Source organism: Cucumis sativus, unplaced genomic scaffold, assembly GCF_000004075.3.
Source record: "Cucumis sativus cultivar 9930 unplaced genomic scaffold, Cucumber_9930_V3 scaffold46, whole genome shotgun sequence".
NCBI lineage: Eukaryota > Viridiplantae > Streptophyta > Magnoliopsida > Cucurbitales > Cucurbitaceae > Cucumis > Cucumis sativus.
In genome coordinates, this window is record NW_022279550.1 from 146,009 (window position 1) to 206,956 (window position 60,948).

At 34.5% G+C, this 60,948-nt stretch overlaps 2 protein-coding genes, 2 long non-coding RNA genes and 1 pseudogene across 11 annotated transcripts; 1 reads left to right on the forward strand and 4 right to left on the reverse strand.

Annotated features, from left to right (window-relative positions):
- Positions 1 to 6,412: 6,412 nt before the first annotated feature.
- On the reverse strand, positions 6,413 to 9,438 carry LOC116405921 (annotated as a pseudogene).
- A 5,276-nt stretch (positions 9,439 to 14,714) lies between these two features.
- Positions 14,715 to 19,235, reverse strand: LOC116405926. The gene is made up of 3 exons (XM_031889674.1): positions 18,878 to 19,235; positions 18,090 to 18,163; positions 14,715 to 15,335 (listed from the first exon to the last, which is right to left on the reverse strand). The coding sequence occupies exons 1-3, from the start codon at positions 19,218 to 19,220 to the stop codon at positions 14,715 to 14,717; spliced, it is 1,038 nt and encodes a 345-aa protein (XP_031745534.1). The 5' UTR covers positions 19,221 to 19,235.
- A 996-nt stretch (positions 19,236 to 20,231) lies between these two features.
- Positions 20,232 to 24,481, forward strand: LOC105436300. Of its 7 annotated transcripts, none has more exons than XR_004219000.1 (5): positions 20,232 to 20,349; positions 20,428 to 23,070; positions 23,166 to 23,430; positions 24,018 to 24,115; positions 24,202 to 24,481. It is a non-coding gene; the product is annotated as an uncharacterized LOC105436300 (long non-coding RNA). The 7 variants fall into 7 exon arrangements; XR_004219004.1 differs by having other exon boundaries at positions 20,239 to 20,376; positions 20,460 to 23,070; XR_004219001.1 differs by having other exon boundaries at positions 20,246 to 20,584; positions 20,654 to 23,070.
- Positions 24,482 to 34,594: 10,113 nt separating this feature from the next.
- LOC116405913 lies at positions 34,595 to 38,960 on the reverse strand. Of its 2 annotated transcripts, XR_004218995.1 has the most exons (6): positions 38,736 to 38,960; positions 37,143 to 37,216; positions 36,962 to 37,022; positions 35,969 to 36,022; positions 34,775 to 34,911; positions 34,595 to 34,655 (listed from the first exon to the last, which is right to left on the reverse strand). It is a non-coding gene; the product is annotated as an uncharacterized LOC116405913 (long non-coding RNA). The 2 variants fall into 2 exon arrangements; XR_004218996.1 differs by lacking the exon at positions 34,775 to 34,911.
- Positions 38,961 to 45,514: 6,554 nt separating this feature from the next.
- Positions 45,515 to 60,745, reverse strand: LOC101215955 (L-galactono-1,4-lactone dehydrogenase, mitochondrial). Its single transcript, NM_001305775.1, is given in 7 exon segments — positions 45,515 to 45,736; positions 45,829 to 45,969; positions 46,939 to 47,332; positions 47,605 to 47,790; positions 59,287 to 59,537; positions 60,057 to 60,678; positions 60,680 to 60,745. Coding segments are annotated over 7 exon segments (1,773 nt in total). The 5' UTR covers positions 60,700 to 60,745; the 3' UTR covers positions 45,515 to 45,577.
- Positions 60,746 to 60,948: the final 203 nt, after the last annotated feature.

Genomic DNA, 60,948 nt, shown 5'->3' on the forward strand with positions numbered 1-60,948 from the left:
TTCGTCATTCTTCTTTCGTTCGGTTGAGTTTCTGATGCTTAGGTAAATTGATGTTTAACACCCCAATACTGTAACGACCCAACTTTTCTAACTAAGTCGTAGTCATTAATTTTGACAAAGAGGCCTTGATTGACACAAAATATAGTAAAATTCATTTGAAATCATACAATCAAAGAAAACAACCTTAAGTCGGGCCCTATTTCAAATAACCAAAACTTTAAAAGTACTGTTTACAAAACAACCATTCGTAACTCAGTTCCCTCTTAAAAATTTTAACTATCGCATGTACTAAGAAAAACAGAAAAACATAAAGCGGAAGCATTTGAAGGACATTCCCCTATGGCAATCACGTCTCCTTGTCCCTCATCGATCTACCTCATTTGTTGCCTTTGCTTGATATAGTTAAACATAAAAGGGTGAGTATAAACATACCCTGTAAGAGACCCACTACTGGTCTCGTTAGGGGAAAAATAAACTATTAACTTCCTATAGAGTACCCTGCACAGTCACAGTCTTGTGATCCCGTAGGATACACGTAATCAGTCTAACACCCGAAAGACACATAAATCAGTCTAGTGTTCTACAGAAACACATATCAGTCTAGTGCTTTTGAAGGATGCACATATCAGTCTAGTGCTCCCGAAGAATGCATAAAAAGGTGGTGATCCCGTAGAACACCTGCAAGGTAACTACCCAATAGGAAACTAATAATTTTCCCCTCAGTCCATTATAAACATCTTAACAGTCATTCACAGTTCACAGTTCAGTTAAATATTCTCATCACATAAACACTTCATTTAACCCCAAACAGTCATCTTACTTTAATTTAGTCCAAGGTCAGTCAAAAACATATCAGTACATCAGTTAACAAACTAAATAATCATAACACCCTCCTCAGTCTACAAGGGCACAACCATGACTCTCCTCCGTTCACAAGCACACAACCATAACAGTAGATCATACATTGAGTCTAAACAACAATCAATCTACTACTTAAAATCCACACTTTATATAAGTAACATCTATGAGATTCAGTCGTTTCCACATCCTTATGTTTGTACATATACATAACCAGACAGTCATAACATACACTCAACCACAAGTCCACATCAATCCATGCATATATATATAAATTTCTCCCAGTCAAACACAATAAACATTAAACATTAAGTCCACATCCAAACATACATCATAACCGTCATCCCTACTCAGCTCAGATATAATATTATGGTCCATACAGTCAATACATCTTAATTTTGTTATTGAGTCAGTAGAAGTCACTTACTTTAAGATTTCCTAAGTTTCTTGATTAACAAAGTCCAATGCACCAATCCTAATTTAAATAGAGAATTTAACTCCAAACAAACTTGTCGCGATTCCATGAGGTCAAACTCTGCCTCAATTAACACCTTCAAAGAACAATATGGGGAATTGACAAAAATAGGCCAAAAATGGGGTAGATAAAGACTTTTAGAATTGATTGTAAAAAAGTTGACATATAGGACAAATTGGAGGTGAAATGACGAAAATACCCTCATTTAATTTCAATTCACATTTGCTCTTCTCTTCTTTTCCAACCCCTCTCTCTCTCTTCAATGTCATTCACCTGAAGGAAAAAAAACAGAATTTCGAAGGCAGCCTTCTTCTCCTCTCCTCATAGATTCCGTAAAGGGAAAAAAAAAAAGAAAAATCCTTCTGTTGCAGTCTCATAGATTACGTAAAGAAAAAAGAAAAACTCATTTGTTGCATTTCTCCTTCTCATAGATTATGTAAAGGAAAAAGAAAAAAGAAAAACCCATTTGCAATTCTTCTCCTCTCTCAAAAGTTTGTCAACTTTCCGCTTTACTCCGGTGTCGTTCATCATCTACTCAGGCGAACATCTCACGCATTGTGGTTTGTTTTAATTTTTTTTAAAATATGAATCTTAATCGTGTTGTGTTATTTTATCTCGCAAACATCTGGTAGACATCTCACAAACATCTCGCAGACATCTCGCAGGTTCTGAAATTGAAATGTTTAATCCGAAATGAATTGATTTAGGGTGACTTTTAACTATTGTTTTTTGTATCTCGCAATATCCTAAACATTTCGTAGCTGTCAATATCGTAAACATGTAGGGTGTGACTATGCACGTTTTATTAGTATTTACCTACTGTTTTTTAATAAACTTTGTTTATGTGATATGTCAAATTCTAACTTCAAATCATTTTTTGCAGCAATTGAAAAGTATAAGGTGGTTTAAGGATGTCACATGTTCCCATGTTAGTGCGTTACGGTGGTACGTGGGATGAGAGGCGAAGAAAATACGAAGGAGGCATGTTAAAAGGCATCGTTGTCAGTAAAGAAATAACACATAAAGATTTACAGGCAGAATTATATGACCTTGCAGAAGTTGACCCTTCAAAGTTTGACGTAATGATAAGATGCATATATGAGATAAAAGTGGAACACGAAGCTCCTCCATTTGAGTTAAGCAATGACCGTGATTTGAAGTTTTATCTTCTTAGTGAAAATCCATTAGAGGTCGCTTTATACGTCTCATTTGAGCCTAAAAGTAATCAAAGCAAAAAAGTGTTAAGCAAAGATTACAATTCAGTATATGGCAGCAACCAAGCTCGTAACTTAAACCCTCATCCTCCAATCGTAATGGATACATTAAATGAAAATGAAGTTCATGTTCGTGAAGTTGAAGTTGGCTTGTGTGATAACGTGATAGGGACCACTTCAGCTATATGGGAATCATATGAGTCATATGATTCGAAAGATGAGACTTTTACATGGGAGCCAGTAGAGATGAATAGTGAATCATTTGACATCCCACAACATAGAGATGCTCCTACAAAAGATTGCAAAGGAAAATCTAAAGTTCGTTACAGCTCTTCTAGCCAAAAGTTGAAGACAGACATGAATGATTTGGTCCGAAGAAAGCTCTACAAGTGAGGAGTTTGATGTAGGACAAATATTTTTTCCCAAAAAAGATTTGTCAATGAGATTAAGTGTCTTGGCGATGAATTTTTTTTTTTCAGTTTGTAGTAAAAAAGTCTACAAAAGAGGTTCTCTTTGTTAGATGCATTGACAACAAGTGTGGTTGGAGACTGTGAGCGATGAGATTGAAGGATTCAAATATATTTAAGATTAAAAAGTATGTCAAAGTTCATTTGTGTTCTCTTGACGTTTTGAATCGTGACCATAGGCAAGCAAAATCTTGGGTTGTTGGAGAATTAATAAAGTCAAAGTTCAAGGGAGTCGATCGTCTATACAAACACCTGATATCATAGAAGACATGAGGCAAGACTATGGCATAAATATGAGTTATGAAAAAGCATGGCGCGCTAGAGAAAATGCGTTTGAACGAGTGCGATGGTGTCCTGAAAAGTCATATAATCTATTGCTTAGATATGGTGAAGCTCTCAAACTTGCAAATGTAGGAACAATATTTCACATGGAACTTGAAGATGATCGTTTCTTCAAATATCTTTTTATGGCTGTTGGTCCATGTGTTCGAGGATTCTTAAATTGCATTAGACCGGTTATAGTCATGGATGGAACATTCCTTAAGAACAAATATCGGGGTTAGTTGATAGTTGCTGTTTGCTTGGATGGTAACAATCAAATTTATCCTCTTGCCTTTGGAGTGGTGGACATAGAAATAGATGCTTCAATACAGTGGTTCTTAAAGAAATTGAAAGGTGCAATAGGAGAGGTGCCTAATCTAGGCTTCGTGACAGATCAGAAAACATGTTTGTGTCCAACACTTGACTCAAAATTTGAATGATAAATACAAGAATGACACTATAGCTACTTTGTTTTACAATGCATCTAGAACATATCGTGAATCAACGTTCTCAGAAGCGTGGAGAAGTATTCTTACATTTCCTAATGATTCAGGAAAATATTTAAACGATGTTGGAATAACACGATGGTCTCGTTTTCACTGTCCAGGAAGACGATATAATATGATGACAACAAATATAGCAGAGTCCATGAATTCTATACTGAAAGAACCTAGAGATTTGCCTATTGCTTCATTCCTTGAACATGTTCGAGCTTTGCTACAACGTTGGTTTTGGGAGCGTCGAGAAGAAGGCATTAAAGTGACGTCTACATTGACGAAATGGGCAGAGTCAGTTTACAAAAGAAACAAGAACGAGCTTTGACAATGAAAGTCAACCCAATTGATTGTTACAATTCCATGTTAAAGATTTAGATAAAGAGGAGGTCGTAAATCTTCATACTCAAGAGTGCACTTGTATGGAGTTTCAAGTTGAGCAACTACCATGCGCACATGCCATTGCTGTTGCACGGGATCGCAATATAAATGTTTATAGCTTATGTGCTAACTATTACACTAATTAATGTTTGTTGGCAGCATATTCGGAGACCGTCTACCCAGTTGAGAATCAGTCGGAATGGAAGGCAAGTGAAGAATATGTACATATGACTGTCTTACCTCCGAAAGTAGTGAAAAGAGTTGGTCGACCGAAGAAAAATAGGATTCCAAGTGTCGGTGAAGCACCAAAATTGCATAAATGTGGTCGAAGTAAAGAAATAGGCCACAATAGATTAACGTGTACCAATCCAATTTCATACATTCAAAAGTTGAGCATACAAGATTAGTACCCGTCTTGGTACGTAGTAATAGTTTTATACTTGCTTGGTTTGTGCTTGAGTTGTTTGCACGATCACGATGTAAAAAAGGTTCATTGTTTTAATGCAGGTGGAAGGTGCTTATAAAATTGTGTCTTGTGTTGTTTGCAAGATCACTAAAGTCATCTCACTGACAATTCTAAGTTGAAGACTTTTCTTCTACAACTTCAAGACTTTCCTTCTCTTTTTATTTATCCTACTATGAACTATTTATAGAATATTTACTCAATGTATTTTTTTTTACAATTTTGTATTACGTGGCGTGTAACAACCATTTTATATGGTATTTGGTTTTTAACATAAATGCTCTCCTTTGGCATCTGTTCTATAAATTTCCGTTGACTGCAAACTTGTGCAGAATAAGAATTTCTGAGTGTATATTTTGTTCTATGCCCTTATTTGATCTGAATCTGTTCTATAAATTGTACAACTGTGTCACAAGTTTCTGTACAGTCGTGCTCTTCAGTTTAAGGAATATTTTTCACTTTAATCTCATCTTTATGTGAAGTTTGAATAAGGTAGAACTTTATAGCTAAAGCAGGAGGTCGTTTTTAACAGAAATGCTCTCCTTTGGCATTTCAAGCTTTTTGAGAAAGACTTGAAATCCTATTATGACCTAACACTAAACTCAATAAATGCTCTCCTTTTGCTACTGCAGTAGTAATGATGCAAATCTTGCTGATTACAAGGTTCAGCCTCTTCAAGCATATGAACCACCATTTTCATGGAGGGCCTTGTAGATGGAATCTTAGCTGTGCAACGAAGTGCGATCCTTACCACTTTGACTGCGTTCTCCACCTGAGCCTATGATATGCTGGGATCTACCATCTCTTTCAGATTACCTTTTAGTTCTCTCATTCTTTTTTTTCTGTTGCTTTCCTGGCAGGTGTCTTAGAAAATGGGCTTCTTTCCTGTTGGTACTTCCATTAGAACAACTCCAAAGCTGTAAAGAATAATGTTTGAACCATCCGTGAGAAGTAAAGAATATTATGTGCTTTAGAACTCAATAAATGCTCTCTTTTTGCTACTGCAGTAGTAATGATGCAAATCTTGCTGATTACTTTTAGTTTTCACATTCTTTCTTGACAACAATGTCAATAAAGTTACAAGGTTCAGCCTATTCAAGCATATGAACCACCAATTTCATGGAGGGCCTTGTAGATGGAATCTTAGCCGTGCAGCGAAGTGCAATCCTTACCACTTTGACTGTGTTCTCCACCTGAGCCTATGATATGCTAGGATCTACCATCTCTTTCAGATTACCTTTTAGTTCTCTCATTCTGCTTTCCTTGCAAGTGTCTTAGAAAATTGGCTTCTTTCCTGTTGGTACTTCCATTAGAACAACTCCAAAGCTGTAAAGAATAATGTTTAATTCAAAACCAGGATTCTGACAGAACAAACTTTCCATTTTCGTGACTTTAAGCAACTAACACAATTAAGAAAATCAACTAAGCATCAAGAATGCATATATTCATACATCAAAAATCCAAAAATGTTTCTAAGACACCTACCAAAAACAATTAGCATTCAAAGAGGTGAAATTTTCATACAGTGTGGGATAAATTGGCCTTCCTAATTCTAAGAGCATGAGAATGTTGCTCTCACCTGCATTGTTGTACATTATATAAAAGTTCTACACACTTTACAATTTTCCCAATAAAAATAAAAACTTCATACCATAAAACAACAATGGTATTCATTCCATTATATAAAACTATTTATGTACATAGTTTGGAACATATACAATTCCTTCAAAAGTTGGAACTAAAAGTCAATACATGGGATTGTTGGTCCATAATTGAAATGCCAATTGTTTTCTAAAATATGACATGTTTTCTTGACATAATGTAGCTACATCTAAACCAGAAGCTTCATATTCGAAATACTTAATTGCAAATACACCACAATCACTATTGTTGCGTTGTAGTGGAATGGAGTCAACAATGACAAGTGGCCAAGGTTCCTTGTGTGTTGATGATCCGCCTCTCCTAACAAAGAATCCAGTAGTATCGAGCAAATTTGGCACCATCTCTCGAATTGGCATTAATATGCTTCTCATATCTTCGGCACTCGTAAGCGACGGAAGCGAATCCCATACCTTAACTTGACAACGTACCAAGTCCAAGCATAATAGAATCCACTGATTGCCATCGATATTGAATGGAGAGTAAATGTAATCAACATTCACCCAAGGATCTTGAAAGTCTTGTTTTGATCCGACAACATAGTCAACCAAACCGATACTCCTCCTTCCAGTGAAATGGTCGATTCTCTTTAATACATTCTTGGTATTCAGGCCACTTCGCAACTAATAGTCGCTGAAAGGAAAAAAAACACACATGCATGTATATCAACTACAACAAGACAATAAGACAAATATCAAAAGCAAATTCAGTACATAAAGTATGGTTGCGAATACAAACCATGAAGAGTGTGTCTACAGTTGTGAAGTTTTGAGCAGAAGGTATCATGGCTGTCTTAATGTTGAAGCGAATGAGAAGAAAGAGTGCATCCAAACGCTAATAGAAACAAAAGAAAACATTTAATTCGGTTATGCGATCAAACCAACTTCTTGAAGGTACTATTTTTAGTTAACAAACATGGTTTTACTAAGTGCTCTAAAACTGTAAATAAGAAATAATAAGAAAAGTCCTTACCTCATCCGCCAACCACCGACGACACATGAAAAAGTCTCTGAAAAATTCCTTCGATTTTTTCCCGTGAAAAGTTTCACGCACCTCATCTTTCGTACGCTTGTTTGTGATCCAAGCTCTGAGTCGATCTAAATGGGCGTCAGGTATTTTGTGCATAGGATCATAGACGGATGGTTGAGATTGAGAGGTGGTGGTGGTTGATTTTGTAGACCGTTTAACTAAAGCTATGAAGGGGGTTGACAAGTATACACTTGCACGCTTGCTACGTGCGAGCCAAACGTGTGGTCGTTTAGTGGATAATGGTTCTATTTCCATAACGTCTGAATCAAAATAGGTAAGACTTTTTACTCCAATTTCCTTGTTGAAATCGTCAACGACGTCTATTGGCTCCTCCAAATCAATATGAACCTTCTTATCCAACTCGTCCATTGTGTCATCCTCCGTGCGGTTTGCTTCGACACCCTATGGAAGGTCAAAATGCATTACTAAGGATAAAGCATTAGTAAGGATGATTTTCACCCCATTACACAACTTTGATTCCTAACCTTTTTTTGAAGTTCAATGTGTTTCACCCCATCACTTGTGTCATCCTCCTTTGGCATCCTCAACCAAGAAGGTGTACCGGGTGTGTCAACATCTTCGGTCTGGGCATCATGACCTTCAACTCCCGTCCAGTCTCCTTCTTTACCCTTTGGAAATGTCAAAATGTATTGGTAAAGAACACTTTGAAAATGTTAAACAAACTTTGAAAATGTTAAACAAACTTTGATTCCTAACCTTTTTTTGAACTTCAAGGTGTTTCAATATAGTCGACAGCATTGATTTTAGGCTTCCACGTTCATTCTCGAGAACCGCTACTCGATATTTGAGTTTTCAAACAACTTCTTTCATCTTAGACTTCCACTTCTTCTTTTTCTTACTCTTTTTGCAGTCATTGTCATCATTACTAGCTTCTCCTGGTCGTTTTGAATCACCATTCTTCTCAGAAACGGTGTTATATGGATGATTTCTCAACAAGTTCCCCTGAAGACATTCTTAGATGCTCCTCCTCTTCAGGCATCATCTCAATTACCACGTTAATTAAGAACTACAAAGTGGAAATGTAGTTAGTTAGTCAAAACATAAAGGAACAAAGTCATGCATTCGTAAGTTACTGTTTGTTGATACTTACCATTGGCGAGTCAAACACCTGCTCTGTAGGACATGAGACTTGCGATAGTTCGCACACCCACCTCAGCATTCGTGGTATTGCATCGTTGCTTACTTTATGTACACCACATTCAGTGATGGTTGGTATAGACTCATATGCCCAAACCTATTCCATGTTCGACAAAACAAGTTTAGCAAGTGTCCCAAGATATATGTATATATAAATATGTGCATAGGAAGTAAAGTAACATACCTGTAACGCCTGCGGAAATCCCATGACAGTATATTTTGTCTTAGTTGATTTATTCTTTCCCTTGGCATGTTGCATGTCCAAGGCTCGTTTTAAGGCAGAAATGGTACGTCCAAAAACCAACCCTCCCCAATCGTAATTGTTAAATGTGGTTCAATCATCTGCAATCCTAAATAAAGTTCGGTCCACTTTCCGCCTATCTTTTCCTAACAATGACAGCTCTATAAAGTACACTAGAGCTAATTTAACTATGTCATCGTCATCGTCATCCCCCTCGTATTCCACAAATGTGTCCTCTAAGTCACTTATATAAATACACTTTTTTTGTTCGAAGAACTTCTCCAACAACCTACTATTCCCAACCAATTCAATAGGCTCTGGTTGAGAACTCCATAGACCCGTCATCATATTAAACTCTTTCCTACCAAAACTGCACACAACTTCCCCTATCTTGAAACTGATATGATCAACCCTTTCATCTTCCACCTCCCTTAATAATAAGTAGTGGATGAGCGGCCCATTAAAGACTATATTAAGATCCAAAAAGTGGCCAAACTTTGTATTTCTAAATAAGGTTAATTGATCCGGTTTCAATTTAGCCTTTATTTTACGTGTACTGTTTTCTAAATGAGATAAACTACTTACTATAGACTGAAAATGATGAGCAGGGTCAATCTTGTACATGGGACCGTTAGTTGATGTCGAAGCCATACTGAAACCTGCATAAAAAAAAACTAATTAAATATAATTGCATAAGAGACTTACTAAACATGGATGCACTCTCATCTTTAGACTTCTACTCAAATTTTGGTAGGTGCAAGATAGATGTTGATAGGTGCGAGATAGAAAAATTGAAGGCAAAGTTGCTAAGTCTAATAAAATTGCTAACCCTAAAGCCTTAACACCCAGTAAAATAGCTAAACATGCATTCTAAACGGTTTAGGAAGGTTAACACTCTCATCTTGGGACTTCTACTCAAATTTTGGAAGGTGCGAGATAGGTGCGAGATGATGGAAAAATTCAAGGCTATTACTTGCTAAGTCTAATAAAGATGGAAAAATTCAAGGTTATTACTTGCTAAGTCTAATAAAATTGCTAACCCTAAAGCCTTAACACCCAGTAGACTAGCTAAACATGCATTCTAAACGATTTAGGAAGGTTAACACTCTCATCTTGAGACATCTACTCAAATTTTGGAAGGTGCGAGATAGGTGCTGATAGGTGCGAGATGGAAAAATTCAAGGCTAGTACTTGCTAAGTCTAATAAAATTGCTAACCCTAAAGCCTTAACACCCAGTAGACTAGTTAAACATGCATTCTAAACGGTTTAGGAAGGTTAACACTATCATCTTGAGACTTCTACTCAAATTTTGGAAGGTGCGAGATAGGTGCTGATAGGTGCTGATAGGTGCGAGATGGAAAAATTCAAGGCTATTACTTGCTAAGTCTAATGAACTTGCTAACCCTAAAGCCTCAACTCCCAGTAAACTAGCTAAACATGCATTCTAAACGGTTTAGGAAGGTTAGCACTCTCATCTTGGGACTTCTACTCAAATTTTGGAAGGTGCGAGATAGGTGCGAGATGGAAAATTCAGGGCTATTACTTGCTAAGTCTAATAAAATTGCTAACCGTAACGCCTTAACACCTAGTAAACTAGCTAAACATGCATTCTAAACGGTTTAGGAAGGTTAACACTCTCATCTTGGTACTTCTACTCAAATTTCGGAAGGTGCGAGATAGGTGCGAGATAGAAAAATTTAAAGCTATTACTTTCTAAGTCTAATAAAATTGCTAACCGTAAACCCTTAACACCCAGTAAACTAGTTAAACATGCATTCTAAACGATTTAGGAAGGGTAACACTCTCATCTTGGGACTTCTACTCAAATTTTGGTCAAGTAAAGGCCAATAAGCCAAATTAGATTACTAAACCAAATTGCTTGCACTGCTAAACATATATTGTAACACCTTTACTAAAATGATTAATAGTAGGAGGAAAGCCTACATGTATGTTTAGGAACAAAACTAATTGAATCATTTGTCTTCAAATTTTCTCTAACATATGAATCTTAAATAAATTGGTTTGACATAGGACGAATTAATATGGGGAGCTTCTTGGTTATACAAGGCAACAAAGATTGTATTCTATTGGAACTACATCACTAAAAACATTAACAAAGTAGAGAACAACAATGCACCTTATGATAATGTCTTTCAACAATGTTGTACTGGTAGCTTTGCAAAGTTTAGATGGGATACCAAATATGTTGGAATTCATGTTCTAAACTCCAAGGTATGTATATATACATATATTTGTAGCATGCACATATATAATACATTCTTAACCCAATTAATTATTATTATAGTACATTGCAAAGGAAATGGTTTTTCTTCCTAAAAACAGAATGGCTCCCACGGTTCTCTATGTCTGTGTGCATACGACATGCATTTCTTCTCTACAAATTTAATGATATATCTAAAATGTGCCCAAAACAAAAAACTCAGATTTCAACAGACAACTTAAACAAACAAGATGGATACTGTAATATTAGATAAACATATCTTCAACAGACTAACTTTTTTTTAAAAAAAATGAGATTTTATTACTCACTTGACTTCAAAGAGGATGGATACGGCACTGCCAACGTAGAGGAGTGGAGAAAAAATGGAGAGGTCCGAGGAAAACAAAGCTGAAATCGAAATGGATGGAAGTGGAGAAGCGTTCACCGGAGTTGAAGTCGAAACTAAAATAGAGACCCGTGCAGAAGAAATGGAGACGTTTGGTGAAAAAGTTGAAATCGAAAAATATAGTGGAGAGTCGTGGAGAAGAAATGGATGGAAGAGGAGAAGTGAGAAAATGGACGGAAGAGAAAAACGTTCACCGGAGGCACAAAGTTGAAAGGGGTAACTGCAAAGGCGGGAGAGTTCAAATGCGGGAGGTTTACGTTTTTTTTCTTTTTTGAACGACCTTCTCTGTTTTTGGGTTGAAGAAAAAGAAAAAGAAGAAAAGAGGAAGGAGGAAATTAAATATGAATTGAAATTAAATGAGGGTGTTTTCGTCATTTCACCTCCAATTTGTCCTAAATGTCAACTTTTTTACCATTAATCCTAAAAGTCTTATCTACCCCATTTTGGCCTATTTTTGTCAATTCCCCGAACAATATTAACCAACCGTTTAAATTTAACATTTCATCTCAACGAATCAATCATGCATAAACCATCAAATTCACGATTACAAACTTACACTAAAACCCAATACTTCTTGGGAAATTGACAAAAATAGGCCAAAAATGGGGTAGAAAAAGAGTTTTAGGATTGATTGTAAAAAAGTTGAGATTTAGGATAAATTGGAGGTGAAATGACGAAAATACCCTCTTTTAATTTCAATTCACATTTGCTCTTCTCTTCTTTTCCAACCCCCCCTCTCTCTCTTCAATGTCATTCACCTTAAGGAAAAAAAAACAGAATTTCGAAGGCAGCCTTCTTCTCCTCTCCTCATAGATTACGTAAAGGGAAAAAAAAAAAGAAGAATCCTTCTGTTGCAGTCTCATAGATTACGTAAAGAAAAAAGAAGCATTTCTCCTCCTTCTCATAGATTATGTAAAGGAAAAAGAAAAAAGAAAAACCCATTTGCGATTCTTCTCCTCTCTCAAAAGTTTGTCAACTTTCCGCTTTACTCCGGTGTCGTTCATCATCTACTCCGGCGAACATCTCACGCATTGTGGTTTGTTTTAATTTTTAAATCCGAATCTGAATTTTGTTGTGTTATATGTATATATATTTTTGCATCTTAAATGTATAAATCAAATATTATTTTTATTGTTTCAACTTGATTTAGGGTTGATTTAAGGTTGCTTTATAGATGTTTCAAATGATGTTAGCAATTTATCATTATTATTATTTTATCTCGCAAACATCTGGTAGACATCTCGCAAACATCTCGCAGACATCTTGCAGGTTCTTAAATTGAAATGTTTAATCTGAAATGAATTGATTTTGGGTGACTTTTAGCTATTGTTTTTTGTATCTCGCAATATCCTAAACATTTTGTAGCTGTCAATATCGTAAACATGTAGGGTGTGACTATGCACGTTTTATTTAGTATTTACCTACTGTTTTTTAATAAACTTTGTTTATGTGATATGTCAAATTCTAACTTCAAATCATTTTTTGCAGCAATTGAAAAGTATAAGGTGGTTTAAGGATGTCACATGTTCCCATGTTAGTGCGTTACGGTGGTATGTGGGATGAGAGGCAAAGAAAATACGAAGGAGGCATGTTAAAAGGCATCGTTGTCAGTAAAGAAATAACACATAAAGATTTACAGGCAGAATTATATGACCTTGCAGAAGTTGACCCTTCAAAGTTCGACGTAATGATAAGATGCATATATGAGATAAAAGTGGAACACGAAGCTCCGACATTTGAGTTAAGCAATGACCGTGATTTGAAGTTTTATCTTCTTAGTGAAAATTCATTTAAGGTCCCTTTATACGTCTCATTTGAGCCTAAAAGTAATCAAAGCAAAAAAGTGTTAAGCAAAGATTACAATTCAGTATCTGGCAGCAACCAAGCTCATAACTTAAACCCTCATCCTCCAATTGTAATGGATACATTAAATGAGAATGAAGTTCATGTTCGTGAAGTTGAAGTTGGCTTGTGTGATAACGTGATAGGGACCACTTCGGCTATATGGGTCATATGATTCGAAAGATGAGACTTTTACATGGGAGCCAGTAGAGATGAATAGTGAATCATTTGACATCCCACAACATAGAGATGGTCCTACAAAAGATTGCAAAGGAAAATCTAAAGTTCGTTACAGCTCTTCTAGCCAAAAGTTGAAGACAGACAGGAATGATTGGTCCGAAGAAAGCTCTACAAGTGAGGAGTTTGATGTAGGACAAATATTTTTTTCCAAAAAAGATTTGTCAATGAGATTAAGTGTCTTGGCAATGAAATTTTTTTTTCAGTTGGTAGTAAAAAAGTCTACAAAAGAGGTTCTCTTTGTTAGATGCATTGACAACAAGTGTGGTTGGAGACTGCGAGCGATGAACCACCATTTGCATGAAGGGCCTTGTAGATGGAATCTTAGTCGTGCAGTGAAGTGCGATCCTTACCACTTTGACTGCGTTCTCCACCTGAGCCTATGATATGCTGGGATCTACCATCTCTTTCAGATTACCTTTTAGATATCTCATTCTGCTTTCCTGTTGTTTTCCTGACAGTTGTCTTACAAAATGAGCTTCTTTTATGTTGGTACTTCCATTAGAACAACTCCAAACCTGCAAAGAATAATGTTTGAACAATCCGTGAGAAGTAAATAATATTGTGTGCTTTAGAACTCAATAACTGCTCTCCTTTTGCTACTGCAGTAGTAATGATTCAAATCTTCAAAGGAGTGACAGTTAATGTCGATGAGTTCACTCTGAAAGTTCAGGTAGTAGCAAGACTGAGCTAATAATAAGTAATGTATAAAGCCGGCTGGTTAACAACAAAGGTACAGAACAAGACACAGAGCTAACAGAGGAGGCTCTTGCTTAGATAACCACCGTCATACAAAGGAGGCTCTTGCTGAGATAACAGAGCTATCAGCAACCTTCTGGAAGTTTAATTGATTTGATACAGAACCTGAACCCATTGCTTCTGCAGTTCCGCAGCCACCACAAACCTCTGCTCCACCACCGGTAACACATCAAGAATGTCTATATTCATACATTAGAAATCCAAAAATGTTTCTAAGACACCTGCCAAAAACAATTAGCATTCAAAGAGGTGAAATTTTCATACATTGTGGGATAAATTGGCCTTCCTAATTCTAAGAGCATGAGAATGTTGCTCTCACCTGCATTGTTGTACATTATATAAAAGTTCTGCACACTTTACAATTTTCCAAGATAATGAAATAAAAATTGCATACCAAAAAACAAAAATGGTATTCATTCCATTATATAAAACTATTTATGTACATAGTTTGGAACATATACAATTCCTTCAAAAGTTGGAACTAAAAGTCAATAATTGGATTGTTGGTCCATAATTGGATTGTTGGTCCATAATTGGATTGTTGGTCCATAATTCCTACAATTTTCATACATGGGATTGTTGGTCCATAATTGAAATGCCAATTGTTTTCTAAAATATGACATGTTTTCTTGACATAATGTAGCTACATCTAAACCAGAAGCTTCATATTCGAAATACTTAATTGTAAATACACCACAATCACTATTGTTGCGTTGAAGTGGAATGGAGTCGACAATGACAAGTGGCCAAGGTTCCTTGTGTGTTGATGATCCGCCTCTCCTAACAAAGAATCCAGTAGCATCGAGCAAATTTGGCACCATCTCTTGAATTGGCTCTAATATGCTTCTCATATCTTCGGCACTCGTCAGCGACGGAAGCGAATCCCATACCTTAACTTGACAACGTACCAAGTCCAAGCATAATAGAATCCAATGATTGCCATGGATATTGAATGGAGAGTAAATGTAATCAACATTCACCCAAGGATCTTGAAAGTCTTGTTTTGATCCGACAACATAGTCAACCAACCGATACTCCTCCTTCGAGTGAAATGGTCGATTCTCTTTAATACATTCTTGGTATTCAGGCCACTTCGCAACTAATAGTCGCTGGAAGGAAAAAAAACACACATGCATGTATACAATGAGACAATAAGACAAATATCAAAAGCAAACTCAGTACATAAAGTATGGTTGCGAGTACAAACCATGAATAGTGTGTCTACAGTTGTGAAGTTTTGAGCAGAAGGTATCATGGTTGTCTTAATGTTGAAGCGAATGAGAAGAAAGAGTGCATCCAAATGCTAATAGAAACAAAATAAAACATTGCTAACCCTAAAGCCTTAACACCTAGTAGAGTAGCTAAACATGCATTCTAAACGGTTTAGGAAGTTTACGCTCTTATATTGGGACTTCTACTCAAAATTTTGGAAGGTAAGAGATAGGTGCTGATAGGTGCCAGATGATGGAAAACTTCAAGGCAAAGTTGCTAAGTCTAATAAAATTGCTAGCTAAACATGCATTCTAAACGGTTTAGGAAGTTAACACTCTTATATTGGGACTTCTACTCAAAATTTTGGAAGGTGGGAGATGATAGGTGCGAGATGATGGAAAATTTCAAGGCAAAGTTGCTAAGTCTAATAAAATTGCTAACCCTAAAGCCTTAACACCTAGTAGAGTCCCTAAACATGCATTCTAAACGGTTTAGGAAGTTTACACTCTTATATTGGGACTTCTACTCAAAATTTTGGAAGGTAAGAGATAGGTGCTGATAGGTGCCAGATGATGGAAAACTTCAAGGCAAAGTTGCTAAGTCTAATAAAATTGCTAGCTAAACATGCATTCTAAACGGTTTAGGAAGTTAACACTCTTATATTGGGACTTCTACTCAAAATTTTGGAAGGTGAGAGATGATAGGTGCGAGATGATGGAAAATTTCAAGGCAAAGTTGCTAAGTCTAATAAAATTGCTAACCCTAAAGCCTTAACACCTAGTAGAGTCCCTAAACATGCATTCTAAACGGTTTAGGAAGTTTACACTCTTATATTGGGACTTCTACTCAAAATTTTGGAAGGTGCGAGATAGGTGCTGATAGGTGCGAGATGATGGAAAACTTCAAGGCAAAGTTGCTAAGTCTAATAGAATTGCTAACCCTAAAGCCTTAACACCTAGTAGACTAGATAAACATGCATTCTAAACGGTTTAGGAAGTTAACACTCTTATATTGGGACTTCTACTCAAAATTTTGGAAGGTGCGAGATAGGTGCTGATAGGTGCCAGATGATGGAAAACTTCAAGGCAAAGTTGCTAAGTCTAATAAAATTGCTAGCTAAACATGCATTCTAAACGGTTTAGGAAGTTAACACTCTTATATTAGGACTTCTACTCAAAATTTTGGAAGGTGAGAGATGATAGGTGCGACATGATGGAAAATTTCAAGGCAAAGTTGCTAAGTCTAATAAAATTGCTAACCCTAAAGCCATAACACCTAGTAGACTAGCTAAACATGCATTCTAAACGGTTTAGGAAGCTTAACACTCTCATCTTGGGACTTCTACTCAAAATTTTGGAAGGTGCGAGATAGGTGCTGATAGGTGCGAGATGATGAAAAAATTCAAGGCAAAGTAGCTAAGTCTAATAAAATTGCTAACCCTAAAGCCTTAACACCTAGTAGACTACCTAGACTAGCTAAACATGCATTCTAAAGATTGTATTCTATTGGAACTACATCACTAAAAACATGGGGAATTATCAAAAATAGGATAATTTGGAAGGATCTAAAGAGTTTTGAGATGAATTTTAAAAAAGATGACTTTTAGGACAAATTAGTTGGAAAAAGTCTATATTACCCTCAAGTTAAAAAATATCCTAAAATCAATTTATGAATCCTCTCTTCTCCTTCTCCCTCCGTTTTTTCACTTTCTAAAAATGTTTCATTTTTCTCTCATCCCTCCCTCTCGTGTTCCATTTTCCCTCATTTTCACGAAATTTCCTTTTTCTTCCTTTTCCATTCTTTAATTCGTTTTCTTGAAATTTCTTTCTCAAGCTCTTCCCATGGTCTCCCACCGGCCTTTGAAAACCATTTTCTCCATTTTCTCACTTCCAAAAAGAATATTTCATTTTTCTCTCATCTCTCTCCATTTTCATACATTGTGGGATAAATTGGCCTTCCTAATTCTAAGAGCATGAGAATGTTGCTCTCACCTGCATTGTTGTACATTATATAAAAGTTCTGCACACTTTACAATTTTCCAAGATAATGAAATAAAAATTGCATACCAAAAAACAAAAATGGTATTCATTCCATTATATAAAACTATTTATGTACATAGTTTGGAACATATACAATTCCTTCAAAAGTTGGAACTAAAAGTCAATACATGGGATTGTTGGTCCATAATTGAAATGCCAATTGTTTTCTAAAATATGACATGTTTTCTTGACATAATGTAGCTACATCTAAACCAGAAGCTTCATATTCAAAATACTTAATTGTAAATACACCACAATCACTATTGTTGCGTTGAAGTGGAATTGAGTCGACAATGACAAGTGGCCAAGGTTCCTTGTGTGTTGATGATCCGCCTCTCCTAACAAAGAATCCAGTAGCATCGAGCAAATTTGGCACCATCTCTTGAATTAGCTCTAATATGCTTCTCATATCTTCGGCACTCGTCAGCGACGGAAGCGAATCCCATACCTTAACTTGACAACGTACCAAGTCCAAGCATAATAGAATCCAATGATTGCCATGGATATTGAATGGAGAGTAAATGTAATCAACATTCACCCAAGGATCTTGAAAGTCTTGTTTTGATCCGACAACATAGTCAACCTGCTTACTAAATGTGATAAACTACTTACTATAGACTGAAAATGATGAGCAGGGTCAATCTTGTACATGGGACCGTTAGTTGATGTCGAAGCCATACTGAAACCTGCATAAAAAAAACTAATTAAATATAATTGCATAAGAGACTTACTAAACATGGATGCACTAGCATCTTGAGACTTCTACTCAAAATTTTGGAAGGTGAGAGATAGGTGCTGATAGGTGCGAGATGCTGGAAAACTTCAAGGCAAAGTTGCTAAGTCTAATAAAATTGCTAACCCTAAAGCCTTAACACCTAGTAGAGTCCCTAAACATGCATTCTAAACGGTTTAGGAAGTTTACACTCTTATATTGGGACTTCTACTCAAAATTTTGGAAGCTGCGAGATAGGTGCTGATAGGTGCGAGATGATGGAAAACTTCAAGGCAAAGTTGCTAAGTCTAATAAAATTGCTAACCCTAAAGCCTTAACACCTAGTAGACTACCTAGACTAGCTAAACATGCATTCTAAAGATTGTATTCTATTGGAACTACATCACTAAAAACATTAACAAAGTAGAGAAGAACAATGCAGTTTATGATAATGTCTTTCAACAAATTGCAAAGGAAATGGTCTTTCAACAATGCAGCTTATGATATTCTATTGTACTGGTAGCTTTGCAGAGTTTATATGGGATACCAAATATATGTTCGAATTCAAGTTCTAAACTCCAAGGTATGGTTTTTCTATTATTACAGTACATTGCAAAGGAAATGATGGATACGGCACTGCCAACGTAGAGGAGTGGATAAGAAATGGAGAGGTCCGGTGAAAACAAACCTGAAATCGAAATGGATGGAAGTGGAGAAGCGTCCGCCGGAGTTGAAGTCGAAAGTAAAACAGAGACCCGTGCAGAAGAAATGGAGACGTTCGGTGAACAAGTTGAAATCGGAAAATATAGCGGAGAGTCGTGGAGAAGAAATGGATGGAAGTGGAGAAGAAATGGACGGAAGAGAAAAACGTTCACCGGAGGCGGGAGAGAGTTGAAGGGGGTAACTGCAGACGCGAGAGAGTTCAAATGCTCTGGTTTACGTTTTTCTTTTGAACGGCCTTCTGTCTTTGGGTTGAAGAAAAGGAAAAAGAAGAAAAGAGGAAGGAAAATAAAAGAGGGTATTTTCGTCATTTCACCTTCAATTTATCCTAAATCTCAACTTTTTTACAATCAATCCTAAAACTCTTTTTCTACCCCATTTTTGGCCTATTTTTGTCAATTCCCCTACTTCTTGTGGTAGAGCAAAAATTGCAACTTAGTACAGGTGAAATCGACGCGAAAGGAAGATTTGGATGTGACCCATCCTGGTTGGAGAAGTGAAGCTGCATTACACGCGCGATCGGAAGACACAGACACACGCGACTTCAGATTTGCGAACGGAGGCAGACGCAGCTTCACGGCGCACCACTTCGCGAACGGCTGACAACTTCACAAACAGAGTGGTTGCGACGGTGAGACGGCGTGAACGGTCGGCAGCCTTGCGAATGGTGGACGATGAGGCTCGGTCGATTTCGGCTTCAATGGAGATAGAGACAAAACACTTGCGATGGAGAGACGGACTCTACAGATGAGGGCACGCGAGATCGAAGGACGTCCGTAACCTTTGATCGGCGGCTAGGTCGGAGAGGAAGAAGAAGAAGAAGAAATTTTCCTTTTATTTTAATTTATTTTTAAAATAATAATAATAACAACAACAACTATTATAAGGATTACTTCCGTTTATTAAAATCCTATCTCTTTTCTTTTTCCACAAATTTTATAATAAAACAACACCCAACAATTTAAAATTTTCAAATAAAAAGACAAATTGTTTAAAATAAAATACCTGAAAGTCGGATGTTCCAAATACTTCACGACTGTGTCAAGCATAGCAAGATTAATTGTAAATTATTGGTTATTATCACAAATCACATTCACGTGATCTTTGAACTATTGCTAAGATCAGAAAGAAAATTGTAAAGTGTAGAATGTTTTTTTTATTTTTAAATATAGGTTAATATATAGACACTTGTGAATCTAAATTGTTTATTTGTTTATTTTATTATTGTTTTAAATTATAGAAACAATATATAAAAAGATATTCCTTTAATTTTAGGAACAACAACAGAAATTGGTTTTATATTTATAAACGTTTATTCAATTTATAATTTGTAACAAAATAAAAAATGAAAAAAGAAAAGGGAGAAGGAAGAACAAGAGTCAGCAACAGATTATTAGAGCTGCTGGAATTATTGGTTCCAAAAAACCATCAACAAAGGAGGTCGAGTATCTGTCAAGTTTCGACGAGGTATTAATGTAATTTTTTTTCAATGACACAAAAACTTCAAAATGTTGATAGGTTCTTATATGAATACCTACAACGGAGATCAGAAGATCCAATGGTTGAGGGATCCGAAAGCAAGCATGGAAGTCCAAAATCTTCAAAGAAGAAGGGAAGGAATGGACATCCAAAGGAAGAGACTGTTGTGAAGAAAAAGTCGAGGATAAAGAGCTTGGTAATCTGTCTTATTTAAATTGATTTTCTAAGAAATACAGTCAAATTTTTTAGGTTGAGGTATGTGTAGGTTGCAAAAAGAAAATTTGTGAGACCGACACGTGAAGAAGAAAAGGAATAAGCAAAAAAGGAAGAGATGGTATGTTGTCTACATTGTTCTACTTCAATTAATACAATGTAGTGTAATTAGTAAATTGATAATAGAACCTTTACCAACAAATCTTGTTGAATAGAATAATATTGAAAAAGTGAACAAGACAAACAATAAGAACAAGATGAACATGAAGAAGGACAAGGTGAAACAAATATGAATGAGGAATGTAGTTTAAAAACCAAAAAAACAACTTAAACAAAGGAAGAATCAATAGTGAATAGAAAGAGAAAAAATGATACAACAAAGGAAAAGAAGGTAACAGTCTATAACATTTGATAAATATAAAAGTTATATGGAATATATAAATCATAGGTCAAAAGTGCTAAAAAGGAAGAAAATGTCAAAGAGGATAAAAGACACAAAGGGAAAGCACCAATGGCACATGAAAAGGCTGAGGTATGTGTGATAAATTGCAGAGTATGTGTAAATTCAATATAAGTAGAACATAATGTATGTGGTTTCTGTTTGGTATCAATTACACTGTATTTGTGAATATTTGTTGTTTGTGACCCCATCTATTTTGAAATATATTGAATCTGTTTGTAGTGAATTACATTGTATTTGTGTATACTGGTTGCAACGTTATAAGTTATGGAGTGGGATACTTTGAACTGTAGTTAACTTATAATTTTTGTTGCATTGTTTTGTTTCACTGACTGATAGTTTTGCATTGCATTGTTATGTTTAAGTCTAACTTTTCTGGCTGGCTAGGTTATTACGATCTAATTTTGTTGCATCATTCTTTCACCGGCTAACCAACAACATGCAAATTTTGTTGCATTGCATTGTTCCTTTTAAGTCTAACTTTTCTGGCTGACTAGGTTGCATTGTTTTGAACTGATTTGGCATTGTTCTGTTTAAGTCTAACTAACAGCATGTAAATTTTGTTACTTTGCATTTTTCTGTTTAAGTCTAACTTTTATGGGTCATTGGTTGACTGAGTTGTAATGAACTATACTTGGTTATGTATATTAAGATTTTTTTTTTCTTTTTTAATATGATTGGCCTTTTACATATATAACTTATTACATATTAATATTAGGACTCTGTATACCTAATGTGTTCTGAAAGGAGAAATGAACCTCTAAAGATTAATCTCCAAACTAAGAGCACAATAATTGATAAGATAAAGGAGAACATTGAAGGTACACTAGCTAAAAGATTTAGGCAAGGAATTTTTGGACATTTCCTTGACTTCTCAATCACAATCTAATCCAATCAACTTCTGCTGCACCATATTCAAAGGATATGCAAACTAAAATCAACAAGCCAACTTAATTTTTTAATAGGAGGGGGAGGGTGCTGAAATTTGGGTTGAAAGAGTTTTCCCTAGTAACTAAACTAAACTGCCATGGAGTACCAGATATTAAAGAGGAAGATATTAAGGAGCATGGCCATTTGAAGAGAGTGTACTTCGAGAGCCTGAAAACTGTTACCAAATAGTACTTAAGTGTTATGTTAATGTAAGAACTACTAAAACCGATATGATGATTGCCTAAAGATGGAAAAGTTGTATTTTCTTGAGAGCTTTCTAATCCCAAAAGAAGAGAGCCTAAATATATAATGGGATCACACTCTAATGGTTGATGATGATGAGTTGTTTGACGGGTATCCGTGGGAAAGGGTGGCATTTGACCTTCTGGTGGAATTTATGAATAGAGGTGTGTCTAGCAAGGGGCAGACTGGGAATTCAATGGGAGGGTTTATTTTCTCAATCCTGGCTTGCGAGTACGAGGTAATCCCAAAGTTGAGTACCCCACCCAACTTCTTTGCAAGAAAGATTTTGAATCAAGTTCCTAGAATCATTACTTGAGCTGCAAATACACAACCAAAGTGGAAGGACCTGAAGCAAAAGGTTTTTTATTCACCCACGGTATGTAATTCTTCAATCATAGTTAGTACCTATACTTATTCCCTGCTTTGGTACTTAGAAAATATTTTTAGCTTGAAGTCTGCCTCATACTTGCTACACCTAATGAAGTGGGAAGGCCATATTTTGCACCCTTTCTTGAGGCTGAAAAAAGAATACTACAAGAAGTCGAAGATGAACTTAGAAAGAGCCAACCAACTAACAGAGTTGCTCAAATGTCATTAAATAGAGGCATGCCCTCTATAAGTCAGATGGATGGATTGACCAAAATTGTAGAAAAATTTGAAAAAAGCCAAGATAGAATGGAAAAAATATGGGAGAGATCTATGAATTTTTTAAGTCTGTAGAGATGAAGATGGATAGAAAGGTTGAAGAGCTAGGAAACAAATTGAACGACATTATTCAACAAATGAAGAGTCAGGAAGTTAGTTCTTCTGTTGCACGATAGACTAACGAGTATATGGTAAGCATGTGATATATACTAAAATTGTCTTGTCTGATTATGTGTATATTCAACAGGATTTTAACGTACACTGTATTTTGGATGCATGCAACAAGAGACTTTGAAGAGCACCTAGACAGAGTAGAGAAGAACATAGAAGCAGAAGTAGAAAAAGAAGAAGATGAAAAAATGGACTTGTAATCAACAGAGTCGAACGTGCTTAGGAAAAAAGATGAGGACTGAGATGACAAAGAAAATGGAAACATAGCTGTAAATCAAAGCCAAACTTTCAAAGTGCCAGATGGGGGATCAACTAAATTGAACACATCAGAGACAACGACTGACCAACAAGGAAAAGGGGGACAGATCTCACCATACAAGGTAAATAAATAAACCAAATATTGTAAAATCTATTGACAATGTTATAAATAGATCTTAATAACTAACATGTGTACATAATTGTAATAAGATACAAAAGATGTTGATGAAGAAATCAACAGATTGATAAGGTCAATAGATGAAAAAGTAATATATGATGAAATGAAGAAAACAAAAGAAAATCAGTTAAGAATGGTATAGTACTGTATCACTGGCATCTGTTTGTTATCATCAATGATTTGTAACTTTTAAAAATTGTGTATTTCAATTAGAAAGTATTTGTGAACTCTGTCTACGTATAAAAGATTTTATGTGGTATCAGTTTGTTGGTGAAATAAATAATATGTATTTGACATACTGATAGTTTGTTTGTGTTCAATTACACTGTATTTGACATACTGAACTAAATAATGTGTAGTTCAATTACGATGTTGAATAATTTTGTTTGTTGGACTGGTAGTTTGCCTACACATTACTTAGTACGATTTGATTTATTGATGTTCAATTACACTGTAATTGTGTATCCTGACTGCATATAACTCTGTTTTCTTCTTATAATAATGGTAACTAATTCTTGAGAAATACTAAAGTATCCACAGGATCAATCTTCATTGAATTCAACCACAGAAATAATGAAGAAAGTGCAACCAACCTTGGGCAAAATAAAGAACGACCACAAAAGTCCAAGGTAATATCCTAAACTAATATGAACGTTAGGTCCATGCTTCCCTCAATATTACAATTAATTTTTTTTTTTTGCTGAAAACTTATTAGTTGAAGGAAGGTTGCCAAGTGAGGACAGACTTCCAAATAGAGACAAGAATAATCCAGCCATCCAGCCATGAGGGTTATACTAAGCATATTCCATACTAAAAAGGATTAATTATTCTATGTAAGTTATAATTAATTATCCTATACTAATGAACTTCATTTTTTTGTTGATAGTTGTAAAGGAATAAGAGCCCTCTTGAGCGAAAGATTTAAACAGAGACCATAAACTCAATTTAATTTGGGAACCTAAAAATACCATTACTTTGACAAGATAATACAAAAACTAAAGTCTACATGGCTAAGCACGCTTTCAAAATATAAATTACACATAAGAGGAAAAGAACACTTACGTCGTTGACTACTTTGGATGTATCATAACTCCAATATTAGGCACCACCGCTTGAAAATCTTCGTATGTTCTGAAAATGGAATTTTGGCTTGTGGAAACCAAAATTGGAATAGAGAAAATTGTAAATTGCAAGGGTAGCCTCTGATAGTCTTATGATATCCTTGATTACTTGTTATTTTTACCATATTCGCAATATACAAAAATAGAGATGTATGAGCTGTTTTTTTCTAATTTTTTTTGTCATTTGATGCAATTTCTCCTATCTCTTAAGTAATTGCTAAATTAAATATCTTATATTTAATTTAATACAAATTTGAATCATATTCAAATATAAATTTCTCTCAAAACATATAGTTTTAATATGAATGGAATTCACATTAAATTAATATTTGAACTCAATCAAATATTTTGTCTCTTATAAATTAATTTTGAATCATATCCAAAATTAAATTTATATAATAAAGTTTAATTAAAATATAAATTTTATATTATAATGTATCACCATACATTATATTAATTTCAAAGTAAGTTTGAACATTTCAAATTACAAAAAATATAAATAAACCTCATTACCCTTTACGAACTAGGAAAAGGGACCTAATGGACTTACATATCAGAAGCTACAACGGTATGAGATTAACTAGCTAAACCCTAAACATTAATCAATATTCGTTAATTGTGTTTATTCCACTAAAGACTCACAGTTAAACTTTTCTCATTGTAGATATATTTTTGTGTCCACGAATATAGGCCAATAACGATAAGTTAGTCCTTCACAAATGTTCATAACACCAGCTGAGTCAAATTACTATTTTACCCTTAGGTTACTTCTAGTCCTTAAAATATTAGTGCTCCTCTAACGAACAATCTGTTTATGGTGCAACCAGTAAACAGAAACCACTCTCATGTCATAGAAAGGATAAGGATTGTTGTTAAAGTTCCAGAGACATCATTTAAGAGAACACTCATCTACTTACCCTAAAGTCGGGAATGAGCGAATTCCATCTTGTGTGATTATGTTACCAACTCTCCACTTAGTCTTGTTCTTAAAATGATAAGCATATTGAATCAGTAATCTGGATACTCTCACCCGTACAAATTAAAGGACAGTCCCTCGCAAACAGGAGTTCATAATACAATCAAGATTAAGACTAGGTTATCTAGGTCATCCTAATGAAATATAAACCTAACTAGTTAACGGAGTTACATCTAGTGGTTACTATTTCGTGGTCCGATCTTATGCAAACTCATTGCACAGAATACCCTCACTCGCATGTCACTTACACGAATGTGTTGGATCATTGCTTTTGTATCAAATATAAAATGAGTCGTATCCATAGTTTACTAGGATAAGGTACCCAACCTTATCCCAATACTATAGACCCTTTAAGCTGATCTTGATCATCGATTCCTGTATGTCTCTGCATACTGTTCAAGACTCATCAAACAACTTAGGATGTTAGTTTATTGTATTTAGATTATTAAGACAAAACTAATAATACAATCAATAACACTTATTGAAATTATAATAATAACACTTTATTAACAACGGTCAATAGATTATATTTACTATCTAAGTTTTAGGACCAACAAGTTAAACACGACAAAGGAAGAATTGTTAAAGATGGCGGAAGATAGGGAAGAACGAATGACCAGAGAAAATGATAAATCGTATAGAGAGGAGAAGTCAGTGACATCAGGAATATATATAGATGCAACAAGAGGGAAAATGGTCCATCAAACAAAGAGAAAGAAAATTCACATCGAGACATATCATCTTTTGATTTGCATCTGAGTCACGCTTGATACTTTGATTTTAAAATGTTCTGTTATGAGATATTAGATTTATGTACTTATGTTTTGGTTTATTGGTTTAGTTACATTGAGTTTATAAATTTGTTTAGTTAAATGAAATCTATGATTATTTCTAGATATATGAACTTTATGAACTTATGTTTTAGATATATAAACTTTATGCCTCTATTTGTGAAAGTGGCATGTAAGCTACCTTGTGTTTTCCAAATCGGCACGATGTTCTCACCTTGTAAATCCATTAAAATACCCATTAAAATACATTGCATTTGTACTACACAAAGTATATTGTAGTTAGACACATATCCCAACTTATTCACATAACGAGGATATATTTAACAGTGTTAAATTTGAACACATTTCTTAGGTACCAACGTATAACATGTCCGTTCGAAATAACCAATATGTTAGATTACAAATAAGAGAAATACTTTGAAAGACAACTATGGTTACAAATTATACATAATGTATCTTAACTCTATATGATAATATACGTCATGAATTTTAGATTATTACAACCTCAATGTAAGTTTGAAAAGAATGATACTTGAATTTAATACGAAAAACCTACGATATAGCACACTTGCAAAGTCAACATACTTAGGTGGCTGTAAAATATAAGAAATACTTTGTATTTCAATTAACATAAGATCAATTTTTTTTCGAAACAACCAATCATATCCAATAATAACAGAGAACACTTTGAAGAAATTAAGGGAAATACTAAAACGGTAACTTAACGTTGAATGGGTATTTTACAAAACCTACAATTATGACCTCTTTGACCACACTTATTGCAACGAGCAGTAGTTTTTTTTTTTTTTCTCTAACAATGAAGTAAACCTCTATTTTTTAGGCCTTTCAGCTAGACGTTTAACCTGGGGTGGAATGAGTCCATCGTTGCCACTTTCGTACGTATTCCTAATTCGGTCTACACTACCAATAGGACATGTTGTCTTCTTGTACAAGTTTATCAAATTTGAAACATAGTAGAACTTATCAGTGTACATATGCAAATGAAGATTTTGTACGTAGATAATGCAATACATGCATAGAAACAAGGGATCATATCAAGGTCCCATTGACTACATTAGCATGTACGGTCTAAAATATTGATAGCATATTGTTCCTTACGATGGTGGAATTTCAAATTCATGTTGGATTACAGGATATATATGCCAAATCATTAAAATAAATGTCATGTACAAAAAAGTGCGTAAATAATTATTGCATATATTATTCAAATATCAAACAACTTACATTCATTGATCAACTTTCCCTTGAATTAAAGCTTATTGAATCATATCTTTTGCATATATTGAAAGTCCCATGTGTTGAAAATTTCATTTGGTACGGCGTTCGTTGAATCATTTTTGAACCAAACTACAAATTGATTCTAGAAGTTTAATTACGGGCAATTCTCATGCTTCTTTCATAGTGGAATTCATACTTTTAGAGATGTTGGCTGTAATAACCGAGTAACTTTTTCTCCTAAAAAATGCCCTAGCTCATTTATGTCTTCCAAACCCCTTCCAACTCATGCCTAATTGATGGAGAGAGATGATCAAGTTGTCTCATGTAGTACTCAAATTCCAATGGTGTATATGCTCTAGAACAACTATGGAAGGAATCCTCAATCAGAAGCGACTTATGATTCTTTTCCAAGTTCTTATACAAATGGAATGCACATAATCCATGTTCAGCTACTTCATACACAACATTAAACCCATTTTCTATACTTTTGTGAGCATTAGACACAATTACCAATTCATTATGTTCTCCAAAAACAGCTTTAAGACTATGAAAAAAACCATGTCCATGACAAGTTGTCCTCGAAATCAACAACAAAAGCTAAAGACACAATTTGAGAATTACCATTAATAGTGCAGGTAGAAATGAGTGTACCAAGGTATTTATTTTTCATGCCTGCACCATCAACTGAAATGACTGGTAGACAACAATTCCATGCATCAATTGAAGCAGTGAATGCCATGAAATAATACTTAAATCGACCTTCATCGTTGACTTCTTCAGCCGTATATGTTCCTATAAACAGTAAAATAAAAAATGAGATATTGTTAAAAGTGGACAGGAGAATATGTAAATTACAATATATTTCTATATACTTACCAAATGTAATTTTTTCAAATAAAGGAAATACAGTATATTTGTGGTTTAGTATATCTAGGTTGGTTTTATATCAGTGCATCAGAGAATGCTGACAACATGACATATGAGGCCTCCAGAGTACCCCTAATAAAATTCAATGCAATCACACGCCCTCTCCGAACTTTGTCATAGCTTACATTCACTTCGTGATGAATCTTGATATAACTAATAATACATAAGGACAACATGGAGCCTTGTCCTTCGTTTTAAAAAAAATGACTTCATTCACTAAAAAAAACCCAAGATGTTGCTTGCCTGTGATCATTTTTAATGATGACAACAGCACAATGATGGGTATCCATAAATTTATGAACTATCTAAATATCACTTTCTTTTAATACAAAAGCACGCATATACCAAGAACAAGAAAAATCTATACAATGAATATCAAACGAGGTACGGTTGGACTTAATAGTAACAAATTCAAAACTATTATTCACAACAAGCAAATAAATGGTTTTCTTCAATATTGATTTACTTCTAAACATTAATCCCACTTTAATAGGTATTCTAGCATGCGACGATTCAAATGCATCAGCGTCAATAACCTCTGTATCATGATGTGAATCTTGAGATGTGGATACTTCACTGTTCAAATACGATGTATATCCAGCAGCACCAGCCGATACATAGTCAACCACCACAAAAAGTATTTGTATCAAGATATTTCAACAAAACTAACATAAGCCAAGACACATCCTTATCCTCAACAATCTAAATGAGGTTTGAATTGTTGTAGTCATCCCATACACGATCAAACGAGACATAAAGATTTGAAAATAGAAAAAGTCTACCTGGAATGCATTCTACAATTTCTTGAAACAAAGATGAAAATGGAACATATACCACAACAATACGATAATCAAGATACTAAAAAGTGTTGGCTTTTTGGCCCTTAATCTCAAATTAATTTATTTTAATTATTTAATTAATTTATGTTTTGATGATAACAAATCTAATTTTTTTATTGACAATTTTATTAATTTGAATAAACCATATCGTAGAGCTTGAAAAAATGATTCTAACGCCTCTTGAATCACCCAAATTAAAGTTCAAACGAAGAAAATATTTCTAAAAGAAGCTTAGCGGAAAAATACCCGAGATGGTGACGTGGCGACCAAACATTTAATTTGAACCAATTAGAAAAAGCCACTTGGAGCAATGGAGAAGTAACAAATGTGGCTTTTGGTTATGTTTTATTGGCTTTTATAAAGAAACAATTTTTAAAAAAATGACTTTAATATTATTATTTTTCCTTGTGTCTAATGGCTAGTTTTTTTAAAAGACGGTGAAGTTGCTTTATTGGTTTTTTTTTTTAAACAAAATACTTTGAAAAGATATATTATTATATTATTATTTGTATTGTGTCTAACGGCTAATTGAGTTTAAATCTCAACCAGTCATTTTTCTTTTACTTACATCTAATGACCCAAAATGATTTTGAATTTATCTTTCCTCTCTTTTTAAATACTTCACTTTTCCCAAATTTTAAAGTAACAAGATTATTAAAACTTTACAATCCTCAAAAAGTGCAAAAAAGCCAACATTGTTATTCTCTCTAAAACTTCCAATTTTTATTCTTTTCATCTTATTCTTGAGAGCTTCTTATTGTATTGTGAGGATTAAATTTGTGAGATTCAAATTGTATACTCACTCTTTTAGAGAGTTTTCTTTTGTGTGATTTAAAAACTTTAACATATTGTAACGGTTGGATCCTAACCCGTGGAAAGGATCGGGTTTGCTCTTAAACCCGAAAAAGGAGCAAGAATCGATTCGGCTCAAATCCGTGGAAAGAGTCAAAAGAAGATTTTCAATCAAAATCCCAAGAGATGCTTGAGAAAGTGGATGTAGGTTGAGTTTAACCGAACAACTATAAAATTACGATGTCTTCTTCTCTAACTCTTTTCTAATTATTTTTTAATTTACTTTTAGTTACATATTCTTATTGGTTGAGTTTGATTGCATACTTCTATTCATATTTTTTTTATCAACCTTGTTATTTAACGAAGTTTACAAAGTTTTTTATTTAAATTAAAAAATATCTAATTAGTTGAATTTACTTTTTATTTGTCAAAAAGTTTATTTAAACCCTATTCACCCCCTCTATAATTGCCATATCGATCCAACAGAAAGATCCAATCCATCTACCATCCAAAATAGTATTTACTCGTTGTAAAGTCCTATCAAAAATTTGTTATGATTCTTCTATTGTCTTCAAAAACTAATGCAAAAGGATGTATCGTAAACATTGTAATTAATCGACAAAAAATGTTAAACAAATAAAATAAAGTTTACAAATCTTAAATAGATACATTTTTGGAATTTAGGATCTTAAAAACAAATAACATGTATACTAATAGATATAAAAATGTATAAAAAAGTACATTTTTGGAATATTTTTCAAAATAGATACAACATACATTTTAAAACTTAAAATGCAAATAACATGAAGATTGATATTTCAAACTAATATAAAAAGTGGATAATCCCAAAATATTTTTCTAAAATAGATATAAATAACTTAAATTTTAAAATTAAGAATGTATTATGTATTATAAAACAAGAATAAAGAGGCTAAATAAGAACCTGAAACAACACACATAAGAGAATGAAGAAGAGAGGAAGTAGAGAACAATTTATCTTAATTGTGGTGTGTTTTACAAATGCACCACATACAGATTTATAAGACCCACCATGGTATGAGTTACATATGAAATTCAATGGTATGAATGTTACAACAAGGAATAAATGGAGAGTTATAGAAAGACGGGTAACATATTATAGGTTATGGATATCTACATAATTATATTTACAATACTCCCCCTAGATATCCATATAATATAAAATAAATGCCTCCTTAAAACCTTACTAGGAAAAAACCCGATGGAAAAAAAAATCACAGTGAAGGAAAAAGAGTACATCATTTTATATATTAATAACTGCCTCATTAAAAACTTTGCTAGGAAAACCTAATGGGAAAAACCATAGTCAAGGGAAAATGAGTGCAGTATTTCTATTCCTTGAAGGCAATATTTCTACTCCCCTTATGAACACATCACTTGAGTTCTTTGAGTCGTCGCATTCCAATGTTATGCACTAACTTTTCAAATGTTGATGTGGGTAATGTCTTTGTGAATAAGTTCGCCAAGTTGTCATTTGAAGAAATTTGTTGAACATTGATGTCACAATTTTCTTCAAGGTCATGTGTATAGAAGAGTTTTGGTGAGATATGTTTTGTTCTATCTCCTTTTATATACCCTCTTTTAGTTTGTGTTAATTGTCCTCAAATAATAATGTTGGTAGATTTTTATTAAAAGACAAACCACATGTTTCTTGAATATGATGAGTCATTGACCTCAACCATACACACTCTCTACTAGCTTCATGAATTGCAAGAATTTTTGCATGATTCGATGAAGTGGTCGTATGGGTTTGCTTTACAGATCGCCAAGATATAACAGTTCCTCCACATGTAAACAGATAACCTATTTGAGATCTTGCTTTATGTGGGTTAGATAAATATCCAGCATCTGCTTAACCAACTAAATCAAAGTTTTATTTGTTTGAATAAAACAAACCCATATCAATGTCCCTTGAAGATAACGAAGTACATGCTTAACTCCATTCCAATGTCTTTTTGTTGGAGAATAACTATATCTTGCTAATAAATTTATCGAAAATGCTAAATTTGGTCTCGTGTTATTAGCAAGATACATTAGTGCACCTATTGCACTAAGGTATGGTACTTCAGAACCAAGTAATTCTTCATTATCTTCTCGAGGTCGAAAGATATCCTTTTTCATATCTAGTAATCGAACCACCATTGGAATGTTCAATGGGTGTGCTTTGTCCATGTAGAATCTTTTTAAAATCTTTTATGTATATGTCAATTGATGAGTAAAAATTCAATCGGCTAAATGCTCGATTTGCAAGCCCAAGGAAAAATTTTATTTTGCCAAGACCTTTCATCTCAAATTCCTTTTGAGATATTCTATTGACTTTGAAAGTTCTTTAGGAGTTCCCATTATATTTAAATCATCAATGTATACAGCTATAATAGCAAATCCTAACTGTGATTTCTTAATAAAAACACATGGACAAATTGGGTTATTTTGATAACATTCTTCCAATAAATATTCACTTAAGCGATTGTACCACATTCGTGCTGATTGTTTCAATCCATGTAATGATCTTTGTAATTTGATTGAACATAATTCTCTAGAGTTTTAATTATATGATTCAGGTATATCATTCAAAGATTTTTATATAGATTTCATTTTGCAAAGATCCATACAGGCATGTTGTAACTACATCTATAAGATGCATGTCAAGCTTTTCACATGGCCAAGAGAATGAACCACCCTAAAAACGTTCAATTATTTAACTAGTTCGATTTCATTTTCTTTATGATTTTTTTGCAAGTTAAGACAAAACATATAACCTCATATTCTTTCGAGAGAAATTTTGTTGTCTTTGAAATCTCTTCAGGAGTTTCTACTCAAATCATCAATAATGTATAATAAATCTCAATTGTGATTTCTGTTAAAAGCATATGGACAAATAGGGGTTATTTTTATACCCTCATATCAACAAGAATGTAATAAGGTGATGATATTCGTCTGGAATATTTTTATAACTCTCTTATTGTTGAATCATATGATTTTCGAACCTTTAATCCTTCAAGGATAGAATTAATAATAGATTCATATAAATGTATAATGACTACATCCATAAGATGTATGTTAAGTTTTTCATACATAGTAACATATGTTAGATATCTAATGGTATTGTATCCACCATAGGAGAATATGTATCTCTCATATAACCAATACCAGTTCTTTGCAATAATTATTACTACTAGTTCTCAAAATTGAAAACATAAGTTTATTTTGATTGGATTGTTTCTTTTCACATAAGTCAATCCTTTATGTGTCGTCGCGACATTGTTCAATATGTCTAAGTACATATTACTTATTTTCATAAATAATATCGTGAGTAACATTGTATGCAAAAATGTTGTCAAGTTATTTAAGTATGACTCAATCTTTTTCTTGCCATGACATATAATTTTATCGAGATCTCCTTACTATCCTTATCTACTTTAAGGTTCTTATGAGTACTCCTTTTTAGGATTTCTTCTAGAATATCCATATTCTTAACTAAGCCATTAATCGATTTATTCTTCGAGGATCCTTTTCCTTGGAACTCGCATTTGTTTATCACGCTTCAAGCGTATAGTATTGACAACTTGTTGTACTGGCACTAGTAGAAAAGTGGTCTACGACGACAGTTATTTACTGTCGTAAACGAAAATCGCGACAGTTATTTTTAGTCATAGAAGCGGGAGTCATGGAAAGTCCTTCGATGACAGTTTTTAAAAATTGTCGCAATAAGTTATTTTATGACATGAAATAAATGTCGTTAATCAGAATTCAACGACGTTGAATAACTGTCATATTTTATTTTATGACAACAAATAGCTATCATCATTTGTGTATTAACGACGGTTAAATAAATGTCGCGAATTCATTTATTGTGACATTTTTTAATTGTCATGAATATGTTAATCGCGACAGTTTTTTTGTATAAAAATGTCATTGTTTTGCTATTGACAACTTTTTTTTCCTGTCAAATATAGGGCAATCGTGACAATTTATTTTATTAAACAACTGTCATCGTTTTCGGATTGACAACAATTAATAACTGTCACAAATTCATTTATTACGTTATTTATTTATTTTCTCTTGCAAATTTCTCAATTTACTACGGTTTTTAGTTTTTTCCTGTTCTCCTTGTCGCTCCACCATTACACGAACTATTTGAATGACAATAATATAGCTAAGAATGACAATTTTGAATTTATAATATTGACACCCATATAGAAAAAAGTAGCCAACACTTTAATATATATTTGATATAATACAATTTATAATATTCGTACATTTCCAATCAAGTGTCAACAATTTACAAGTACGGAATCCCAACCCTTAATCAAAAAATATTTTAAATAGCATTAGAATACATCTAACAAGATTTTCTGCAGAAGCATAAACGACCAACCGAGAATGTCCGTCTCTGAAAATATTCTTTGAAAGAAAACTCATGAAGTTGTCGACTCCGGTTGAACCTACAAAGACAACATGAATATAAGCATCCATAACACATACATTTGTGAACCAACATTACCACAACAAAGAAGAAAATCGATAACAATGATTTTCAATCATGGAGATGTCTAAAATTCACCTTTTAGCTAGGATCTTGGGAGGTTGATCTTGTCTTTAGCTTGTTATATTATAGAAGAAATTTGTTTCCCAAAAGTTGTACCAAATGAATTACACAATATTTGCACAAAATGAAGTTCCAATGAATAAAGAGCCAAACTAAAAGGAAAAAGAAAGGTGTATCAATAACAAACCATAATCTGTCGCAATGATCATGCTAGAAAGTGTAAGAGAGGGAAAATAACTGTAGCATCCTAGCAGGTATATTGTTGGAAACACAGAAACCACCCTCTCAAAATAGTGAGTCATGACAACTGGTCAGTGTGAAACCAGTCAGCCTAATACTCGAATAGTTGACAAAGGGGTGGGGGTTGATGTTGATGTTGATCTGAAGAACTTTCCTGTTCTTCTGGCTGAATCTTCTCGACAGTTTCTGGGGAATGGGGTGTGGAGAGATGGGCTGAGGAGAATGGAAGAGAAGAATTTGAAGGATATGAATGAGAAATGGGTTTTGTTGCATATTGAAGGGGCTGAGCTTAAGGCAAGAAAGACTGCTTTATTAAAGCAGCAACTTAGAACTACAGAGACTAATGAAGATGTGAATTAGAATTATGATTTCATTTCTGATTTTACAATAGATAGTTACAGACAGAGAGCATTTTCTTATTGTCAATGTTGTTGAGTTGTTCCTTGTATTTTCGATTATGAAGTAATGGTAGAACTTAGATTAGGTGCACTTGTATTGTATAATTGTATTGTTATTAAATCAGCATGGTGAAGATTTTCAGACCAAACAATGAGGTTACCAAGAGATTTAAGTTTGAGATTATTTTTGTTCTTTTTTCAAGGCTCTAAACAAAATAGGTTCCTATTTAGAATTTCGACTCAAAGTAATGATGCACTTAATAAAAAAGTTTAGATTGGTGCTACTAATTTTCATTAATTCAACCAATAATTTTATTGGGTGATTTTCATGAAAACCAAACCTATTATCTTTGAAATCCTGCCCTTTTCGTAACAAAAAGAAACTGGCTCATGCAGAATATTCTTATTTACAATTCATTAATTGATCCAGTAGCATTCATCTAAGGTAAAAAAGGTAAAGTCGGGACGTCCCCTATTTGAAATAAAGATGAAGAATAAAAGAACGAAGAAACAAAGTTGCAGCAAGTAAATTGAGAAAGCGTACTAAATCAAGATTTGAAAGAGATCTAACCTTCTCAATACCCAGGCCATTGAGATTCATTTATACCGTTCCAATCTCTTTGGCCTAAATCATAAACCAAAGAATTTAAAACAAATTTCACACCATCCAAATGATAGATGTATGTGGCAGCAAGTAGTTCACTAAAGTGGTACAAATACTCAAGACTGGATGTTGCAAAAATGAGAAACTAGCATACACCCATTAAAAGAAAAGGAGCACGATCATGATTCACAATCAACAAAATCCATCTTTTGTTCTAAAAATCATAGAATTTGGAAGTTACACAACATAAAAATAATTCATCTCTACACATAAAGTTAAGAATCAAGATCCATAAAACCCATTTTTCCTTCTAAATTCAAGGAACCGCAGTGTCCAGCAAAGATACAGAGCATATGCATATATATAAGCCTCCTCTACTAACATACAGAGTTCAAGGTAAACATAGAAACTCCTGCATATTTACTAAGCAAGAAAATTGACCACAGACACCAGGATATTTCATTTTAAAACCATTATATGCTTATGACTGAATATTAACTTCTTTCTTTCTGGATAGTAGCACCTCACAAAATCAGTAAAATAAAGCAATCATTATTTAGCAGCGAACGCATTTTGTTGAGTGTGATTCTCCTGCTGTTGTTGGTAGTTTAGGGGCCTCATGAATAGCATGATATGAGGTTCGAGACCCTAAATTATCAATCCTTTTTCATTTAACTTCTATCTGAAATACTCAAAAACATTGTTTCAACTTCATGCAACCATCAGCCAAATCAAAGAGAGAATATCAAGATCATATGAAAATATAAAAGATTAGAAATAGGGAAAAAAACTGTCCACGGAATAATATCTATTTCATAGGATCTCTCAAGAGTGATATCTAAACCGGAAATAAGAATTCAACTACTAAACTAAGTTTCGTCCCAATCAATCTGATAATACTTCCTTTCGTAACAAAATCAAGACACATAAATTTGAAACTAAGAAAACAAAATTGCTTACTTCCGAGAGCAGACGACTCTTAGGAAGCAACTTTGCCACTTCGGGTAGGAGAACCACGTGCCTGCACCAATGAATCCAATTAGACATCGAAGACAATAAGAATGAACACTTCCAAATCCAAACAATCCTTCAAGACAGCGAGTAACAATGGAGTTGGAAACTGAGAGTAAGAACACAATACTTGTACTCATAAATGTTGTCGAAGTACTTCTCAGAGTACTGAATCTGATCCATCTATCACTGTGTGGTATTCATCTTGCAGAGAGAATTACAATACAACGAAGCGAATTCAATGGTTTTGATCGGGGAAATGAAGCAACGTATGAATAGTGAACTTAAGCCTCAACTAGGGCTCCAGAACCCGACGAAAGGGCATAGTATTTATATAAATACGTAAACGAAATTCAAAGTCGGCCAATCATTTTTAGCCACGTGTATCGCAGTAAGGAATTTTTTCTTTTTAATTTTGTACTTTAAAGTATTTTAGCTTATGGAAAAGTAAACGAAACTCACATTTTTTCCTCTTCCCTAATAACTTCTAAAAATGTTTGTATACAACTTTCAAAAGTTTTAACTTTTTTTCGATTCTCCAACAAACAAAAAACTTGAATTAAAAAGGCATAATGAGCAAACGTTCCACAATTATTGCAGCTTACTTACATCTAAAAAAGAGTATAACTTGATGGTAAATGACACGTCTTTCCAAAGGTTGCAGAGGTTTGATCCCCTCCTACCACAAATGAATTACCGTTTAAATATTAAATTTGAATCTTCAAGAGTTATCTATTCATCTTACTAACAGAACGTCCTTTTAGAACAATGGCAAACAGAATGTTTTCTACATATTTAACATTGATATTAAACTACCAACTCAACATTATAACTGCTATATTCAATTTCTCTCTTCAAACCCACAATCATGTTCAAATTTAAAACATCCATGATCACAAATTCAAAGAATTACATCCTCTGGATGAAAAAAAACACCAATAAAGTCATAGCAAAATACACTATGGAATTTAAAGCCGAGAACAAAATTTTGGAAAGCTTTCTTTACCCAAACACTTTCTTCCTCCACAAGCCTTCACCAAACTAACTACCATCCTTTTTCGTTTTCTTTTTTTTTTCTCCTTCTGTACACTAGCAAAAAAAATTGGTTAACCCTATCATTCATCAGGGTTGTATGACCATTTTTTTGTTACACCCAACAAAAAAAAAAAAGAAAAAAAAAGCAACATCCCTCCCCTTCCCTCCCTATGTATAGATTTCATCAGGGCAAGTGGGGTTACTTCATTTGCTTTCCACTACAAAAGAATTTCATCCACTGTCAGCTACCTAAGTTCTACTATGTTTCATCTTCAGCTTCCTGGGTTTGCTGCACTATTAATTACAGATATTTCGGTACTAGATGAAACCTATTTACAGATTCTTTAAAATTAAACTCATGAATATAGACTCCTAAATCTCTTCTACTTTTTATTCATGTTCAAAAACTAAGCCAAAACTCCTAAATCTCTTTCATAAAAACCAAAATACAAAAGAAAAAATAGTTATTCAAATTTTATTCTTTCTTTAATGAAGTTTGACCAAAAATGGAACTTTTATACTTGAAATTGAATTGCAAACAATGATTCAAAAAAAAAAAGTAACCTTACTTTTAAAAAACCAAACACCAAAAACAAAATAGCTGCTAAATAATCAAGCAACTTAACAAATATAAATTAAATTTAAGAAAAAAAGAAAAGAAAAGAAAGAGGATTGGAAGAGAAATTACTTGGGCAATAGCTAATACCGAAGCTTTTCAAGTGACAAACAGAAGGAAGTTGTAAAAGCTTAATCTCTTGAATCTCTAAGCTCTTGATCTGTTGATTCCCATTATGTGTCTGTTGGAGATGGTCGACGATGTTCGGATACGGGACGTGGTGGTCGGATTGAGGATGGATGTCAAAATCGTGAGCGAAGGGTGAGGGTGAAGTTTGCACGAGGGTTTAAGAATTGGAGGAAATTGTGATTTAATATTTTTATTTTAAATGAATTTTATTTTAATAAATAAATAAATTTTATTTTATATGACAACAAATAACTGTCGCGGAAAGTGGAATCCGAAAAATTCCGTCTTTTCCCGCCAAAAACGCGAATTTTAACCTTTTGTGACAGTTTTTTTTTACTACTTTCCATTTTAGATATATACAACTGTCATAATATGTACTTTTTCTTATAGTGTGGGATATCATTCTTAGATGGTATCTTTGTAACCACTATAACTCAGTTACTTTCTTACTATAGTAAATGTTTCATAAATGTATTTGCATTTGATTTGATATCATTTTATTACAAATGAGATATCTTTTGAACTTCTAGTTCAAAGTAATCTGTATAATTATCAAAATGGGACAATACTTATGCATTTTATTCAATTGATTTTCCAACATTTTCTTAATTTCTCCCCCTAATGTTGGAAAAATTGTCTCATTAATGAGAATTAGGAAACTGCACAACAAATATTCCATCCATCCGGAGTTTAATTGTTCCATTATCTTACATGATCTTATGTAGATTTAGAAGCTTTGCTATTCAAACATAAGCTACAGGATGTTTGTTCACTTATCTCAATCAATTATCAAATGTTTGAGATGCAAACTCACTAGCATTCTCAAAACAAAATAGTAAGCATATCTTTGACCATCAACAAAATGCGCCAGCAAGAATTAATAAACCATGAATTTAATCTTCCAAAAGCATGAGAGTGTCAATTTCAATTTTCGCTAATGAGAATTTGATATTTAACCTCTTGAGAACAAGAAACCTTGCCAATTTATTACATAAAAGAATCTTCTAGATCTGTCAATGTATATTTCCAATCATGCATCAATTTCATTATTGACCCAAAATGACTCTCATGTCAAATAAAATTATATTTGGATGAATGAACTTCAGGTTTATTGTTGCATATATATCAATTACACGAATGCTTGTATAATATAATTGAGAAGTAAAAGCACACAAATTTTCTATATGCACTACCCACATAAGATTATGTATATATGCATATTATATATTATTCTTATAATCAATCTCTCTAGATGATATCGATTACAACATATACCTTCCCAATTTACTAAACTTCTCTTTAATAGATTTACAAAGATAGTAAAGTATATCAAGACTATCAAGTCTTAAAGATATATTGTTTACTTTTAAGTATAACATGCATGGATGTATTGTATGCAATACATAAATATCAATTATTATTCTCTCTAAGAGATAAAAGAAATCCAAAAATTTTATTCATATATAAATGAGAAAAAAAAATACTCATCTCTTCAAGAGATCGTAAGTAATCTATGATATCCAAATAATATCATATTTATAAGGTTAAAATAAAAATTATGATCTCTTCCAAAGATACAAATAATTTCTCAAAATTGGCTTTTATACATTGCTCTCATTTTCATCGTTAAAAAGTTTAATTTTTCAAATATACTCTTAATGTACGACAAGTACTAGATTATTGTATCTTTTCCAAAATATATTTAGAAAATAAAATTATCATATAAATATGTATAAATCTAATCAAATAAATATTTCTTCTCTGTTAACATAATTTTGATCTTACTAAATATCGTAACATTCACTTTAAAGAATGCTATTAAATTAGTTTATCGAAATTTACCATTTTTTTATAGAAACAAATGTTCAATTGCTGATATAATGTTTCAAACTTTCTCTCCCAAATTGTTATTGCCAAGAGTAAAGATGTTTTGACATATGCAACTACGAGTGCACACAAAACAATAAATACTAACTGATTTATGCAACTATAGGTGCATTAAATCAAAATTGGGTTTAAGAAGTAATTAACTATTATACGTAACTTTCATAAACTTTATCATAAGAGAATAATCAAATATATATAATCACTATATATAAAATTTTAAGACTCACAAATTCACATAAGAATAATTAAATATTCAACAATCAAATAAGTTTGAATGCAAGTATGCAAACAACAAAATTAAAGATAATATTAAAAATGTATTCTTATATTTGAAAAGTAATCTTAACATATAAAAGATAAACACTATCACAATATTTGTCAAAAAGAATGTGATCCAACGAAGAAAATAAATATCCTAATTAAATTTGTCATATAAAACAATTATATTGGAAGATACTAATTCAGAAAGCATTTAAATCAAATCCTTCAAGTATAAAAATTATAGTTAAAGACATGAAATTATGACATGAAATACTTGATTTTCAATATTTTCCTATATTGAATCACTCAAAATATGGTTATTTGAGTTTCTCAAATATAAATTTTATTCCTCTAACAATATATAGATATTTTATCCACAATCCATGAAATGCTTATCCTCGACAAGAAAAGGTTGTGATGAAGATCTATGCACATATACCATATGTAATAAGCTAATTAAAAGTCTAAATTTTTAGAGGATGGAGCTTGTAATCTAACAAGTATATATGTCTAAACAAATTCAATATGATTAAGAAACTTGGAGACAAACAATGGTCTAATTCACTTAAATACAAAGTAACATTTCTAAAAGATTTTCTTTAAAAACTAACAAATGTCTTTTAAGCCACAACTCAAAATTTAGTGCTCATATAAAAGGTTGTATGAGTTTTACAATGTTATTAGATCAAAAGTAAAATATAAATATATTTTAACAATCAATTTGTAAACACATAACTTTACATGTATGATTAAAGTAGAGTACCCACATTCTTTGAACTTTATGTTTAAATTCAAGAAAGATGAATGATGGTGGTGAGAAGATAAATGATGAATACACCAAATATACATAAGCAAGGTCACCAAAATTAAAACACTTACCGTACCTGAATGAAATTCTAAATACCTCAAAACCATAGAGAAGATTCCAGTGGATCTTTTCAAAGCCAATTTTTACACAATCTCCAAAGTGGCGAAACTCGTGTTGATAACGTGTTATAAAACAAGTATAAAGAGGCTAAATAAGAACCTGAAACAACACACAGAAGAGAATGAAGAAGAGAGGAAGTAGAGAACAATTTATCTCAATTGTGGTGTGTTTTACAAATGCACCACATACAGATTTATAAGACATCCCATGGTATGAGTTACATATGAAATTCAATGGTATGAATGATACAACAAGAAATAAAGGGAGAGTTATAGAAAGATGGGTAACTAGGTTATGGATATCTACATAATTATATTTTCAATATTATGTATATAGATTATTTATTTATTTTTTAAAAATATATATAACTGTCGTAAAAATAGAATTTTTTAAAATAAAAAGAATAAAAATATTGATAAATATAAGTTGTGCTGAATTTATGGAATTTAATCTAAAATATAATTTCAAATTGTTACTAAAAATAATATTATGCATTATTTAAATATAATTACCGACATTGTTTATAAATGATTTAAAATATAATCAATTGAAAATCTTGTAGATATAATTTTCATTATTAGCGTGGTTGCTCCAATTTTGTTGAGCAACAAAATTCTAAATTTAGTTATGATTTACTAAAAGTTAAAAGATAGTTTGTAAAATACTCTCACCTTAGGTTGGAGCCAATAAAATACATGGTACTGTGAATCTATGAATTATCCTATAACTAGAGATAGATTCGAAATTACTATAATCAAATAAATGGGCATACCTAACTTTTGCAATTTTTCTTATTTATGTCGCCTTTTGTCACTATTTACAATTTTACCCTTTCTACCGTTATCTCTTTTTATTAATGCATTTCTTTGTATAATTCACTATAATCCTTCTATTTAAAGAAGTGACTTATACAGGTGTGAAGGTGGTGAACATTTTTAAAAGAAATTATGACTTAGGACACTAAATTGTGATGGTGAATATTTATCTTAAATTTTAGGATATTTAACTTTTTTTTTTTATTATTATTAGTATTATCATCATCATTATAATAATATGATATGCTTTAATTGGATTAGAGGTAAGAGATTTTAAAGTCAAACCTTTTGATGGATGATAGAAGGTGAGTGTTTATGTTATGTTTTAGGGTTTAGGGGCTTCGTTTGGTAGTCTTGGTATTTGTTCAAAACCCATAAGAATTTGGTAAGAAGTCATTTTATTTACACTTTACCCGTACATTCATTTTTACAACCCTTTAGAAGTTGAGTTGGTTTCTAAAGGGTTCGATTTAAATACGGGGTTATTAACTATTATAGCCTAAATGTGAGTGTCTTATTGCAAGTTGGATCTAATGTTGACAAATTTTTAATTAAATGTTCTAATGTGATTTAATTTTACACAAATGTAGAATCCAAAAGACCAAACTACTAATCTTTATTATTAATAATATATTTTAAAAAATTAATAGAAAAATCAAATAAGAAAAGTGGACCACACGTTATTAAATTGTGAAATATAGTATATCGGTAAAAAATTTCGATAAATTTTTTCAATAAAAAAAATTTACAATGAATGGAGTATATATGTCATGTAATGTACAATATATACCTCTATTTACAGTTATTCAAGTATATATAGCACATCATTCTTTTTTTGTTTTGCATTGTTATTTTTCTTACATTTTCATGTAGTTTAATAATTTCTGATACATATTTATTATATTTCAACAAATTTGCATTGATTTTCATATATTCGAAGTTAATTTGTAAAATCTTACCGTGACCAAAATTGTTTTCGATTTAAATAGATCATCACATACCCCTATATATTTAACATAATATTAGCTACAATATATGTGTGCATATTTTGCATTGTATTTTAATTTTGTAACAAATTTTACATTACGTGAAACTACAAATTTATATTAAAAAAAAAAAAAAGTTGAATGAGGATAGACAAGAAAAGAAGAAAATAAATAAAAAAAGAAAAAGAAGGAAACTAAGAGGAAAAAAACCAGGTGAAGAGAAAGGAGGAAATAAAGAGAACTCAAATAGATCACCCATACAGTGTATAATATATTATATAGTATGTCTATTATACTTATACATATACTTTGTAATATTTAAAACTTACGTGGATATTATTTAAAAGGCTAAAATGAATAAGAAAGGTGAGGAAAACAAATTTGCAAGGGAGGATGTGTATGAGGTACTGCTAATGATATTTTATATATATTGTATAATATAAGACATTTTATGTGTCTGTTGTGTGATGCTTAATATTTAATACTTAATTATATTTAATATACACGGTAACATATAAATTGATCAGTGAAAAGCATTGTAAATGTGGAAGAAGAATGTGAAATTAGGATGTCGGATAAAATTCAATAAAGATAATTTTATTCATTTTGTACAAATGCTTAATATATTATTACCATATTTGATTTAATTTTATATCATATTAAAATTGGATCCCTAATAAATGATATTTTATTATTAAATGAAAATAAAAGTTGGAGTTATTTATTACATTAATTAGATAAGTTATAAAATATATAATAAATGTGATATCATATAATTATGGTATTATATTATATATACTTCTAAAAATAAATATTATTTATAATTGATGTGAAGGATAAAACGATCATTAAAAATCACGAAATCTTAATTAAAAAAATAAATATTTGAGACGTTTATGTAAAACCATATCTAAAGTAGGTGATTCCTCTCGATATTACTTTAAACAAATATTAAAATTTTTAGTTTGGTAGGCATTAAAGCTTCACTAAACTAGCATGGATGATTTTTTTAGTTGCTTTAAGTTGGAATTATTAGAATAAAATAAAACATTAAAGGACAAAGACAACATTAACAAAAATAATATATATATATATATATATATTATATAATATATATATATTATATTATATATATATATATATATATATATATAAAAGAAAATAATAAAAATAGTAAAAATTTCATATTATATCAATAACATTTAGTGATATTAGTGATATCATTCTATCAGTGCATTGATAGTTTGCTATCCTTCGTAGAACCCAAAAATTTTCGATATAGCTCGTAAATATTTTAATTTATTTTGTTATTTCAAAAAATACTTCTTTATATATTTTGTCATTGAAATCTAAAATTTTATTTATATTTATATTTATAATTTTTTATCATATAATAGAGCATTATTATTTTTTATACAATAGAACATTGATTCGTGCCTCCTTTCAATATCAAATTCATTAGCATATGAAAATGTCTTATAAAATGAAAATTTATACCCAATACTAATCGGAGCCTCCATCATTTTTTTTGTTAACAAATTGGAAGCAAAAAGAAAAAAAAAATCAACCATATTTTCTTCAAGTTTTCTAGTATAGTAGGTTGCAAGTATTCCGAAGATTCTTACTTCCTTGTATGAATATTTCCTAAGCATTTCTATAGAAAGATGTACCAATCCCAAAAAGATCCAAATTTTGGTATTACCATTTTAAAATGTGATGAACAAGCCGTGGAAAATAATCTCCTTCCTCAAGAATACTTTTTATGGCCAAAAATTCAAAGAAATAATATTAACCAAAGGAATTGACAAATACACCAATCCTGTGAACATGTACAGTACAGCCAGAAAACAAAGCTTATCCAACTGGATAACAGGACTTATTATTGATCACTAAAAACATATGTGCATCTCAAACCGTATCTGTTGATGAGAACAGTTTTTCTAACTTGTTATTTGAAAGAATTTTGTTCGGGTCAAGTGCCCGTCGTGCCTTGTTGTATTCGTCAACAGGAAACCGTTTCCTAAGTCTTGCTTGCAGGGCTGCAAGCTCATCCTTGTCCTTGGGAACCTGGATTTTACATAGAATATAACAAAGTGGTCAAAACTTTATGCCCCCATTTTTGTAGGGCTTAATCATGAAAAGGTTTTGAAATTGGGTACCTCGATCTTAGCCCAATGTTCAAAGGCAGAATATTGATCCCATAGCAGTGTTTGGGTGAGGTGCCTATAGTGAAAGAACTCCTCTGTGATTTCCTTTCTCTGGCGCGCATCTGACGTAGGTAGGTACATGATAATTCCGACCTAATCGCAGCAAAAGACAATCAATCAAATTAACAAGATTAACAAGGAAGAAACCACAGTTGGGTCTACTGAGTTCTAATTGGTGAGACATCAAGATAAAATTTGTTGGCAATTGAGTAAAGATTTCTGTCGAGAAACACAGATACGGATGTGACACAACATGGCGACACATTGTTTTTTTAATTTAAGGACACAAACACAACAAGCACATATGTACTAAAGGTAACATACTTCTTTAAAATATATAAAATTTTATACAAGTACATCAAAGTCAATAAGTTAAGCATTTATATGCTTAAAAATTCAGTATTTTGCTTTCAATTTTTTTTTTCTTTTGTCATTTATGTGTCTGTTTAGCTTTGGTATATGAAACAAATATTTGTTGCATGTCTAAGAAATATCAGTCCTTATTTGGACTTTGTATAACTAATGTTTAACACATGTATTGTACTAACAAGTGTTTGATACGTGTTGACACAGGTTGGATACAGACACATCAGCCAAACTAAGGTGATGTGCTTTTGAGATGGTAAAGACCGGAAGCTAATGAAAAAAAAAGGATTTGAGTACTCACTCTTCAGCAACTAATCATCATATAAGATCACAATACTCTTTAGAATGTACGACCCATTTAGCAGAAAAGAAACTATATAATACTTGGTATTTAGTTTTACTATTTCTCTAAAATATAACTTATGCTTCTCCCTTCATGCACAAAGCACAAGTATAGAAAGTCAATTTTTAACCAAGATGGGGGGATACTCTTTCCATTATACAAGTGGTTATGAAGCTCGCCTGCCCCAATACCCACTCCAAAAGGACAAGGATTGTGTAAGTAATTATGTTCCAAAATCTTGAAGGATACCTCTAAACGTCCCTGTCTTTATCACCAGGGCAACCCTGGGGGCTGCACAGGTATAGATTTAAAACTTGAAAGAGAGAGTATAAGGTTTGAAATTTAGAGTTTACCCAAGAGAATATATCATCCTCAGCTGTGCTTGAAGCTGGACTCATGGGACTCTTGCTACGAGCAGTCCACCGCTGCTCAAGAGGAGCAGGCGCAGGTATGTTTTTTTTTTCAATAAGTTGCTTCAATTCCTCTATGTATTCAATGTCTTTCATGTTAGGTTTTGCAAGAGTACCGGCTGGAAAGCAAGTCTCAGAGACCCATTGTTGGCCACCACAATCAAAACCCAAGATTTCATCACTCCATCCGACTCTGTATCCTTCTGACTTCCTCCAGAACTCAGCCTCTGCTTGATTCACTTTTATGACATGCTCTTTGTTAAGAGGATCAAGGGCAAGTAGTTTATCGCGCAACTCAGTAAATGAAAATTCATTCATGTCTCTTTCCTCACTGGCACTGCAATTATAAAGCAAGCAATTAGATGAAATAAAAGCACTGGGAAAATAAATTGGGAAGAAAAATATAAATAGCAAAAAGTTCGAAAAAGGCCTCAAATGACTCTTTGATTAAAAAATGAAAACCAACCAAAAGAGAAGGAGAAACAAATCAAAAGGAATGAAAAGTGCTTTGAGAGGATAAAAATGTCAACTATGTTTCAACCCATTTCCAGTGTCGTAATTCTAAAATTATTGATGACTAAATATACTCAAACAGAAGATGGAAGTAACCTGTATTTTTTAAGAGACTCCACGTAGAGATCACGAACATGCTGTATGGCTTCCTCACTTGTATATTTTGGTTTGAATTTGGGAGGGCCTCTCCATTTTGAGATAGGATTGCAAGTTACAACAACAATAGCATCGGTGTAAGGAATGTACAGGTATTTCACATGCTTATTGTCAGCCAATAATTTCCTGCATAAAGAGAATATCAGACCTTCTATGTGTAATTCTTCAACATTACTTGGGTGACTTGACTTTAGAGGATGAAGACAATAAAAAAGTTTCATCCTATTTGTGAGTGACATGGATGGTAAGGATTAAATTTAGTTTAGATCCAAAAGAGAAGGCTTGTTCAAAACTAGACAATTCGAAATTAATAGTATAAATCTACATTAAGCAACAACTCCCATGAATCAATAGTTTGGATTCCAATCTATATACAACCTTTGTATGCTATAACACAATAAATAGTATAGCTTGCAATTCTAGGGCTTCAGACTTGAGCTTCAGTCACAAAGACATTTTATAATTTTTCTCTAATCTTACTTAGATGGAAAACCCTATTTCTAGAGGGGTTTTTGCGGTCTTGGTTTTTCAGGGAGGAGGAAACAAGAAAGGCTCTACATTAAGGTATGAAAGGTTAAAAAAATGGAAAAACATCTGAACCAGATTCTCACTTTCCATCCATTAGAATTCCCAACATGATACATTCTTGAAGAGCCCAAAATTCAAGCTATAGAAAGTTTCCTTTTATAGATTAAAAAATTACTTTTATATCCATTAATTCTGTTCATTATATATGTTTCATTAACAAATGGCAAAATTCAACTTTCTCAAATTGGTAATTTGTAAGGCCTCCAATCATTCACACGTATGTGAGAAAGGGTAAAAAAGGGAATGCATCTATTATTAATGAGCAAGGAAGAGAGGTGGAGTAAAAAAGTAAAAATCCGTACAGAGTAGGGCCCACGAGGGAGGAAATTTAGGGAAGGTTTTAAATAGTGAAAGTTAGAGAGGGGTAGCTAGGTTTTCTTTTATCATCATGATGGAAATAGGCTACTGTAGCCGTCAGGGGTCTCTTTTTCTGTAAAAGGGAGGCTGGAATGTTTCTTTGTGTTTTCCTTTACTTTTTATTATCTTGATATCGTGATCTGTGAACATTTTGGCATATATATATAAATAACAACTTCAGAGTACCGTCTCTGTTTGCCAGTGGGTGTGTTTTATTTGATATTTGAGGGTGGTAAGTGTGTTTTATTCGATATTTGAGGTTGGTAACCTTACAAGTGGTATCAGAGGTCGAAGAAACTGGGGGTGGTTACACGACTCATGGCGCAAAGGCAAATCGAGGAGAGAGTGGAAGGTACTGAGAAAGAAATATTGGGTATGAAGGAAATGTTATTAGAAATGAAAAAAACGATGGACAGGATGGCGGAGGAATTGAGGGAGAACAATAGCTATAAAAAAAAAGATGAGTCAGGAACCTCAGATGGGTCAATCATGAGATTGAAAGGAAAAGTAGAGGAAATTGAAGTCACCACAGAGATGAACTTGAACAATACAGACCGTAGTAAGTACAAAAAGTTGGAAATGCCCATGTTTTTGGGCGAAAATCTTGAATCCTAGGTGTATAGAGCTGAACATTTCTTTGAGATTAACAATCTGCCGGAAACAGAGAAAGTGAAAGTGGCTGTGGTAAGTTTTGGGCAGGACGAAGTTGATTGGTACCGATGGACGCATAATAGAAAGAGAGTAGAATCATGGGAGGATTTGAAGGGAAGGATGTTCGAATTTTTTAAGGATTCGGGGCAGAAAAGCTTAGTGGCACGTCTGATTCAAATACAACAAGAAGGATCCTATAATGATTATGTGAAGAAATTTGTCACTTACTCGGCACCTCTACCTCATATGGCAGAGAGTGTTCTGCACGATGCATTTTTAACAGGGTTTGAACCCGTAATCCAAGCCGAAGTAGTCAGCAGATACCCCCAAACATTGGAAGAATGTATAGAGAAGCACAGCTAGTCAATGATCGGAAGATAGCCTCAAAATTATCTAAGGCAGATTGGAGAGGGAGAGAACAAAAGAAAGGAGAAGGACAGACCAGCAAAGGTCAGGAAGGAGTGGAAAAAGGAATGTTAAAAAAAATAGACTTCCCACTGAAACAGGTAACCATACTGACAAAGGGGAATTACCAAATGAATGAACCTCCAATGAAACGATTGTCTGATACAGAATTTAGAGCCAGGCTCGATAAGGGATTATGCTTTAAATGTAATGAGAGATACTCACCCGTACATAGATGCAAAACGAAGGAAAAGAGGGAATTAATGTTATTCATCATGAATGAAGAAGAGAGTGTCGAAGAAGAGGACCAAACGGAAGAGAATTCAGATGAGGTGGTGGAGTTGAAACAGCTGAACCTCACAGAAAGAACAAAGATAGAATAGAGAGCAATCAATGGGTTGACAAACAGAGGAACGATGAAGCTCGTAGGGGAGATAAGGGGGAAGGAAGTGGTAATACTTATCGAGATTGGGGCCACCCACAATTTTTTACACACCAAAATAGTGGAGGAGCAACAGATAACCGTGGAGGAGGGAATGCAACTTGGAGTAACAATTGGTAATGGCGCGAAGTGTAGAGGAAGAGGAGTGTGTAGAAAGGTTGAGCTGAAACTGAAGGGGCTCACCATTGTAACCGACTTCTTAGCCATTGAATTGGGAAATGTGGATGTAGTTTTAGGGATGCAGTGGCTAGGTACCATTGAAACTATGAAGATCAATTGGCCTTCCCTAATTATGAAATTTTGGGTAGGAACAAGGCAGGTTACTCTTAAGAGGGATCCGTCCCTAGTGAGATCATAATGTTCTTTGAGAACCATTGAGAAGACATGGGAAAAGGAAGATCAATGTTTCCTCTTAGGACTACAAAGCTATGACATGGAAATGAATGAAGACATGGGAGAAGATCAAGAAATTAAGGGGCCAATGAAGATACTCCTATGATAAGGTTTTTGCTACAACAATACACAGATATTTTTATTGAAAAGAGAGACAACGAGTTCACACCAATTTACGTGGAAACCCGAGTACCGGGAGAAAAACCACGATTGTTTGTTGTTATTATTTTCTAATGAATAAAGCAATAGGTACAAGGAGAATAAATAGAGTACACAATGGAATAAAAAAGGAAAAGATTTAGGAAAATAAGGAATACATTCCCATAATCTTTCCATAATTATTCTAGGATTCTAACAAGGAAAAAGCCTAGAAAAAAGGAAAGAATTCCAACACTCCCCCTCAAGTTGGGACGTAAATATCAATGAGGCCCAACTTGCTAACGCAGAAGTCGAAGTTTGGTCTGAGAAGCCCTTTGGTAAGAACATCAGCAACCTGTTGACTCGAACGGCAATGCATATGCTCCCACTGTCAAGTTTTTCTTTGATAAAATGTCGATCAATCTCAACATGTTTAGTTCTATCATGTTGAACAGGGTTGTTAGCAATACTAATAGCGGCTTTATTATCACAGAAAAGCTTCAATGGTGTCTCACATTCCTGATGAAGATCTGTCAAAACTTTCTGAAGCCAAATTTCCTCACATATTCCTAAACTCATAGCTCTATATTCAGCCTCAGCGCTGCTCCTGGCCACAACACTTTGCTTCTTACTCCTCCAAGTTACAAGATTGCCCCAAACAAAGGTACAATAACCAGAGGTAGATTTTCTGTCAACAACAGATCCTGCCCAATCCGAGTCAGTGTATGCCTCAATGGTCTTTCTGTCTGTTTTTCTAAACATCAGCCCTTTACCAGGTGTTGATTTTAAGTATCTCAAGATTCTGTTGACAGCTTTCATGTGTTCCTCATTAGGGGTCTGCATAAACTGGCTGACAACACTCACAGCAAAGGAAATATCAGGACGAGTATGAGATAAGTAAATTAATTTACCCACGAGGCGTTGATACTGTTCTTTATCAACTGGAACTTGATCATCAGAGTTTCCTAGTTTGCAGTTGAATTCAATAGGAGTGTCAGTGGGACGACATCCTAACATACCTGTCTCGGTTAACAAATCAAGGATGTATTTTCTTTGAGATACGGAGATACCTTCTTTAGATCTGGCCACCTCCATTCCAAGGAAATATTTCAAATTTCCCAAATCCTTGATTTCAAACTCATCGCCCATTCTCTGCTTTAGTTGACTGATTTCTGCCTGATCATCTCCAGTCAAAACAATGTCATCCACATAAACTATTAGAACAGCAATCTTTCCTGTTTTGGAAACCTTTGTAAATAAAGTATGATCAGAGTGTCCCTGCCTGTACCCTTGGGACTTGACAAAGGTAGTGAATCTGTCAAACCATGCTCTGGGAGACTGTTTCAGACCATATATAGATTTCTGGAGTTTACACACATGCTGACCAAACTGGGCTTCAAATCCAGGCGGAGGGCTCATGTAGACTTCCTCTACGAGGTCTCCATTCAAAAAGGCATTCTTAACATCCAGCTGATATAAGGCCAATCTTTGTTCACAGCAACAGATAACAGAACTCTAATAGTATTCAACTTAGCAACTGGAGAAAAAGTTTCTGAATAGTCAATACCATAGGTTTGAGTAAATCCCTTCGCAACTAACCTTGCCTTGTGTCTGTCAAGAGTACCATCAGCTTTGTATTTGAGAGAGAACACCCATTTGCATCCCACAGTTTTGTGTCCCTTAGGTAGAGTACAAATGTCCCAAGTACTATTCTTTTCAAGAGCTTTCATCTCTTCCATGACAGCATTCTTCCATTCAGGATACTTTAAAGCAGTGTAGATATCTTTTGGTATTATGGTAGAGTCAAGGCTTGCTGTAAAAGCTCTGAACTGAGGAGAGAGACTATCGTAGGAAACATAATTGCAAATGGGGTGTTTAGTACAAGACCTGGTGCCTTTTCTCAGAGCAATGGGAATGTCAAGAGAGGAATCATACTCATCTGATTTTCCTGTATGACCCTGTTCCGCTTCATTATTACGGGTTTCTATTCTGACCTCAATCTCATCACCACTGTCCTTTTCTTCCACGTTTTCAAGAACAGCAACATTAGACCTGTCATTCTCACTTATCATATTCTTAGTACAGGGTTCAGTAGGGTTTTCCATACCTTGATCTCGAGGAGGTTCAGAGTCTTGGACTGGAGCCGGCGGCTGACTAGTAGGGGAACCGACTTCCTTTTTGTGATTCCTCCTGTAGTACGTTTTCCAGGGGACTTGGTTTGTGGGTAGGACTATGGAATGAGGAATGATGTTAGACACAACACTAGGAGTGGGTTCGATGAATTCAAAGGTGTTGTTAGACTCTTCACTCACACTCTCCCCCTGAAGATGGCTAACGGGAAAGTAGGGTCGATCCTCACAGAAAGTAACATCCATAGTGACAAAGTATTTTCTGGATGGTGGGTGAAAACATTTATAACCACGCTGGTGAGGGGGATACCCAACAAACACACATGCCTGAGCCCGAGGGGTAAATTTGGTTTGATTAGGGCCAAAATTATGGACATAAGCGGTACACCCAAACACACGAAGAGGAACCTCAGAAACATGACGAGTCGATGGGTAGGACTCCTTAAGACAATCTAAGGGAGTTTGAAGATGAAGAATACGAGAAGGCATTCTATTGATTAAATGAGCTGCTGTAAGAATAGCATCTCCCCACAAGTATGAAGGAAGGGAAGTAGAAAGCATAAGGGAACGGGCTACTTCCAGAAGGTGACGGTTTTTTCGCTCGGCCACTCCATTTTGTTGAGGAGTGTAGGCGCACGAGTTTTGATGAACAATCCCCTTGGAAGCAAGAAATTCACTAAGGTTATGGTTTTGGAATTCCCGACCATTATCACTCCGAAGAATAGCAATTTTTTGATGGAATTGTGTTTCAATGGTGTGATAGAAATTTTGAAACATAGAGGAAACCTCAGATTTATCAGTGATAAGGTAGACCCAGGTAAGACGGGTATGATCATCAATGAAGGTTACGAACCACCGTTTTCCAGATGAGGTTGTTATCTTGGATGGTCCCCAGACATCACTATGAACAAGAGTGAAGGGTTGGGTTGGTTTGTATGGTTGTGAGGGAAAAGAGACTCGATGTTGTTTGGCCTGAATACACACATCACAAGATAAGGTAGTCATCTCAACTTTAGAGAAGAGATGTGGAAATAAATGTTTCATATATTGAAAATTAGGGTGGCCTAAACGAAAATGCCACAACATACAATCTTGTTCAGAAGTAGTGAAATAGGAAGATAAGAGACTAGTCCTAGGAATGCTACTAGAAGAGGTATCGTCATCAAGGAGGTAGAGTCCCCTACTATGCCGGGCAGTGCCAATCATCCTCCCCGAGCTCAAGTCCTGAAAAGAGACAGAATCAGGTAAGAATATTGCTTTGCAGTTTAACTCATGAGTGATCTTGCTTATCGAAAGCAAATTATAAGATAGTTTGGGCACATGCAAAACATTATGTAAGGAGAGCCCTGCACAAGGAGAAATCTTCCCCTTTCCAGCAATGGGGGCCAAGGAGCCATCTGCAATTCTAATTGTCTCGTTCCCAGCACAAGGAATGTAAGATACAAAATGTTCAGAGGACCCAGTCAAATGATCTGTGGCACCAGAATCCAGAATCCAGGGGTTCTTCCCATCAATACTAACAAGACCGAAGGAATGAGGTATACCTGATTGGACAATGGCACCTAAAGTGGCAAGACTGAGATCAGTTTGGTTTTTGTGTGGATCGGATTGTTGAGGAGGTTCAGCAGACTCACTCACATACGCCCGCCCTGTGTTCTGTTTGTCGTTGGAAGGGCGTTTCTTACTTCCTGGGGGACGACCATGTAACTTCCAACATTGTTCTTTGGTATGCCATTGTTTTTTGCAATGCTCGCAGACAGGAATTGGTTTTCCATTATGCTTGTCACTGCTACTGTTAGAAGATCTTGCACTAAAAGCAGCAGAGTCAATAGTAGGGGTTGCGGAAATATTCATAGCACTTGTGCGATCTTCCTCGAGGCGGATTTCAGAGCAAACTTCCATCAGGGAGGGAATCGGTCTTTGACCTAGTATACGCCCTCGAACTACATCAAACTTAGGATTAAGACCAGCAAGAAAGTCATAAATCCTGTCATTCTCTTCAATTCTCGAGTACTGTACACCATCAGTGGGATCACGCCAGACTAGTTCTCTGCATAGGTCCATTTCTTGCCATATAAGAGAAAGCTTATTGAAAAAGGATGTGACATCCATGGTTCCTTGCTTGCATTCATGAATTTGCTTTCTCAGCGTGTATAGATTGTTATCTGTTGTCGAAGCCCTTCCAATTGTTGATGAACTATTCCCGAGGAAGCTTGCACGTTACGGTTGGAATATGCCCAAGATTCACCAACCTCAAATGTTGAGTGAATTTGAGAGTTTTTAACATCGGGATGGTAGCTAGGATCATTGGGTGGCTGGCCATACAGATTTGACGGCAGAAGCGGTGGTAGTCGATTGGAATTAGATGGCAGAACATAAATCGGGGCATGGGGAGCAATATAGGCCGCGGACGAAGAAAAGGGTTGGACAGATGGGATGGTCGCGCGCCGTCTGAGGAAGAAAACCAGGCACGTGGTGGTCCGGCGGCGGCGCGTGGTGGTCCGGTGACGGCGCGGACGACTGCGGTAATGACGAAAAATTATTTTCGGACGTTTTCTGTAGCCGGTTCAATAATTCGTCCATGGCAGCACTCATCCGAGCATCGATGGCAGCAGCTACGGCAACACTAAAATTGATGGCTGTCCCTTCTGTTTGATTTTCATCACTGTGTTTGGTTTTTTTGGGTTTCTAGGGTGTTTTCATTGTCCCGCTCTGATACCATATTGAAAAGAGAGACAACGAGTTCACACCAATTTACGTGGAAACCCGAGTACCGGGAGAAAAACCACGATTGTTTGTTGTTATTATTTTCTAATGAATAAAACAATAGGTACATGGGAGAATAAATAGAGTACACAATGGAATAAAAAAGGAAAAGATTTAGGAAAATAAGGAATACATTCCCATAATCTTTCCATAATTATTCTAGGATTCTAACAAGGAAAAAGCCTAGAAAAAAAGGAAAGAATTCCAACAATTTTCGAAAATCCAAGAGGGATACCTCCTAAAAGAGAAGTAGATCACCGAATTTTAATGATGCCTGGGCAAAAACCAATTACCGTGAGACCTTACAAGTATGGTCACGTACAAAAGGAAGAAAATGAAAAATTAGTGGTGGAGATGCTCCAAGCAGGAGTAACAAGGCAGAGCCACAGCCCTATTCTAGCCCAGTTTTATTGGTGAATAAAAAAGGTGGAGGGTGGAGATTTTGTGTAGACTACCGAAAGCTCAGCCAAGTCACTACAGCTGACAAATTCCCTATTCCTGTTATAGAAGAATTGTTAGACGAGTTGCATGGAGCTACAGTTTTCTCAAAGCTGGATTTGAAGTCCGGTTATCACCAAATAAGGATGAAGGAGGAAGAGGTAGAGAAGACAGTTTTCAGAACTCATGAAGGCCATTATGAATTCTTAGTCATGCCCTTTGGCCTCACGAACGCCCCTGCAACCTTCCAGTCATTAATGAACCAGGTATTTAAACCTTTCTTGAGACGCTGTGTATTGGTTTTTTTTTTTTATGATACACTGGTGTAAGTTCGGATATCACTGAACATGAGAAGCACTTAGGCATGGTGTTCGCGGTATTGAGGGATCATCAACTGTTTGTCAATAAAAGAAGGTGTGTTATAGCTCATTCCCAAATCCAGTACTTAGGCCACTTAATTTCCAGAAGGGGTGTAGAAGCCGATGAAGAGAAAATACAAGATATGGTTAATTGGCCACAAGCGAGGAATCTCACTGGATTGAGGGGATTCTTGGGGCTAACCGGTTATTATAGAAGATTTGTAAAAGGATATGGGGAAATAGCAGCTCCTCTCACTAAGTTGCTACAAAAGAATTCCTTTTTATGGAATGAAGAGGCCACAATTGCTTTCAATAAGTTGAAGATAGCAATGACAACAATACCCGTTTTAGCACTTCCTGATTGGAACCTGCCCTTATATTGGAAACAGATGCATCGGGAGTAGGATTGGGAGCTGTGTTATCTCAGAACAGGCACCCTATCGCATTCTTTAGTCAAAAACTATCTCCAAAGGCACAAACTAAGTTAGTATATGAGCGGGAACTAATGGCAGTGGTGCTCTCTGTACAGAAATGGAGACATTACCTCTTGGGGAAGAAGTTTACCATCATATCCGACCAAAAGGCTTTAAAATTCCTTTTAGAACAGAGAGAGGTTCAACCTCAATTTCAAAAAGTGCCTGACTAAACTATTAGGATATGACTTCGAGATTCTTTATCAACCCCGACTTCAGAACAAGGCTGCCGATGCACTGTCTCGACTAGAATAACCAATGGAACTTAAGGTTATGACTACTACTGGGATTGTGAATATGGAGATAGTCAATGAAGAAGTACAGCAAGATGATGAACTTAAGAGAATTATAGAGAGGCTGAAACAAAGGAAGGATGAGACGGGCAAATATCGTTGGGAGAATGACAAATTGTGGTATAAAAACCAAATAGTGTTGTCGAAACAGTCATCCTTGATACCGAACTTATTGCATACGTTTCATAACTCAGTTCTAGGAGGCCACTCCGGATTTCTAAGAACATATAAGAGGATGAGCGGGGAACTACATTGGAAAGGGATGAAAACAGATGTCAAGAAGTATGTTGAGCAATGTGAGATCTGCCAGAGGAATAAGTACGAGGCAACTAAACCGGCAGGGGTTCTACTACAACCCATTCCAATTCTGGAGAAAATCCCTGAAGAATGGTCCATAGATTTCATTGAGGGGCTGCCCAAAGCAGGAGGAATGAATGTAATTATGGTGGTAGTTGATAGACTCAACAAGTACTCTTACTTCATCACCCTGAAACATCCATTCAGGGCCAAAAGAGTAGCGGAAGTTTTCATTGATAGAATCATCAGTAAGAATGGCATACCAAAGTCGATCATTTTTTACAGAGATAAGATGATCTTCATCAACAATTTTTGGAAGGAATTATTCGCCGCTATGGTACAGTATTGAAGAGGAGTACCGCTTTTCACCCCCAAGCCGATGGGCTGACCGAAAGAGTAAATCAATGCTTAGAAACATATCTGAGATGTTTTTGTAATGAACAACCCCATAAGTGGGATAAGTTCATTCTGTGGGCTGAGTTGTGGTATAATACCACCTTCCATGCCTCTACGAGAAGCAATCCATTCGAGATAGTGTATGGAAGACAACCGCCTCCACTAATTTCCTATGGAAGTAAGAAGACACTGAACGATGAGGTGGAAGCCATGTTGAAAGAAAGGGACTTGGCACTGAATGCTTTGAAGGAGAATTTGAGTATAGCCCAAAATAGAATGAAAAAAATGGCAGATACAAAGAGAAGAGAACTCAAATTTAAGGTGGGAGACGAAGTTTACTTGAAACTCAAGCCCTATCGGCAGCGTTCGTTAGCATGCAAGAGGAGTGAAAAATTAGCTCCTAAGTTCTATGGTCCCTACAAGATAATTGAGGAAATAGGTGAAGTAGCCTATAGACTGCAACTTCCACCAGAGGACGTGATACACAACGTTTTCCATATTTCTCAACTGAAACTCAAGTTAGGGAGCCAGCAAGTGGCCCAACATCAACAACCCATGCTAACTGAAGAGTTTGAGCTCCAACTATGGTCGAAAACTGTGTTGGGGTTCGTTGGAACAGAGACTTGGGAGGAAATGAATGGTTGGTGAAGTGGAAAGATATGTTGGAGACTGAAGCAACTTGGGAAGCCGTTTATCAGATGAACCAGCAATTTCCTACCTTTCACCTTGAGGACAAGGTGAATCTGGAACCGAGGGGTATTGTAAGGCCTCCAATCATTCACACGTATATGAGAAAGGGTAAAAAAAGGGAATGCATCTGTTATTAATGAGCAAGGAAGAGAGGTGGAGTAAAAAAGTAAAAATCCATACATAGTAGGGCCCACGGGGGAGGAATTTTAGGGAAGCTTTAAATAGTGAAAGTTAGGGAGGGGTAGCTAGGTTTTCTTTTATCATCGTGATGGGAATAGGCTACTGTAGCCGTCGGGGTCTCTTTTTCTGTAAAAGGGAGGCTGGAATGTTTCTTTGTGTTTTCCTTTACTTTTTATTATCTGATATCGTGATCTGTGAACATGTTGGCACATGTATATATATATATATATAAATAACAACTCCAGAGTACCGTCTCTGTTTGCCAGTGGGTGTGTTTTATTTGATATTTGAGGTGGTAAGTCTGTTTTATTCGATATTTGAGGTTGGTAACCTTACATAATTCTCTCACTAAGATGTGGGACGCTTGTCATAAAAGCATCAAAGATAGGAGCATATACCTCTTCAGAGCTCTACAATTGAGTATAGATGTATTAGCGACAAAATAACTCAAATTTAGTATTTAAATTTTAGATTATCAGAATACTGGGAGGTATAATATTTCAATTAACCTCTAAATATTGTCAAATAATAATAATAATAATAATAAATAAATAAGATGAGTTGTAAACTGAAGTCTAACATACTATAGAACTGCATAAAACTAACTATCAAAAAGTACACAATTACTTGTGGTTCTTCTTGATGTCTTTCATGTTTGAAATATACGTGTGCTCCACGAGTTCCTGTCTCTCAACACATTGGAGGGTTACTTCAGCAACCACTCCAAGCCCCCCAAGACCACAGCGAGCTAGAAGAAAAAGCTCTGGATCTTTATCTTTGGAAATCTCTATAGTACCCTTGGCAGGCGTGACCAATTTCATAGCAATAACCTGCTCATCAATAGGAGGCAATTTTGCCCCAGTACCATGTGCACCAACCTAGATGCATAATTGTGAAAAGTGTCCATAAGCAAAAAAACCAAGAGTAAAGATAAACATTGAAATCAAAAGCTTCCATGGTATACCACATATAATAGTTATGCCACCTAAAATAGTCATTACTTTTTTGTTTATAACGAACAAACAAAAGAGTATGAGGGACATACAAAATAAAGTCCGAACCAACCAAAAAAGCCAAACTAAAACAACAAGGGACTCCAATCAAACAAAGTAAAATCTGAAAGAAATATCCAATCTACGCAATCAATGTTCATTTCATATCATTAGGAGTAACAATGTAATCATTTCTCCTTCAAACGAGATAAATTTTGTTTCAAATGTAACCCCCTAATACTATTACTAACCTCGACCTGCCTTAAATATCATATCCTTGACAATTTGGCACTAGAAGAGATAAAATACAAGCCAATCGAGATAGAAATGAAGTTTGCATATCAAATCTAAATCACTTTCAATCTATTTAAGACAAGAAATCAATAGAAGTGCTCATATAACCACCTGAATGATGCCACCAATCTGCTGCTCCCGGATAGAAGCAAAATTCTGCAAAGTAAGCCCATACTCCTTGATTCCATCCACAAGCTGTTGAACCCTTATTCCCGCTTGAACCCTAACCCTCTTCTTCTCCTTATCTACTTCCAAAACTTTATCCATCAACGCCAAATTCACCATCCCCATCCTCGATAATCCAATCCCATTAGGCGAAAGCCCGGAGCCAACAGGCCGAATCCTAGCCTTCTTCTCATTAGCCTGTTTCACCACTTGCTCAAGCTGCTCCAAATTCTCCGGCTGGTGAAACACTCTGGTCCAAACCTCATGAGTTCCACTCCAATTGGACACAGTGTGAAGATCCTCAGGCAGTGGAGCGTATCGGAAGATCTGGGCCTTCTTGTGCTTGGCGTTTTCGGGAAAAGGGAAGGAGTAGTAAGTGGCGGCGCCGCAGAAAATGACGAGAGCACCATAGCCGAGGTACTTACGAAGCTCGGAATCGAAGGAGGAGGAGGAAGGTGAAGGAGAAACAGTGGAAAATGGGCGAGGGGGATTGAAAGGGGGTTTGGAAATGGCGGCGGTGGGTGAGATTTGCAGACGGCGGTGGCGGAAGTAATGGATGGATCGGCGAGAGAGAGAGAAAGTTGAGCATTTGATAGCGTGGTTTGAGATGGATTCTTGGGTTTATGGATTCCCCAGCCCAACAAAGGAATTCAATTTGGCTGTTTGAACTTCAAAATTCGAAGTTGGGAGATGACATGACTTCAAATTTGGAAATTTAGTGTTATTTTCGTCGGCTAGTTTTTACAAATTATTTAGAAAAACCGAGAAAAGCCCACCCCACCAATTGATATCTAATGATTTTGTGACACTTTATTCTTGTGTCCTTAAAACTCCTCTA

Bases quoted from the DNA above. Each gene is read 5' to 3' on its own strand.
- LOC116405926 (XM_031889674.1), bottom strand. From the start codon at position 19,220: ATGACGAAAATACCCTCTTTTATTTTCCTTCCTCTTTTCTTCTTTTTC. The intron at 18,164-18,877 runs GTTTGTTTTCAC...TTTTTTATGCAG, and splicing joins TCCATCCATTTCGATTTCAG to GTTTCAGTATGGCTTCGACA. The intron at 15,336-18,089 runs GTAAGTAGTTTA...TTTTCCTTCCAG, and splicing joins CTCATCATTTTCAGTCTATA to CGACTATTAGTTGCGAAGTG.